The sequence below is a fragment of the Micromys minutus genome (genome assembly GCF_963924665.1).
Source record: "Micromys minutus genome assembly, chromosome: 28".
Taxonomy (NCBI): domain Eukaryota; kingdom Metazoa; phylum Chordata; class Mammalia; order Rodentia; family Muridae; genus Micromys; species Micromys minutus.
In genome coordinates this window covers 33568671-33640434 of record NC_137963.1, presented here as the reverse complement: position 1 = coordinate 33640434, position 71764 = coordinate 33568671, and the positions used below count along the sequence as shown (strand labels likewise).

The window sequence follows — 71764 nt, the reverse complement described above, 5'->3', positions numbered from 1 at the left end:
CTCCCATGTGTGGATGTGTGTTTGTGTGTGTGTGTGTGTGTGTGTGTGTGTATGTGTGTATGTGTATGTGTGTGTTTGGTAGGGAATGTTTTGAGGTGGAGGGTAGATACAAGAGGATAGGGAAATTTGTGGGATTGCAGTGCATGATGTGAAGCTCACAAAGAATCAATAAGAAAAAATTTTAAGTGATTAAAGTTTACTCTATATAAGATTGTATACTAGCAATGGTGTTTTCTACAAATACATGAGTTTTATTTTCATCTTTGGCTACATTACATTTCCCAGCTGCCTTGCAGCTACATGGAGCAATGTAACCAAGAACCTTGTGTGAAAGTTTCTTTTGGGTCTTTGGATCCTTTGGGGGTGACAGACCCAAAGGTATAAACAGAATACCTTAGAACAGGTAGCATGTGAGTAATAGAAGATTATTTCTCACCATTCTGGAAACTCAGAAGTCCAAGATCAAGCAGAGCACATGTGGACTCACTGCATCTCATTAAGATGACTCTCCCCAGCCATAATTTTACCAGTGTCTGCTGTGAAAACAGGACCCATCCTTATGCTACATAGAAAAAACAAACTTAATATCACAGATAAATACTACCCCAGAGAAAAGGCTTAAATTTTTCTAAGCAGTTGGATCTAATAAACAAGCTTTTAGTATGTAGCCATTCTAATACTTAACAAAATGAGCTTCAAACCAAAGTTAAACAACTTTGAGAAAGAACACATCATACTCATCAAAAGAAAAAAAAATCAGCTAAGATAATTTTGTTAATTCTTCATGTCTATTCCTCAAACACAAGATCACCCATGTTTGCAAAGGAAACACTATTAAAGCTTAAATCACACATCAGCTTTGGGCCTAGAATGAGGAGCAAGTCCCAGAAAGAAAAGAGGCTTGATTTAACCCAGGTTATTCTTAAAGGAAGCTGCATGCCCAGAAAGCATTACAGAGTCTGATAGCTCAGGTACCCTTAGAAAGGCAGAAAGCAGAGAATGCCAAGATCATCCCCAGGTCAGCTATGGTGGGCTGGAGGGATCAGATTAAACAGGGCATCCATCCAAGAGTATGTAGGTGTGAGTCTGCATCAAGACTAGGGTTCACTGTGGGGCACCCCAGAGCTGGGCTCCATTCCTGCCTCTGTGGAAGTAGTGGGTTGAGACAGAGGAACATAAATAATAACGCATGTCTTGGTTGGTCCTTGCCCCGTCCTTGTGTTTTTATTGTTGGTTGAGGTTGGGTCTGCTGTACCCAGAAAACCTTCAAGGCACTGTGCAGTTGCTACTCTTCTTTTTACAAAAATAAAAATAAAATTCATTTATTGAAGTGAAAAAAATTTAAAGAGACCTATAACCATAACCACTAAGGGACACCTTTTCTGGGATTTTAAGATAAACATCTTAGGTTAAAAGGACGGTACACCAGTTCATTTCTGTGACACACGTGGATTGCCTATTAAAGTCTATGGGACAATGATTCCATGCAAGCATGTCTTTTGCTATGACTGTGCAATTTTACATGAAAAAAAGCGGGTGGGGGGGAATAAGATGTGCCCAGGATGTAGTGATCCAATTCAGTGGATTGAACAGGGCACAGGAGGTTCTCTCTTCATGTTCAAGGTTGCAAGAGGACACATCTGTCTCAGAGGGAATTACAGGCTCACATCAACCACTGCCACATGAGAGCCGGAAAGCCTGTTACCCGAGCTTCCCTTGAAAATGTTCATCCTCCCATCGCCCCACCAGCGACTGAAATCCCCAATCATTTCACGGTGCCACCAGACAAGCATCACGCGAGCCACATTCCTCCAAAGCAGCACATCAGGATGCCACCACCTCCTCTGCAACATGTGCGACATGAGCACTACAAGCAGACACATGAGGATATTCGTGCTCCTCCAGCAGAATTGTCCATGGCTCCACCTCCACATCGGTCGGTCAGTCAGGAAACCTTTCCCATTTGCACAAGAAAACACAGCGATGTAAAAATTGTCTCTATTCAGGATGGCTCACGTTCAGGTGCTAGAGAACCACCACCTCCTGCCCCAGCACCTGCTCACCATCATCCTGAATATGAGGGTCGACTGGTGCTGTCTCTCCCTCATCACATTATGCCTCCACAGCAACATTATGCACCACCCCACCTCCTCCACCACCAATAAGACATCCAATGCTACACCCTCCCTGACTGCAGGTACTATATATATATATATATATATATATATATATATATATATATATATATATAGCCAAGCTCCACCTTCACCAATGACCTCTACTCCACCACCAAGAACCCCTCCCATATCATTGTCCAGATGCCACCTTATATGAATCCTCCTCCTTCAGGATCCCCTCCACTTCAGCATGGTGGCCCACCTGTAACTGCACCCATTACAATCCTAACTCTTTACCCAAGTTTACTGAAAATCAAGGAACTCTGAACCCTCCATTTACACAACCAGGGGGAATGAGTCCTGGCATATGGCCTGCACCAAGAGGGCTACCACCTCCTCCGTGTATGCAGGGCCTGCCTTCTCAAACCCCACTACCTGGACCACATCATCCAAATCAAACAAGATACAGACCGGATTACCAGTGATCACAGTGTTTTGAACTAAAGATATAACAAGGAAGACAAGATTAAATTAGTCGATCTTAATTGAGCTCTGACTGTGGATGGAAAACTGCCTCTTTTGAGGTAGCTATCACACAAAAAGTCTTGTCTTAAAATGGTTTAATCTGACCTTAGGACTGCTTTCAAGTACTCTTGCAGTGCAGATGAATGACTTGGTTGAGCACGACTAATCTTAACAACTGTTATGTTGGTGTGATAAATTTTCCCAAAAACAACCATTTGTAAAGAATTTGAAAAAAAAAAGTCACTGTTACACTATGAGAAATATCGCATTTATTAAACCCAGTGTTTAGTTTTTCTTGTGATGCATCTTACTAACCTGTGTAAAAGAATTAAATTTCAAAATGGTTGTAAAAATGCTATTTTTATGTGAATTTAAATGCAGTCATATCATTTTAACCCATATTTACCACTAATTTTCCAAAGTTAAAATAAAATCCTAAAAGTAAGTCTAAAAAAAAAAATTAATAAGTAACAATATATAATTTTTTTCGTGTTTAAAAAACCAAAGTATTCTGTGGATTATCACTGATAATTTCCCTAATAATTATCATTACAGAAAGTTGCTATGTTGTTGAACATTTTAGGAAAAGCCTAAGATTTTATTTATACAGATAAAAGGCTCTCGCTGTGTGACATTTCAGTCCATGGAAAACCCCTTTCCCCTTCCAAAGTCAAGAGGGTATCATTCTCTGTCCTGCGTTTTCCCGTGGTACTCTCCTTCCTCGCCTGATAAGATGACAAAGACATTCCTCTATGGAGGGGAGGAGTCGTGCTGGCCAGGAGAGGTCCAGCTTCACTTTCCAGCAATATAATCAAGTCCACTCAGAGCTGACTGCTCAACTCTGGAATGAGATGCTGCTTGAGAAATTTCTGTATCGCCTTCCAAGAATGCTCCTGTGCGGCCGCATGTGGGGTAACCTCTCCTCCCCAGTTGATGCTTGGGATCAGAAAGGGAATCCTTGAGGCTTGGCATAGTGGGGAGTAGGGAGGCTCAATCAGGTGACCTGCCCCAGGGTAAGACAGCAGGGTCCAGTTCTTCTTTCCACTTTTTATCAGCTGGGCTGTGGCTTGGTGAGCATACACTTTGCTGCTGAGATTTTTATCATCTTCTCCCACCACGAAAAGGAAATGGCCATGAGCCTTTTCAATGGGAAGACAATATTTGCTATCCTCAACTGTGGTTTCCTCAAAGATTCGGTAAAACTCTACAAGTCCCAAGGCATTGGTGGTTATGAGTTCTTTGTTGCTGGGTGTAGGCTGGTGGACCTTACCACGATATACATGTGGAGTGCTAGTAACAAAATTCGGCCCACTTATAAGTACAGTGGCTGTTACTCGTTTTAGGTTAATAGCCATGGAAAGCCCAATCTCTGCTCCAGCGCATACAGAAACAATGCCAACACCCGGGCCCAGGACCTGTAAACAGTGAGAATGAGACTTTACTCTTCCATTAGGAAATCCACGATCTCTGAGAAACAAGAAAAAAAAATAACGGGCAAGTTAAAAACAAAACCACCTAAAGAGCACACACAGGTGCTTATATGTCAATAGCTAGAGTTGTGGGATACAGGATATTTATCTAATCGGGCTTTACTGTAGATATGTTGGATTTGGCATTATGCTTGTTTCTGTGGTCAAAATGCCTTCAAGAAAAATTATGCCAGGTCAAGAAATACAGTACTGTGGTGAAGTTCTTTGCTATCATGCAGTAAGCCCTAAGTTCAATCCCCACAGAGCAAAGAAACAAAAACAGCAAAATTCAATGTAGTCAGGAAAACAGAGTGAATGCGTTACTGTGAATAACACGAGTCAGGGAATGGTTGAGAGGTAAACTTCACTGCAGAGGGATGGGTTTCCTACCGACAGAGGTGAATCTGAAGGCAAGCTAGGACAGTGCATGGAACTTGAATAGAAAAATAAGAAAATTTCAACATATTTTTTATTGTCAATCATCAAACACGCCCAACAAAGCAATAATATCAGGTTATCAGATAATTACCAGCCAGATGAGAAGACTGGAGATAAGGACCTTGGAGAGACACCTAGATAATAAGAGTATCACATTTACTATAACAACGTATATAGATAGATCAGTTGGATCAAAGAATCTCAGAGAAATGGATGTAAATTGAATTTTTACACATTAAAAAAATTGGAGTTGGGGGGAAGGGGGTGCCTCGGCCTGCCCTTCCCCCTGAGGGACCAGCCACAAGACAGTATAATATAGAATAAAGCTTATTCAGGGTAACTGTGGGACGGAGCTTAGACAAAAGGACAGAAGGAAACTTCTATGAGAGGAGATGGACTGGGAGCACATGGCCAAGAGAAACAGTGGGGAGACTAGAGACAAAAGGGACTTCCAAGAGACAAAGGGACTGCCACACCTACATCCCTGGGCCTGCTCCAGCTCCAGCTGTGCAAAGTTACAAGTCTTACTTCAATCTAGAAGTTGCCTTTCCTTCGTGGAGTTCAATCTATGCTTCCTGGCCCTAAGTATGAAGGATGCTGCTTCACTGATGCTGGACCAGTTGATTGTGCCAGAACCTCCCCTGTTGTCATGGAGACAGAAGCTTCCATCCCTGCCCACCTCGACTATCAACATCTCCAGCTCTCTACCTATATGGGACACCCCTGTATCAAAGGAAGACACTGAGGAGGTGACTTGCGATGTGTCTGGAGGACTGTAACCCTGTGTGGTTTCACCCTTTGCTATTCTATACCCAGGGGATATAAAAATTACTAAAAATGGGTGTCTGTAAGCATTTCATAGAAAAAAATGCGATTTGACTGATCGCATTAATTTCACCATGAGCCCTAATATTTTTCTCATTATATGTTAGTCACCTTATGTTTTTCTACCTGTCAATCTTCCTCTGCCTTGATATGAGGATTTCGCTGTACGGGCACTGAGACGGGTAGTTAATGCTCCCACAGCCTAAGAGATTGATTGCTACACTTGTCTTAGACGATGAGGTTTATGTCAGCCTCAACTGCCTCCTTGATACAGCAGGTACACACTACTCATCATGGAAATTTTTTAACTCAAAATACTTTTTGGCGTTAATTACTTAAGGAAAAAAAAATAGAGGATTGACTGAGAGAGCCCATGCTCTAGAAGAAGCTGTTCTTTATATGGGCTCCAAATTCAAAATATTAAGGCTCATCTGAGCACCTCCTGCCATTCTAACTGTAACTGGATTCATGTTATAGCTCTGCCTTTTATTGGTTCAACAATATTTTGAGAACAGGTTCAGACTGTCTTGAGGGATGTATAAAATATTTTTTCATCTCAGTTCATACAGATACTCTTCATCCATAGGTTAGTGCCATTGGCCATGTTACATTCTAAGTTTCTTCAGCTGAGGAAATACCCACTTCTCTTATTACCTCAATTAAAAACTTTGTTAGGGATAATTCTTTTTGGAGCTTCGTTATTAATTTAGAAATTGCTATTGAAATAATTGTCTTATTTCTATTTCTGCTTCCAGACACTTTCAGATATCAGGGGCTGCCATCCAGTTTGCCCAGAGGAAAAATCCATATGCTTTATTTTAACAAATTGGAAAGGGGAGATGCCTAGGGCCATGCAGGAGGAAGGACAGATGGCTTTAGAATTCATGGGATGCAGCCCACAGGTTACCACAGTTACATGGGTGGGCCTTGGTGTTGCATGCCCCCGGGGACCATGTGCCCTGAGGGCTCCATGCTGTGGTAGAGCTCTGCTCTGCTTGCTGCCCTCACATCCCTCTTCATCTAAGAACTGTCTGAGAACTCTAAGGGGCTTCCAGGCCCTCACTGGACCGTGTCTCTGACACTCACAATACTAATGCTTGATCTCCTTCAGGCATCGCTGCTGGAGCAGATGATGACCCTGTCACTGTCCTAGAGAAGAACTTGGGGACGTAGATTGTCATCAGTGGCCACCACCCTTAGAAAACATTTGGAAAGACAAAGTTGCTCGTGAAGCTGGGTTGAGATGCTTTTACTGCTGAAGCTGATGTGGGAAATCTTAGGGAACAATCTGAAGTTCAGAAAGGCTCACTTTCATCAGTTAAGCTAGGGACATGTTATGGTCAGGGAGCAAGGACACGGGCAGCACTGGCTGACGTGACTCTCCCTGAGGCTGGACTGGTGAGGACTGGTTTCTTACACCCATTTTGTCCTCAGCTTCCTGAAACGATTTAAGAGTTGCTGATGCACAGATATGCATTTTGAGGATTTAAGGTAGATATGACTGATTTTTATTTAAAACTTTAGATTTGTGATTCTTTTATGATTCTTACAAAATTGGTTTTAAGGATAACTAATAAAAGTAATTACTTCTTTCTTTGTACCTGCAAATTGCTACCTGCCAGTAAGAGAAACTGACTAAGAAAACTGCCTTGCTTGCTTACTACATTTCGTTAATCTATAACAAGTTGCTTGGTTATGAATATTTTTGAGAATAATTTGTTTTTCTTTACCTGTACCGAGTAATGTTATTTCTTGTGTGGGTATTGGAAAATCAGATTTTTTATATATATAATCATTTACTAGACGAAAACTAAAATGTCATCACATTATAATTGTATACTGCTTAAAAGATTTTGCTGGGCTATCTACTCAATAAAAGAAAGAATAAAAAAAAATTGGAGTTAATAAGGAGTCATACCTTAAGTGACACAGGTGTGCTAGTCACCCATGAAAGGCATTTAGCCATAATTTTAAGGCTAATATGACTGACTTGGTGTAGTAAAGCAATGTATCCATCCTCAGAGGGTACTTTTTGATGACTCTGAGGTGCTGTCTTTGGTTACCTATCTTTTTAGTGTCTGCTATCAGGCCAATCTATTCTACTTACTGATTTTTCTCTTCTGCAAAATAACAAAAAAAAAAAAAAAAAAAAAAAAATCAAGTGATCAAAATCTGTGTTCTTGACTGTTCTTTCTATCTTAAGATGATGATATGACAGTGTGTTCTTGATTAGGAACTCTTCATCTCCCCAAAAAGTGACTGCTATGGATTAAATGCTAACACAAGGGGTCTTCTGTTGTGTTTTGCTTCGGTTTGGTTTTTTGGTTTGTTTGTTTGGTTTTGGTTTTTCTCATGGTCTAGAGCTCTGGAGACAGACAGCTCAGACTCTGGTTCTGGGAAACATGTCCACAAGTTGTTTGTTTACAGATGTAGATACATGCAACTTCTGGGACTGTGGCGAGATCAGTCAGGTAAGTGTTTGCCATGCATTATATTCCCAGGACCTTTTTAAAGAGTCAGCTGTCTGGGAACCTCAGCCTCGAGACAATAGGCACAAGAACACCTTTGGGGCTCACTGTCCACACAGCTTATCCTGACAGGTAATCCACATGCCCCAGTGAGAGACCCTGTTTGAAAAAACAAGATGGATGGACCCTTAAGAACAACACCCAAAGTTGACCTCTGTCTCTAAAAGCATGTGCACACTTGTTTACACACACACACACACACACACACACATACATCCACACATGAGAGATAACACATACCCCCATATTCAGAAACCTGTACATAAATGACTTTTTTATTATATGCATATCCATGTATTACACATATATAAATATATATATTTATACACACACAGAGTATGTGTGTGTGTGTGTGTGTGTGTGTGCTCACACGCACGCATATTCATGTATGTTGTGCTTGGGAGAGTCCCAGTCACTACTTACAAATAGTTACAAATGGAACATCCAAACCAGAAAGAACAAAAGGCTACAAAGCAAAAATACAGCTTTGGTGGAATCATACTTCAAAGTTAACACAACTTGCAGAGAAGTGAAATTAATTTAACACTGGGACAAAAAATAAAATAAAATCATACTAATGAGCCTAAAATTACCTTAGGATGTCTCAGAAGAAACTCTACACCTTCTTCAAAATACTCTAGATCTATTTTCTCCAATTGGGAGGGCAGGTCATCATAACCCCAGTAAGCCAAAGCGAAGGCGGCAAAGCCACGGCTGGCCAGGAGGCTGGCCCGGAACTCAATCAGTCCACCAGAGCGTCCAAACAAGTCAATGACCCCTGGGAAAGGACCTTCTCCTGGAAAAGAGCAACACAAAACAAGTCATATACAAAAAGAAGGCAGGAAGCCAACTGGAGGGGCAGTTCTGATGCTAAGGTACTGTTTAGCAGTTGGTTCTTGATCTGTCAGTAAAGAAAGCCATGGGCCAATTGCTGGGTGGAAGGTACAGGAGGGACTTTTAGGTCCCTGGAGAAGAAAGGACATTCCTATGGGCATATGGTTAGAGATGTTTAGCAGGGACTAGATTATTAACCACCTAAAGTTAGGGCAGGTGGAAGGTTTAGAGGTAAGGGTAATGACAGGGCATGTTTTCCAGGTAGGAGACAGTAGCACCCAACAATTGTACCAAGAAGTCAAGTTGAAAATGAACAACTGTGTGTGTGTGTGTGTGTGTGTGTGTGTGTGTCTTTTATCTGTGGATTCAAGGGAAGATGGGTGGGGGTTGGTAGCATGGCCCATTTCCAGAGCACAGGCAGGCTATCAAAAGTTACATGTAACACCAATGAGACTAGGAAGCCGAGAAGAAGAACTGCATCTTGGGATTTAATGCATAAATTCTCAAATAGAACATTCAAATATTCAGCCTGGTGTTTAAAATGAAGACTGGTCAATATGTAGTGGAATATAAGTTTTATGGATTTAATTAGAATCTACATTTAATGACATATTTACTTCTTGAGGCCCAGAATAGTATTAATTTCCGCAGGCTTTGAGTAGTTTCCGTTTGAAGATAGCCTTTGAAGTTGACCTTTGAAAGTATCAGTCACAGAGAAGCACATGTAAACAGACATAGTATATTTTATGTCAAATGTTATGACCTTCTAGATTTCCCAAATGTCATGTGTATACGTACCTTTTATTGTTAAGACTCCTGGCACAATTTGTATAATATTTCTTAGGGGAAGTAGAACCTTTAAGAACCTTCATGTCCCTAAGAGTATACCCTCACAGAGTCTAGTTAGACAAAAGTTTTCACTATATAAGTGATGTTCATGGCTCCAAGGTATCTGTAATGATTATACTGTCTAAAATATCTTGTAAGAGATAACAGCTCAGTAGCTCAGTCTTAGAGCACTTGCCTCAAGTACCTATCATGCCTCTAGGGTAATGGCAGGCAGCAGGGGTGGAGATGGGGCACCAAACATCCTTCTCAGTTCCACTGTGGCAACCACTGGGAAAGCAACTGTGAGCATGTGAGAAGATGTAAATGAAGACTCTTTCTTTTACTTTCTTGCCCCTGCTGCTGAGGGTCCAGTGAAAGAAGTGGTCAGTCAGAGCATCAGTCCATATTCACTCTGTGCAGGCAGATATTTCTAAAATAAACCAGAGCCCACCCACCACAATTATAATCATTTCTATCTTAAAACTTGACTTTAGGAAAGGAAGGTTAACTATGTCTAGTTAGAGACTGGCTTCGCACGGAAAAAAAAGGCACTGAGTAGTTTTTAACAGGCTGAGAGAAGAAATGAGATGACGTAGTATGTGCAAAAACTCTGCTAATTAGGGCAGATTCCACCATAATTTGTATAGTCTCTGAGCTGGGGACAGAAAGGGAGACTCCCTTATTAGCGGATTTTCTCCTTCTCTAACCTTCTCCGGAGAAGTCAGGTAACCTTCATTTGTTTATATGATCAAGTCCCCTTCTCCTGACAAAACCCGTTCGGCCAGAACCTGAGATTCTTAAAACACTTGCTCATGCCAATGAGGCATTTCACGTAATCCCCAACCAATGGCTTTTACGGATCCTGGATGTCCCTGCCCTCAGTTCCAGAAAACTTTATAAGCCTTCAATCACCCTAAGTGAAGCTGATCTGCAGAAGGTCCCAGAGGACAGGGAAACCCACAACAATGTATCTCACTTTGGAAACCACCATGTTAGTACACGAATAAAGATGAGTTTACATCTTCTGATGGGTGGGAAGGACCTGCAATGTTTTGACACCTAATTTAACTTTTGTGACCAAATACATGTCATTCCTCCTTTGGACCCCAGATTATTTGGTACCAGAGTCTCTACATACCCAAAGTCCCAGGTGATAGCAAATAACACACCTGGTGCCAGCATATCATCCAGAGGCAAAAGGCCTGTGCCAACATATATGTTTTAACAGGGATGTGATACTAAACTACAACAAAAAACAATGCTGTTTCCTTGGCACAATGAAGTGTTCTATATTTTGACTCTTGAGTATAAAAATATTTAACTGATCTAAACAAGCTTAAAATGAGTGTTAAGATATTTCTTCTGACAATAGCTTTATTTAGAGACTTCAGTTAGCCATCCTTTTGTGAACTAAACTTAACCTACATCCAACTCTTCAGAAGCTTCACAATATAGGGACCCCCACAAACTCTAACCAGCCCTTGCCTCAGAAAAGCTTCAGAGTGTGTGGGTAAAACTTGAATTAGAATAGAATATTACCTATTTCTTACTCTGAGACAAAATTAACCCGACTTCTCAGGATAGTGAGAACTTTTTATTACCCATGTCCAAGCTGAATTTCTATCGGTACAAAACATCCCACCCAGAGGAAACAGAGATGACACTAGCCAGAGTGATTCTACTCACCTGGAGGCAGAAACAGGGCTCCCCGGATGCGGCCATCCTTTACCTGGATCCTCGTGACACCAGGTGCCACATACCACCTTTCCAGAGTCAGGCTATCCAATGGAGGACTGGCAACTATGCCCTGTACTGAAAAGTGTGGATGGCAAAGTTTTATGTGGACTTGGTATGGACTATTCATCACATCTCTTTTTACCAATCTATTCAGTATCTTTTCTGGTTTCAAGGACCAGAAAAGACCCATGGGATGGACCCCTATATAGTCTCCTCCAAGTGAGGAATCACGCTCCAGGTCTACCTCACCCACTTCACTGGCCCTGTAGAAGGCCTGAGAATTAAACAGGTTTCCCTTCTCGTCTTTCAGTGATGCCTGAAGGCACACAAGCTGAAAGGGGGCCAGGCCTGTGACCTGGATGTGCACGGGTTCATCGACAAGTGCTCTGAGAGGAACAGCTGTCAGCTTGGCCATTTTCGCAGAGGAAACCTTGGACAATTCTTCAGGAGTATCTTCACCAAAACCTCAAAATAGAAAGAAACAGAAATGAAATGAAGTTGTGATAGGGTTAATGAATGAGGGAAGGACCGGAGTCAGACCTCTTAGGATTCAATCTTAACTCTCCACTGATTTGTCGAAAATACTCTGTGATCATTTGGTAATGCAAGATACCTCAGAGGGGTATTTCAACAGATTTCTAGAAGCTGGAGAGCATGCTCGCAAATGTGAGATGTCTAAACAGCTCTCCAACTCAGGATGATGTCAGGTCATTAAGGAGGACATCTCAATCTGTGTCACACACAACTCTGGCAAAAGCAGAATTGAGATATGAGGTTGGAAACACGCTGATTGATTAAATATTTCCCTGTTCAGAATAAGGGTCACCACTAACAAATGTCTTTCACAGGCACTTGTGTGTTTCCCCTTGCAGAAAACAAATGTAGCTGTTGCTTTGGTTTAGGAGTTATACAGTCCTGAAACACAATTGGAGGCAGGTAAGACCTTCAAAGCATACAGAAGACTTGCTGAAATGTTTATTTATCCTCTTGCCCTTAAATGTGAACACAAGAGTGACCATTACTGCTAACAACCAGAACTATAGCATCAGATATTTATCCATTTATCTGTTGTGTTGGTTTCATTTTAACTTGCTTTGCTGAGAATGCCAGAGATCTAAATGGATCAAACTCCATCACAGGACAAACAGCTACTCATAGATAGCAAGAAAATGTTCCTTCTACTCTGATATTCACTTAAGATAAAAGAACAGAAGGCAAGTCACAGAGAGCCGTGAGAAACATAATGGAAAAGGAGGTAGACTTTTGATGGGTGCTGGCTGGTTTGATAGAACTCTGAGAAACTAAGAACATGTCTCCCCCTGTCTGTGTCTACAGGTCTACAGGACAACACCAAAAGACCACAACACAGGGCACAATCTGAGATGAAGCCAGGGAGGCTTTCAAGCTTTCACTTGGAGCATCCTCCAGAGGATGGAGATGGAGCCGTGGAGAGAGATCCCTATGCTGAGAAAACCAGGAGTATTATCACTGAGCCAAGCAAATTTTCTAGTGACCCTTGTTCCAGAATTCTCACCAGAAATCCTCAGTTTAAAAGGCTAGAAAATAGCTGTTAAAGCCAAAAATCCTCCCAAGGGGCTCTTGAATGCCGATAATCCAGGTTCCTGGTGAGAAAGAGGACATAATCCCACCACTAAAACATTTGTGATGCACTGAACTTAATAAGTCTGTCACAGTTTCTGACCCAAGTCACACTTGGCTTAGGCCACACTGATTAACCCCAAAGCCTAACAAAACATGGTCAAAGCTCTTTTCTTATTAAGTTTACTTGTGTGTGTGTGTGTGTGTGTGTGTGTGTGTGTGTGTGGTTTCTGTGACAGCTGATGGGAGCTGACTCTTTCCTTCAATCGCGTGGTCCCCAGAGTCAGAAGTCAGCTTCTCAGGCTAGGCAGCAAGTGCTCCTACCCCCTGAGCAACATCACTGTTCCCCCTTGGATATTGTTTTTATACAACACATTCAGGATCCATATTTTATAATGATGCATAAAAGTTATTTAAAATTCATGAAGAATCACTATAACAGAAAGAAGTAGCCCAGACAAGGGAATTACCAGACAACAGATAAAAAAGATACCAAACAGATATAAGAACAGCTCAAACTGAACTATGAAGAGAAAAAACAAGATGAGAGATTAGAGAACTTGAGACCTGGGAAAATATTTAAATATTAATGGTTTAATATACAGCATAAATTCTCTAATAGTTGTCACCTTAGAAAGACATGTTTGAGATAGGCACAGGGGACATACTTATAAAAACTAGGGCTGAATTTCCCCACAATTCACTGAGAAGCACCGTGCTTACAGTCACAAGAAGTTGAACAAAAAACGGGGACAAACCCAGCAGAAATCCGAGCCGTCATTACAAACTGCTGATACATGGCAAACTTTACGGTAGCCAGAGAAAAGTGAACATGTTACAGAGGAAAAGAGCAAACGTAAGGTAATGCTTGGCTTTACCAGACAGACAGACAGGGCAGGTGAAGTAACCCCTCACTCACAGTGTTCAAAAGAAGAGAGAAAAATAAGTAAATAAAACAAAATGTCTAAAATTCCTTGTCTAAGAAATATACCCACGGAAAATGAAGGCAAAAGAAAGAAATTTCCACTGGGAAAAGGAGCAAGAAAAGATAAAGAGCAAGAACACATTTATTATCTGGGTAAATATAAAAGCCCTTCTCAAAATTTCATCACTTACATAGATACATATGTGAGCTTAAAGATAGCTAAAAGTCTGTAGCCTGTTCAAAATAAATCTAACTGTATTGTGGGGCTTATCTACGATAGGACAAACAGGTGGAAATGTAGTAACCGTGGGATTCTTATATCTCTGTTTGCCAAGTAATGTAAGATTTTCTACAGGTAGGTGACGAAAGCTTCAAGCACTCCCAGGACTTTCCTGAGCTGAGAATAGGTATGAGAGCTACCAGGCGTCAGAACAGTTCATTAAAGGAGCTGCAACGCAAAGAAAGGGTGCAGCTAGTAAAAACTCACGGCAGTGACACAGCAATACCCGGAAATGCGGACTGCTCTGGATGAGGAGGCCCTGGAGGTCAGCACAGACGCGAAGGACTTCCCAGGGACTCTCAACCCAAAGCTCTGACAATTTTGTGGATAACCTAAGGGTTTTTTTTTTTTTTTTTTTTTTTTTTTTTTTTTTTTTAATGCAGACTATCCAATCAGGGCCGGGGAAAATGTTTTAGTATTTCTCTCCTCAACCAGGCATGAGTAGGCTGAACCAAGAGAGGCAACCTAAGACCTTGGAAGTTGGACTTTGGATAAATGCCTGAAATAAAGATAAAAAAGCATCAGGGCTGCGAATGTGGGAAGGCCCTAACAAACTCGGGTCTTTGACAACAACTCTCCTCTGACACCATGTCCTTTGCTGAAATGTGTACCCAGCACTAGGAATAAAGAGTCAGGAGGGACGCTAAAGGCAGCCTGGGCTCCACAGGGAGACCATGTGTCTGGAAAACAAAAGAGCCAAACAACAAGAGAGACTGTCGCTGTGACTGTGTGTGCTGTTTCACATGCAAGTCTCAAAGGCAAGGGGATAAAATAATCTGGGGTTCAGTCTTGCACATGTCTGTTCTCAATACTGGCCTGTCTGAGTCAGGGTTTCTATTCCTGCACAAACATCATGACCAAGAAGCAAGTTGGGGAGGAAAGGGTTTATTCAGCTTACACTTCCACATTGCTGTTCATCACCAAAGGAAGTCAGGACTGGAACTCAAGCAGGTCAGGAAGCAGGAGTTGATGCAGAGGCCATGGAGGGATGTCACTTACTGGCTTGCTTCCCCTGGCTTGCTCAGCCTGCTTTCTTATAGAACCCAGGACTACCAGCCCAGGGATGGCGCCACCCACAATGGGCGGGACCCTCCCCCCTTGATCACTAGTTGAGAAAATGCCTTACAGCTGCATCTCATGGAGGCATTTCCTCAACTGAGGCTCCTTTCTCTGTGATAACTCCAGCTTGTGTCAAGTTGACACAAAACCAGCCAGTACAGGGCCCAAAGCTAGGGACACTCCTAGGATATACCTCCTTGTGGTTTTCTGAGTGAGCCTGTTTGGGTTTTCCACGTCATAGCTGGAAGGGCAAGAAACCGGCAGCTGAACATTATAATCTCAGCCACTTTGTATTTGTCAAGAAGGCAAAAGCCCCTGTAGGAACTCAAATGGGAGGGAAGAGCAGAGACTTCTTTTGTTAAACAGCAATAGGTGAAAGGGAGGAGGGTATGGGATATATGCATGCACTTCTGTTTAGATCTGTACTGCCATCTGCAATCATTTGGGAATAAAATCTTCCATAGCAGGAGTGAGTGGAATACGGGGGCAAATGATAAATCAACATAATTCTATTTCAGATTGCATTATGGGGCTGAAGAGACAGTTCTGTGGTCAGGAACACTGGCTGTTCTTCCAGTGGGAAGAAGACTCCTAATGCTCACATAGTGACCCTAACTGTCCGTAACTCCAGTTTCAGATAACCAGATGCCTTTTCCGGCCTCTGAGGCACAGGGCATAGAGGTGGGACACGGACATACATGCAGGCAGAACACCCACGTATGTAAAATAAAAACAAAAACGAGAGAAAAATAGAAGGGTGGTTGAAGAGAGGTGTAATGACTATTCTTGGTTGTCAACTTGACAGCATCTAGGATGTATGAGGGATGGTTATATCGTGTTGGACATAATCATGCCTGGTTAAAGATATAATGTGTTTGTGATTGCACTGGAATAGTTACATTGTTTAGAAGTAACTGTGATCTGGTTATTATCATTTTGAAGTTAATCATGGCATAGAGAAATATGATTGTGTGTGAAGTTGACAAAGGGTAGACTCGTGGTGGCTATTCTTGCTTTAACTTGATGGAGGGCTAACCTGTGAAAGGGTTTTTTTTCTTTTGAAGTGAATGAATACAGTTCTAATTCAGACCTTTGAAGCAGAAAGGCACACACATTTGACCTGGCTCTTGAGGAAGAAACAGACACCTTTAATCTGAGCTGTACCTTCTGCTGGAAGTTTATGTAAAGACAGAAAACAAAAGCTCTTTACCTGCTTGCTCTTGCCTTGATAGCACATCCACTCCTTGACTGCTCTTAGAACCCACTTCTTCAGGATTCCAGCATATAGTAAAGGCCAGATGAGACACCAGGCCTGTGGAGTGAGCAACTACTGGATTATTAAACTTTCCATCACAGCCATTGTTGGGTTATCTGGACTGCAGCCTGTAATATCATTCTATAAATTCTGTTACTCTAGAGAACCCAAATACGGGTGAGCTTCTTCTGTGCCTCACCCAGCCCCTCCCCCAAGCTCACTTTGACAGAACGGCAGCAAACAATTTATTTTGAGGGGTTAAAAGATATACAGTGGGTCTAGAGAGATGGCTCAACAGTTAAGAACACTGACTGCTCTTCCAGAGGTCCTGAGTTCAATTCCCAGCATATGGTGGCTCACAACCATCTGTAATGAGATCTGATGCCCTCTTCTGGCCTGTCTGAAGACAGACTGCTACAGTGTACTCATACATAAATAAATCTTTTCTAAAAAGATATACAATGAATGGTTGGCTGGGGTGGTTCCTTACACACACACACACACACACACACACACACACACACACACAAATGTGGAGCAGACAAATATGAATAAATGTGAATTATCAGCCACTAGAGAGTTGTGCTGAGGATAAAAATCTGTATTTGTCTCATTAACAATCTCCAGAATTTGAAGACTCACAATCATGTAGGAATGAAGAATACAGTCAGAAATGGAATCTGTATCTCCAACTCTGCCAAACTGATCTGTAAGAGTTTCCCCAGTGAATCGCTGAGGATCAGGCATGGCCCTGTTCCAAGCCATAGAATTCCTCCTCACACTAGCATCAGCCTTTAGGCCCTTCTCAGAGCTCACCGGTCAGCCTCTTTATCCAAGCAGGAGAGACTGCCCTAGTTGTCCTGCTTGTTTTTCTTAAGTACCCACTCTTATTCTATCAGGAATAGAATATTCACTACCAGGAAGTATTCCCAAATTAAATAGTCATGAGGTTTCCACTTCATAAAGTATTTTCCCAGTGTAATCCCAACATATAATAATCCTAACCTTAAAAGAAAATCATCTTTCAAATGAAATATAAATAGTGCAGGCTAGTTAGTGTTCCCCACTAGAGGATTTTGTCTACCATATTCTAACTGTATTCTAGGTAAGTGCTAAAAAGAGGGAAAACTGTTCTTAGAGAGTAGGACGGCATCAAGGAGAGAAAAGTGATTTCTGGTAGCCTTTTGTGTACCTCAAAAAATCTCAGTACCTCAGGTCCCCGGTAACATCCCTTCTAAGCGAAATCTGACAGAAAAGGGCACTGCATTGCTCACACCTGTGGGAGCCCCAGAGCGCTCCAAGATCACACAAAAAGCAAACGGAGAATTTGTCCAAGAACTAGAGAAAAATCAGATTTTTTAATTTTCATTTTAGGAGTTTGTGATTTTTAACTTATTTCTAATCCACTCAAAGCAAACAGCTTTGATTACAAAATGACCTATTTTCCTTTCTCACTTGAAACTGCTTTTCAGGAAAACCTCAGTTGCTCTAAAACCAGAGCCTCAAATGCTCCTGACACTGCACTTGACATTGGGGTAAAGAGCAAACAGCGTAGCCCCTGATCCCTGTCCCCATCCCTGCTCTGGCTACATAGAAACTCACATTGTAGGGAACCTAGTGCCTGTCTTTCCTTCCTGTTTTTATACAATATATCACATACCTATATACATGTGTATACACATATAGTGTGTGTGCATGCACACTGCCACATGCAAGACATAGTTCATATAAGGGTCAGAGGACAATGACCTAAAGCTCTCAGGCTTGGGGACAGTGCCTTTACCTACTGTCATTTCCCTGACCTTTTGTTTGTTTAAAACTCCACTGCCAATATTTGGTTTTATCTGGCCACTAATTTAAATAAAAAAGTCAATACAGTTACTTCAGGACTCTGAACTTGCCAAACATTTCTTTCCAGACCTGAGGTCAACAATATAAAAGTAAATTAATAAAAGCAAATTATAGGGCGAAGCGAAGACTCAGTGGTTTCGGTGGCTGAGTTCTGCTGTCCAATCAGGAAGACTACAGTTTAGATTTCAGCACCCATATAAGCTGATCTACTTACAACTGTAGCTCTGAAGGAACTGATGCCCTCTCTTGGCATCAAAGGTACACACATCTGCACATCTGTCCACAGAGGTGGGAACACACTTTAAACATTTTTAAGACGATGTGAGCTAAGTTGTCTCAATACATGTGCAATACTGAAATCAGACTTTCTGTCTACAGTGAAATGAGAAATGGCAGAAAACCCAGGATCGCCCCGCCAGCACCAGATGTTTCCACTCTCCATGTGTGTTTAGCCTGTAGTGCACAAGCGACACTCATCCCAGGACAGCTGTGAATGGAACTCAGTGTGTCTGTAGATGATCAAAAGCCAAGAGGACCGCCTGTGAACTTGAAAATGCGATGCCACAGTAGTTTTAAGGTGCAGAAAACAGGGCTGAAGAGACGGCTCAATCAATAAAGCACTCCCCACTTTAGCCGAGTTCCACTACTATGTGTGTAAAAACTGGATGAAACATGATTTTCTGTACATATGTGCAAGCACACCAACATACATGAACACATATCTGTAGAATAAAAATAAGAATACATTTTTTGGCAATATACTGGAATGTTACATTAATATCTGGATACTGAGGTGATCTTTTCCTCATTTTTGATGTACCTTCCATTTTCTAAAGTTCGGTTAACACAGAAATCCTAACATTTCCATAGTAAAACAAAACCCAGCAAAAGAGACTCTTATGCTACTTGAGACTTGAAACATAAATTTATGTAAGACCATTTATCGTGAATTGCTAATGATTAGATTTTGCCAAACACATTGAGCTCATGGGTTCAATTTTGTAAAGCTGGATAGCTTATGCCTTTTACATCTCCTGACATTTTTTAAAATAGTGTCTGTGTATGTTTAGCTACCTCAGTAAACAAACCTGTTCCCTTCACTATCCTACAACAGCTGTCACCCTCTAGAGTTACTGACAGATATGCAGCTAACCTGTTTTACAGGATACTTGGCTGCCTCTTAATGTTATTTCATGACCAGGGCCACGTTACTTCTGAGTATTATAAAGATGTAGTTTATAACCACTCCAGACATTAGCATCATGTCCAAATGACTCGTTTCTGTAAGTTTTGAACAGCATTGCTCTGTTACAGAACAGTAGCTTCTTTCTTAATAATATGAAGAGTGAGTTTTGCAGTCACTTGTCCAGTTGTAGCCAAACATCTTTCTTTCCATTTTGACTTCCCACCTCTTTACTTCCAGAAACAAGATAATCAAATTCAAATGTTCCCGTGCTGAATCTCCTCCTCATAAGAACAGGAGCTATTATGTCTAATCTCTGTGGATCCAGACACTGAGATTTCAGCTCATGATGTAACGAATGAGATGTGTACCTATTAGACACTGTGACTTTCTCTTAAGACACTGTCCTGTCAGTACAGTGTGGGTGTGCACAGCTGTGTGCACACTGAGGTCAGAACAGGACATATTTTTTCTACTCATTTCCACCTGGTTGCCTTGAGAAAATCTCTCACTGAATGGGAACCTCACTCTTTTGACTGGCTGGCCACTGGGCTTCCACCTGTGTCCTCTCCAGCGTTGGCGGTACAGGCACACATGGCCATACTCAGCTTTTCACATGGGTACTGGGGGTTAAGCTAGGTCCTCAGGACACTCCACTGAGGAATTTTTTTTAACCAGATTATCTCTCAAGAAAGAAATGCACCATAAATGTGGGCAGAACCCATGCAAGAGGAGGTCTGGCTTTCTCTCTGCTTGCCTTCACTCTACTGACAATCCATCCATCTTGTTCCTGCCATGGCTGCATCTCTTCGTTCATATGAGAACAGCTTCTTCAGGCAGCCAGCATGGACTGAAGATCAGTAAGTTCTTCAAAGACTCCCCAGGCCCTCGGCAACAGCTTGGTACTACTGAGATAGTCCGCCTCACGAAGGGTACAGCGACCAGGTTCTCAGCCCCCCGGTGGGAAACAGCCTTGATGGACTATAATGTGACCTAACGTAATAAACCCCCTTTAAATATGTTTTCATGCTATCACCTCTGGTCCTCCCAACAACCCTGACTATATACCTTGGAATAAGAACAGTTTCATAAATTATCAAGACTTGATTTTATTGAGGAAAAAAATGGCTTTAGCAGATGTAAAAATGTTTTCTTTGTTGGTTCTCCATGAGGAAAAAAAAAAAAAAAGATGTGTTGTTCTTCAGGAGACAAGTTCTGACAGGTAGCATCTCACAAGGTTTGTCAGTCACCCTAGTGAGGACAATCGGAACAATCTCAGTGTCTTCAATGACCAGACTGCTCAGTAACTCCAACTGATTTTCAAATTGGGAGGTAAATCACTAGCAACCAGTTCATCAAACTTAGATCTATCTTGAACGGGAACATTATAGAAATCAAGAACATCTCTGACCCTGCACATTTGGTGAAGCCTGGAGTTAGGTACTGCATGGCCTAAGTCATCAGCTAAATCTGCTAAGAGTCTGAACTTCATATGTCCATCATCCAGGGAGATATCTTGCCAATTGTTAGGAAGAGATGAACCAAGAACTTCTTTAATATGAGATTCCAAGCGACTCTGGAGATCATTGGGTGGTGTGTATGCTCGGCTTCGTAAAGGCGGACACACCAAAACAGGTTCGTTTTTCACTTCTTCCACGGTCTCAGCCACCACCGGCTCCTCCTTCCTGGAAAGATCAAAAGCAAACATGTGACTCTTTGGCAGAAGCCAATAAACATCTGACAGAATCTTGCTTTGCAATCAAAATCAAGTGTTTTGCACACTTAGAACTTTCTGGGCACAGTGGAGAGGAGCGAACAAGAGTAAGATGGAAATCGACTCTCCAGACGTGTGCAGTTGATTCAATCGCTACAAAAGAAAGCAAAAATTTAGTACATATTTTCTATACTAGTATGACGTCTAAAAATAAGTAAAGAACAAAGATACAATAAATTGTTCTGTACGGAGTCCTGCCCTCTGTCTTAGTTTGGTTTCTATTACTGTGACAAAACCTCTCAATGAAAAGCAACCTGGAGAAGGAGAGGTTTAATTTCATCGTACAGTTCCCTATCACACTCCATCACTGAAAGGCATCACGGCAGGAACGGAGGCAGGTTACTGTACAGCTCCTTATGGCTTGCCCTGGCTGTTCTCTTATAATACCCAGAACCGCCTGCCGGGGGATTATACCACCCACAGTGAGGTAGGCCCTGTCACAAGTGTCGATCAAGAAAATACACCACAGTCTTGTCCACAAGCCAATCTGGAAGGGATATTTTCTCAGTTGAGGCTCCCTCTTTCAAATGAGTCTAGCTTGTATCAATTTGACACAAAACTAGCCAGCACATCGTCCAAGATCTAACCCTAGTACCTAAATTTACCTCCTACCAATTTCCTATATATATTGTAGGCCTGCTCAAACTAAACTATATTGTTTTCTAAACACACTGCTACTTTCCTAACACTTGTTGGCTCATGTTAGTAATACATCCTCCCTTACTTTGATCTTTACTTATGGAAATAACACTCTGTCAGTCCCAAGACAAAACACATGTCTCTTAAGAACTTTAACCTGACTTCTCTAATCAATATTAAGTTCCTTTGATCTTTGCAACAGTCTACACTGTTGTATCCCATCCTATATAAGTTTTAATTTTGATTATATTCTACCTCACTTACAAGATCAGAGCTTGACTGGACAATTTCTTGCTGTATGTGAGAGGCCAATCTGTTCACTATAATATACTTAGTAGCATGCTGGCTTTAATTTACTTGATGACACTTTGAAGTACTCCTTCCTGAGTCACAACAGCCAAGGACACTGCCAACATTGTCTCTTGAGAACCACCACACCAGATTGTAAGATCTTTAATATAATGGCCTATTTTGTTCATTTGAGCTTCTTTAAAAAACAAACTTAACAATTGCTTAGAGAGAATCTGGCTGACATACCATTTAAATGCCTTGGTTTATGAACTATTTAAGCAATGTGTTTCTCGTGGACTTGGCATCTGACTGAAACTGACCATCCCTACTGAAAACAGGACACCAGAAATGAAATGTCTAGCCAAAATATGCTTTGGAATACAACTTTTTTTGTTTACTTAATCCAACTAGTCCTTTGTCCTTCATAAATTTTGATTAACATCTCAGTATTTGTGATAGCCTGAATGTATTGGTCAACACTTCTTATCCTGGACACTCTATATCTGTGATCAGGTCTTTTTAGAGATAATGAGAGGATGTGAGATAAAGAGATTGGGACGTCCATAAAGGCTTTAGTGGTCTGACAGCGAGACGCTTGCTCTGCCTCACCACATGCTGTAGCACAGGATCATACATCACCCATTTTCAGTCACTTCACGGCCTGTCAATGGAAAGAGGACTAAGACTCTACCAAAGTATCTAAAGGTAAACAATATACTGAAAGAGCTTCCGTTTTTTGAAGAAAACTAATCACTATTTCAACAAAAATTCTCCAAAGAGTTGTTTATCCCGTTTTGCTCACTCACCTCCCATAGTCCTCCAGTCCCTTCCCTTACATTCCATCTCATTCAGAATAAAGTGAAGTTCAGGTGAAAGACTCAACACTCCAAAAGATAGAGTGGTTGAAAACTATAAAACAACAACTAGAGAGATGGCTCACTCATTAAAGGCAAGGTTCATAAACAAAACGTCAAGATAAAAAAACAAACTCTAACTACATGCTGTCTACAAGAAACTCATTTCTAGAATCAAGGGCTACATTGACCAAAACTGATAGCTTTTACAGGCCATTAGATAATAGTAAAATGATCAATTCAACTAGATATAAATAAACAGGTACCCAATACCAGAGCACCAAAATAGACAAAGTAAATATGGACAAGCCTGAAAGAATACATTATCAAAGTAACAGAACTCATGAGCACACGTTCTACAATGGTGCTTAGGCTATTCACACAGAACACCAATAAATGCTGAACTTTAATAACATTGTACACCAAATGGACACACACAAAGCTTTCAATTTAACATCCTCCTTTACATGAAAGAAACACTTCCACCTTTATTTCTCAAGCACACGGTGACCATTTTTTTAGGACAGACTATATTGTATCATGAAAGAAGCGTCATGAATTTAGAAGTTCAAAATCATATAAAATACCCTTACTGACTACAAAGGAAAAACTAGTCACCAGTAATATAAGAGAGAAAGAATAATAACAAATGTATTAATGCTAAGCAATATACCATTGGGTCAAAGAGGAAACAAAAAAGTAACTTCTAGATTATCTTGTTATCATAAAGGGCTGGAGACGGCTTTGTGGGTAAAATGGCTGCTAAATGTGTTGGTTTTAGTAGGAATGGCTCCCATAGATTTGAATGATTGGTCACCAGGGAGTGGCACTATTAGGAGGTATGGCCTTGTTGGAGGAAGTATGTCATTGGAGGAAGACTTTAAGGTTTCAAATGCTCAAGCCAAACTCAGTCTCTTATTTCCCCTTATTGAGAAATGTAGAACTCTCAGCTACCTTTCAAGCACTATGTCTGTCTGCATGCCACCATATGATAATAAAACTTAAGCCAGTCCCAATTAAATGTTTTCCTTTATAAGAGTTGCTGTGGTCATGGTGTCTCATCAATAAAAACCAAACCAACCAAACATCAGAACTGAGTTCAATACTTAGCATATAGGAGAGAAAACTACCAGAATGTGTACATGTTTGTAATTAGAAAACTGGGGAGACAAAGAAAGTAGGTCTCAGGGCTGGCTAGTCAGTCTAGTCAAGTCATGGGGCTCCAGGTTCAATGAGACCATGTCTCAAACTATAAAGTGGGGCATGACTGAAGAAAACACTCAACTTCAGACTCGAAACACATACACAATCACACACACACACACACACATACACACACACACACACACACACACAAAACACACACAAACACACACACACAGTATCTTGAATTGGGTGAAAATGTATAACATAACAGTGCTAGCTACTTTTATGTCAAACTTGACACAACTAGAGTCATTTGGGAAAAGGAAGTCTCACTTAAAAAACGACCCCCACAAAATGGCCCATGGGTAAGCCTGTGCCTGAGGTATTTTCTTGATTAATAATTAATGTGGGAATGCCCAGGTCATGGATGGTGCCACACTTAGTCTGATGGTCTGGATGCTAAAAGAAAGCAGGTAGAGCAAGTTATGTGGAAGCAAGCCAGAAAGCTGCACTGCTCCTAGCTGCATCTCTCCTTCCTACCCAACTCTCTTCCATACTCTCCCAGAGGTTGTCCCTGACTGCCTCCCAAAAAACCTCCCACGTGAGACCTGCTGCATGGTGTGATTTATCTGGGACCATGCAGCTTATTTCTCACACCTCTTCCTCAAGTTTCTTTTGGTCATGGTATTGTATCACAATAGAAACCCTAACAAAGACAATAACAAACATAAAAAGAAAGCCTGCACTAAGGTAAATTTATAGTAATAAATGACTGCACTGCTAAAGAGTTTAAACAAATTGATAGTGAACCACATGAACTGAAAAAAGAAAAATGTAAATCCCAAAGTTAGCAAAACAAAAACAAAGATACAAAGCTCATAGAAAGAAACCAACAAAACTAAGGGCCGATACAGAAAACCTTAAAACCTCATGCAATTGAAATCAGGAATATAAGGAGATACAAGAGATGTTTCGTAAATAAAGATTCACAAGAGGGACCTGTACAAGCTGCAGAACCAAAAAGAAACAGTTAAGATCCTAGGAACATGTAACCCTAAAGCAAGAAAGAATAGATAGCCTTAGCCAGTGAATAGCAAAAAAAGAGGCTGGAGAAAAACAAAACAGCATCCTAAAAAAAAAAAAAAAAACCTCCTAAGAAATACAGGAACCAAATAGCTTCATGTGATAATTATATCATACATTAAAAAAAAGAACTAAATCAGCCCGTCTTAAACTTTCCCTTAAACTTTCCCAAAAGTGGGAAGAAACACTTCCAAAATCATCTTATGAGAGCAGGACTAAAGTCAAAGACACCACAAGGAAGCTACAAGCCAATACTTCTGATGAACACAGATGCAATAATACTCAATAAAATGGAAATAAACTACATGCAGTAGCACATCAAAAAGACAACGATATTTTGACTGAGTCAAACACCTGCCTGGCCTGCAAAGTTTGTTTAACATACACAAATCAATAGTGATATGCCACATTAACAGAATGAAAGTAAAAATCACCTCAATAGAAGCAAAAGTTTCTAATATAATGCTTACTCATCTAAAATCAAAGCTCTCAACAGAATAGGTGGAGAATCGACTAGCCAGATAAACACAATTTAGAAAAGCCCACAGCTAAAATCATAACGAATGGGGGAAAACTTATTAACAAAACGGGTTTCTTTCCAAGATCAAGTACAAACAAGAATGCCGACTCTCACAACTCTTTAGTGGGAGGATGGGAAGAGAAGCCCTGGCCTCAGCCTCTGCAAAACAACACATCATACCAGAAGGCATACTCAAGAGCTTTGACAAAGAAAAAAATAAAAGGCAATCAAATTAAAAAGAATTTGTCTCCGCAGATGACATGAGCCTCTGAGAAGAAAACCTCAAAGATTGTGCAAAGCACACACATACAAGAAATTGCTAGAACTAATAAACTAACCCAGTAAAATTACAGGATATAAAATTATCATTAAAAAAGTCAGAAGTTGAGGGCTGGAGAATTTTGAGCTCAAAGGTTAAGAGAACTTGCTGCTCTTCTAGGGTGTAGTTCACAGGATCCACATAAGGATGCTAGCTCATACTCTTGTAACACCAGCCCCAGGGGGTCGGATGCCCTCTTCTGTCCTCAAAGAGTATTAGTATACATATATTTATACATACACATATGTACATAAATAAAATAAATCCTTAATAAAATCAATGATTTCTTTAAAGAAATAATAAATCATGCAAAAAAAAACCCAAAAAAACAAGAAATCAAGTTTGTTTATAATAGCAGAAAAAATATTAGGTAAAAAAACAAGTAGGTTAAAGATCTATACACTGAAAGCTGTAAAACACTAATGAAAGAAACAGAAAACATACATAAATGAAGAGATATTCCATGTTCAATTATTGAATTAATTCTGTTCTGTGACTGTACTGCTTAAATAATCTACATATTTAACTCAAAAAAATTGAATGGCATTTTTAAAGACATGAGGAGCAATCTTAAATTTTGAATAGCTGAAGCAATCTTGAGCAAGAACATGGAAGAGATTATGCTACAAGATTTAAAATTCTAACACAGAGCTGTGATGATTAACGAGAAACAAAACAACCCCCTCCCAAAAAAAGAAAAAACAAACAAACAAAGGATCTAAAAAAATGGTAATTTCCTGACTGCAGAAATCTCTATGTGTACAAACAATATAGCCATTTACACCTTAAAGAACAGTTAACTGAAAAATGAACATAATTTATCAACTGCTCCCTCCTTATGAGGACAAAGATTTAATCTACTTAACTGTATCTTTACTATTTGTCATATAGTAGACACTAAAATATGTGTTGAGTGAATAAAAGGCTAGAACTTCGGACATCTGACACTAACCAAAGAGAACAGATTTAATACATGAGGTGACGGCTCACACTTCTCATTTACTACATTCGTAGTTCTCTGAGGTCCCAGCGGTTAAGTTTTCATGCCCTAAATATTATCTAGGTCATATACATAGATCCCACATGATGCAATGAGGAAAACTTGTTGGTAAACAGTTAAGACACTGGGACTGTAGATTCACCACGTGCAGGCTTCTCTTAAGTCGTGTCACAATACTGACGCGTAAAAAACAGAACAGCTTTGTACATAGAGAAACCGAAGGCATTTAGAAATTCGTTGTGGCGTCATTGAAATCTCACCCCAACCCCCGCCACCCCCCCCACACACACACCGCTGAGCGGATGCCTTTACTTCCAATTTTGCTTAAAAATACCCCACCCCCGTGAAGAAGTTAGGCTTATTGAGCACCTACGCTCATGTTTTAGGTTGACCAATCCATAGGAGTCGTTTGCTTGTAGACACCACACTGGGTGCCCTTGACACGTGGCGAATGCTGCTTGCTACGGAAACAAGACTAGAGGGAACCGGCACCGTGTTGCTGTTAGGAGCCGTCCTGCCAATCGCGGAAATATAAGGTTTTAACTCGGATCCCTACTCCATGCTAACTCCTGTAGACTCAGGACCAGGGTCCCATCTTAACCCTCTGAACTCGTCCCCTCCGCTTCAGATTATCTACATGGAACTTAAGCCATTTAGAAACAAAGTTACCTGGATCCAGACCAAAATTCTCTACGTGTAGCCAAGGGAAGCTTCCACAACCAGCCTCTCCTTACAAACCGACACACACACAGCGCCGCCATCTTCGACGAGCACCTCAGACAGCTGGACGTGCCCGACTCAGCCAACCAGAATAGAGCTTACTTTAGCGGCTCCCTGACGTTGACAAAACCTGTGCACTCCGGGAAATGTAGTTCTTTTGCCATTTGCGGAAGAAGGCTGCGGCTTGCTCCCTGGGCATGTTGGGAGTTGTAGTTGGAGAGGTTCCGCGAAGGCTCCGGGTAACGCCTTCTGGTCCGGGGGTGGTCGGTAGTAGTACAGCTTGACTTTGAGGCGGAGGAATTGGCTACAAGGAGGAGATATTACAGGGAGGCCCTAAAGCTGGGCAGCGGTGCAAAGGACGGGGCTTGTGGTTGGAGGACAGACAGACAGAACGTCTGATATGCCCCTGGGAACTTGACCGCTCCGAGACAGAGGCAGGGACCTCACCGACCCTTCCAGTGAGCCCCTTCTCGCCTGGCCGTATTTCCAGCAGCCATCTAGGCCTCATGAGAACCCATACGCTGTGTGGCTGCTATTCCTGAAGGAGGCGATGGCGTCCCCAAGCCCACCGCCGGAGCCAAAGGTGAGTCGCCCCTTCTAAAGATCTCCGTTAGTTACTTCGCCACTCCCGAGACAGCAAGGCCGCGCCATCACCTCTTCCCCTGTTCCCAGCTCCTGGCCGTTTCTACAACTCTTAAGGGAGGAACCCCGGCCAACGCCTACATACACCTTGCTGCGGGGTGCTTTTAGTTCACTTACAAACTGCCCACAGACTCTTTTTCTCCCCACTTTTTCTTCTTCTTTCTTTCTTTCGATAAATTGGCTGGGGAGATATTAAGACTGCTCCAAGTTAGTTCTCATTTATGAGTTTCTTGGGTGAGGCACTATTTTTTTCTTTTTAATCTCGTCTAACTTCTGCAGCCGGCACAATGTCTGGACTCAAGGTGAGTGCTTAGAAAACCTAATGGAGTTGAGTCGAACTGGGTCACTAGCTGGTGTGGGTGGAACATTTGGGCGGACAGTGAGACCAGGAAAAGTTGAGGAGGTTTTGAGGATGTTAACTAAAATTAAAACAGTAATGACTCTAGTGTGTAATAACTAAAGCAGAAAAGACCTTTAGTTTGGAAGGCACGGGTCCAGATCAGCTCCTCTCCATCTGAGGTGCCATGAATTGGGCACCTTTTGGTTCTTTTACTCTGCGTGTTCCTCCGAGTGAGTGGGAGGGAGCCTTGGTAAGTGATAAATAACGTCTGCCCCGTTCAGTGGGAGAATTGTCCTCCAGACAACTGGAACTGACTACAGAAATGAAACTGTTGCTGACATCTGAGGATATGGCTGTGTTTCTCGCCCAGGAGGAGTGGGGTTGCCAGGATCCAGCTCCGAGAAGCCTGTATAAAGATGTCATGATGGACAGTTACGGAAGGCTGGTCTCGCTGGGTAAGAAAGCACGGTTTCTCTAAGACATCTAAGAAGAAGGCACTCACACTTAGACCCGGAATGCTTCAACACTACTGCTAACACCAGTACTGTTTCATCCCAATGCTCTGGTTCGGGTCTTTCTACGACTCTGGTATCCCTAGCTTCCTTGTCAGAAAGGCCAGTTTTGGCAGCTTCCTCCTCTAACCACAGCGTTCCTCCCACCCACTTTGACTCTGCCTTCTGGAGCCTGAGTCGCTCGTCACACAGTGTTCTGTACCGCTCCGGCCTACACTGAAACCTGGCACTGCCGGGGACACCATTCACTGGCAGACCTTCAAGTGGGGGTTGCTCGTTCCTCAGGGCCTTCCTTCCTCTCAGGACTGGGAGCCGAGGCTGGTTGTTCTCCTAGCTCTCCAGTGCTCTTCCCAAAGCATTTGCTTTTCCACCTTCCAAGAGCTGGGCCTTGTGTGGCATCAGCAGTCCTGTTGTACGCACTGTTCCTGTCTATCGGCATCTCTCTGCGTTTCTAAGTCTTCCCTGCTTAACCCAGTCGTTGAGTGAGCGTCAGTGATCTTGATCGTGTAGACTTCAGGAGCCCTGCTTTCCATACCTAATAACTACTCACGTCGTTGATTCTGATCGTTAGAACTTTGTTATAACAAGCTAGTCTGAAGACACAGTACCCAGCTCTCTGACCACTGCTGACAGTAACTAAAGGAAGAGGCAAAACAGGCTTGCTTCTTGCCTGGACGACCTTAACTGCAGCTTACATCTCAGCCTCTCCTTCACCTTTCCACCTAAACCAACTCATTTGTGATGTGTTTTCTGTCCCTTGATGTGCGCATGTCTCCCTCCCCCATGGTTTCAGTTCTTTCCTGACCTTTTGATACTATGCTATACTTAACCCTGCAAATTTCAAATTGTGTATCTTTTATAGGATCTGTTGCTTTTGTCCCCTTCTGCCCAATTCCCAAGCACCACAGGAAAACGTCTCTAATCAACAGGATCAGTCTCGTATGCATTTCTAGGGAGGAGGGTTTTTTTGTTTGGTTGGTTTTTTGATTTTGGTTTTTGTTTGGTTTGGTTTTGGTTTTGGTTTTGGCTCTTTGACACAGGTTTTCGCTGTGTAGCCCTGGTTGGCATGGAACTCACTATGTAGACAAGGCTAAGCTGGAGGCCACAGAGTTTCACCCACCTCTGTTTCCTAAGTTCTGGGATTAAAGGCATGGCCCACCATTCCCACCATAGCGCGGGCACACGTGTATGTGGTGTGTGTTTCCTAATTTACACATTGGGTTTATATCTGTGATACTGGGTTACATCACATCTTTTCCTCTTAATTTTAGTAACAGCTTTAGAACTTAGAATTTTCTCATCAATCTGGGCTTTGTCTATTTCCTATTTCACAGATCAAATCAAGGTCACTAACTTGAACTCCTAACTCTGGTGCCTCTCATCCACACCCTTAACACAGCTTCTCTCATTTCACCCGAAGCAGAGTCTCTGTTCTTTCTCCCTTGCTATTTATTAAAATTGGGAGAATGTTGCTGGCGATCAGATGAGCCTAGAGCCTTGTTTATGCTAAGCATCTTTCCTGCCAACGAAGTGCATCCCCAGCTCTTTACCCTTAGAAACCCTTGTTCTAATAATAGGCTTAAATGATGCCTTCCCAACTTGGGGGGAGAAAAGAAACTTAACTGGACCAATGGCTCCCCCTTGCTGTTTTCTGTGATTTATTACTTCTTTTGCCAGCCAGGGTTTTATTAGTTCATGTATATCTTACACAACTCTACCTTCTCTTGTCTGTGATTTTTGTTTTGCCTCCTCAGATACGTTTTGGACCTTATTCTACCTCTTTATGAGTTGTTTCGAGACAAGTTTTTGCTTCATAGCCCAGACTGGCTTCAAACTGACAATCTTCCTGCTCCAGTCATCAAACTACTGAGACTCATCTACTTCAAACTCTTTATTACTTCTTTCTGTTTGCTTGTGTTCCTGTCTGTCTGTCTGTCTGTCTATCTATCTATCTATCTATCTATCTATCTATCTATCTATCTATCTATCTATGCACCCTTTGCTCAGAGGATCTTACCTATACTCAGATCATAGCTGCCAGCACTAGATGGTAACTCTCACCTAAGAGAGATAGTGTGGCACCCACCGATGCCGGATGTGTGCATCCCATTTCTTGCACTTCCAGTTTCATGACTGTGGGGAAGATTTTTATTTTTCTTCTGGAAATGGAAATAGCAACAACATGTACTTCTTAGGTTGTTGTTTCTATAACTGGGTTAATATTTAGATAAAGTACTTACAATGCTGACCAGCAGATAATAAGAACAATGAAAGCTAATGAAAGTCTTAGTTGGTGTTTCCTTTTTTACATCCCCTCCTTCTTGTGATTAGTATGTTTCCTTGTCACTTCTATTGAGTTCCACATTTGCAATTTTCTTCTTTTGGAAACAGTGTAAGTCATGACTTATGTCTTAGGTAGCCTGCTGAGCTCTCAGGAATCTTCTCCAAACTCCTTACTAAGTTCTTGCCACCAAGATGATTTTGTACTAGTATATGTTTAAAACTTTTGATGGTTTCTAATGCTATGGGGATAAAAATCTTAATTTCCTATCACACTAGAGGCTGAAGAAATTCACTGACAAGCTGCTGACATTTGAGGATATGGCTATGTTTCTTACCCCAGAGGAGTGGGGTTACTGGGATCCTGCTCCGAGAAGCCTGTATAAAGATGTCTTGACTTAATATTAAGTATAGCTTTTCACTGTTCATCGTTTTTCCTTCCTTAGTCTCTTCCATTCCCTGATGAGTGCTCCCGTCCCTGATGAGTGCTCCCTTCACTTTCGATCACTGTGCTCTGTTGGTCCCCGATCACTGTGCTATAATTGGTCAATGTACTATTTTCCATTCCATCTGATATTTTTCGAAACATATCTCTTTCTAATATTGGCTTTTCATACTTTTTCATGTTGATTTATTTCTTTAAAATTTTAATAGCTACATTGATGATACAGGTAATACCTAATCACTCAGTTCTTTGGTTTTTATTTCAATGACTCACATTAGATTTTATTATAACTGAGTGTCAGTGAGCCTACAAAACCTTGAGCTCAACTTCTGTCTTCCCTTTGACCATGTTCTCCCTCAGTTAAAGTTCTCACTCAATTAACAGTTATTAAACACTGTGCTAGACCCCACAATTTCAGTTCTCCATTTTCCCATGTTGTTAACCAAAAAAAAAAAAATAGCCATCATATAATCTATTAGAGATTATGATTTCTGTTTTCACAAATCAACTTTTATTCAGACAGGCAAACCCACTCCTTGATGTATTGTCCATAACACTTCTGAGCTATAATGGCAGGGACCGTATAATTAGAGTGAAAATAATGTCTGACCCTTTATGGAAAAAGTAAACAACTACAATTCTAAAGTCGCTGAAGGAGTTGAATCGGTCTTGAGAAGTAAGGGATTCTGGTTTTCGGTTTTTGATTTTTCTTTCAGTCAGACTGAGTTTCTGTAACAAAGGCCTGCAACCCCGACACCGTAAGCACAGTTATTTCTCTCTGCTCCCTGATGTGTGATGCACCCTGTACATCCCATACTGCATCCTCGTATTATGCATAATGAGAAATTATATATTTTCAAACTTACATTTAGAATTCCTTCCCACAGTTCTGGGGGCCTTCCTAAAGGTCTCAGACTTTACCATTTTGCTGATGGCTAAGCCACACCTTCGCTCCCACTCATGATGTCTCTGATTATCACCGAGTCGTTAATCATGGCGGAGAGGGTACTCCTCATAGGTGGAGCATGAAAGCCTTCTACCCACAGCAGCCATCAACACTTGTGGAGCCGTCCCTGCTCACTCTGTGGGTGCCAGGGCCATGTCATTCTGTCCCTCACATGGCCAAGCAGGACTCAACATTTATTAATTATAAGTAGTCTTGCTGTTTTTAATTAGAAAATTAATAGTTATGTATTAGTTTATAATTGAATATCATTAACTGTTTGGTTAGCTTTGTTTAAATGTCCTTTTTTTCTATCAGAAAAAATTTGGATAAGCTTTTTAGATCTTATGCTTTGGGTTTTTTGGGGAGGGTTTGGTTTTTTGGGGTTTTGGTGGTAGTAGTGGTGATTGGTTTTGTTTGGTTGTTGTTGTTGGTTTTTTGTTTGTTTGGTTTTTGTATCTTTTAGGGCTTAGGGAGTCTCACTTTGTGGCCCTGTCCAGAAACTCCAGGACTTAAGTCATTTTCCTGTTTCAGCCTCTGCAGTTTCTGGTTCTATAGACCCATATCACTACCACTAATTGGGTCTTTTGGTTTTGTTTTGTTCTATATTTTGAGTCATAGAGTATTGTTATGTAGCCCGGGGTAGTATATGCTTTTCTGCCTTGATCTGTTTAAGTGTTGGGATTATAGGCATATACCACCATACCTGGTTCTAAACTTGTACATTTTTTAGTTATGTTATTCTTGAGCTTTATATTTTCTGGTACTACTCTAAAAAGAATATTTCATTTTTCTATAGTATTTACTAGCTGCTTTTGTGGTAAAAAAAAAAAAAAAATGTACACAACCAGAAGTTTATTTTATTTTCTTAATAAACAGCTAAAAAAAAAAGTACAGAGTAGCAATGGTTTCCAAGGAGACATGTTACTTACTGTGGTTATTACAGAAATAATTGACATTTAATAAAGAAAAAACCCAAAACACATAAATATACTTGGTAAGCATTGCAAGGACTTTTTAGGGTAACTCCTTTGAGCAAAATCTCAAAGATGCAATAGTGTCTTTGGTAAACAATGTTAAAGAATGACTGTTAAACAAGATATATAAAGGTATGAGGTAAAAAACTGTATAAGCGATTTTCTCATGTAATGTATCATAGCTACCAAATAGAAAGCTTGATTGAGGCAGAGAGGTTGTATCATGAAGAGTACTAAACATGATAATATCATTATCAAAAGGAACTATCATTTCATCTTAATGTGGTTGGTGAATCCTCAGGTAAAGACGTCAATCGAGTTTTAATGCACTATGATGGCAACCTTAAGATAAATGGGTATCTGATTGTGAAATTGAGATAAGCACTAGAGATATTAGAAAGAAATCCATAGTTTCTTCTGATTAATGGTGAGGGAAAGAAGGAGAACTCTAGGATTTGAGAATTGACGGTGGTGTCCATTAGGAATGGAGAGACAGACAATGATGGTGATGCTGTAGCCTGTAGCTGGAGGGGATTTTATAAAACAATGTTATAGGGATATAATCCTGAGTTAACAGCTACGCAAAGCAGTTTTCAAAGGTAGACGAAGTAATGAAGTAAAGAAGGGGGGAGTCAAATTTACAGGGAGAAGAGGTGGTAACCATCAAAAATAGAAGCAATTAAGATTGGACTGGAAAGATGGCTCAGCCGTTAAAGGCTAAGCTCACAACCAAAAATGTAAGAAATGGGATGATCAACAATGTTGGATGCTTGCTGAATAAAATAAAGACTACAACAGTCACCGTGTTATTGGAAAGTCTTTAGTAATTTGGTGAGAAGTTCTCTCTCTGTTCTAGAAACAAAATATGTTTTGTTGCAGCTTAAAGAATAAATTGAATAGGAAGAGGGGGAGGAATGAGAAAAACAGTGGAAAGCTACTGTGTGAGATTTATTTCAGATAGCTTCTGTCAGGACAAAATAAATTCAGGCTCAAAATAGAGTTGGTCATGCCAATGGATAGGAAGATGCCAATGGAAAATGCAGATTGAAAGAAGAGGAAAGAACTGAACACTTGCTCAGAGGAGAGTGGGGTCAGGAGGGTAGTAAATACTTTTGGACATGAATGGCATATACATTCCCTCTTACAGATAGTTTTTATGGTAGAGGCAGAAAGTTAAAGGGATGTGACATTCTTTTTTGTTGTGTTAAAGGAAGCAATTCAGTGAAATGAATCTGAGAGGCGACACTAGCCTAAGAAACAAATCAAGGTTCAAGTAGTTGTGTAGGGGATGAGAACGTTATTATTTTAACTTGGGGAAGGAGGTATAAACTAGCTTAATAGTGTCTGAAAAACTAGAAGACAACAAAAATTTTGGGAAAAGACAATTATGGAAAAGGAACTTGCTTAGGGTCAAATAGGAAGTAGAGTTATCAAACAACTAGAAACAGTAAATCAGCCTGGGGTTCTGTTTTATCATGTAGCATTATATCCCCTTCGCTTATCCAAGGTTTTTCTTAGATGGTTGAAAAAAAATGTGGTATGGTTTGTTTTGGGTGATATCATAAGGTACCACAGACAACTATTTTTTCATTAACTATAAACGAGTTATATTTAGTCTTGTGGATAAATACCTCAATCCTTTATTGTAGGTGCTGCTCTTAATATGTTATCATTTTTCTTGATATTTTCTCTCCAGTTTTATTTAACACCATTTTCTTTGGTAGTGTTTTATGTCTCATCCTTGAATCCTGGCTGATAACTTAGTATCTTGCATCCATTAGGTGATCAGTCGGTAAATTCTGGCTAATTAATTACCTGTAGAATCCTCTGTTCTTTGTTTTTCATCCTTCCTAGGCTTCTCCTATATGTCCTTTCCTCTCAACTATTGGTATAGTTATATTCCAATAACTTTCCAGTGCTTTCTCATCCTAAATTTCCTTAGCTTATTATTTTTTCCCATGGTACATTTCTTTGATAGTTTCAGTTCTATAAAAAAGAAAAACGACAAATAAATCTGATAACCAATGTTAAATAATACTAACCCAAGCACAGTGGCACACCTATCGTCCTAGCTATCCTAAAAATGCTGAAACTGAACCTTAGGAGCCCAAGAATTCAGGCCAGTCTAGGCAATATATCCTGCCTCTTGATTTATGTTTTTCTAATAATTTCTCTTTTCATTAAAGCGCTTGGTTGATACTTATATTTTTTTATTTACAAATATTTCAGATGTTTTAAACAGAAATAAAGATGAAGAGCCAACTGTGAAAGAAGAAATTGAGGAAGACATCGAACCTCAGAGTGTAATAGTTACAAGAATCAAAAGTGAACTTGATCAGGATCCTATGGGGAACGAAACCTTTGAACTTGTCGGTAGGTTAGATAAACAAAGAGGGATCTTCTTATGGGAAATACCATGTGATTCTTTGACTGAGGAACAGAAACTGTTCAGAGGACACACTAATGTCCGTAAGAGACCAAACTCTGAAGAGAAATGTCACCAATGTGAAGAATGTGGAAAACGTTTTGTCCGCAAGGCCCATTTCATTCAGCATCAAAGGGTCCACACTGGTGAGAAACCTTTTCAGTGCACTGAGTGTGGGAAAAGCTTTAGTCGAAGTTCATTCGTTATTGAACATCAGCGAATTCACACTGGAGAACGGCCCTATGAGTGCAATTTCTGTGGGAAAACCTTTAGTGTGAGCTCTACCCTTATTAGGCACCAGAGAATCCACACTGGGGAAAGGCCTTACCAGTGTAATCAGTGTAAGCAGAGCTTCAGCCAGAGAAGGAGCCTTGTTAAACATCAAAGAATTCACACTGGTGAGAAACCCCATAAATGTAGTGACTGTGGAAAGGCCTTCAGCTGGAAATCCCACCTTATTGAGCATCAGAGAACACACACTGGTGAGAAACCCTATCACTGTACCAAATGCAAGAAAAGTTTTAGTCGAAACTCACTGCTGGTTGAACACCAGAGAATTCATACTGGAGAAAGGCCTCATAAGTGTGGCGAGTGTGGGAAAGCTTTCAGATTAAGTACATACCTTATACAACACCAGAAAATACACACTGGTGAGAAGCCTTTCCTTTGTATTGAATGTGGAAAGAGTTTCAGCCGGAGCTCGTTCCTTATCGAACATCAGAGGATCCATACTGGTGAGCGCCCTTATCAGTGCCAAGAGTGCGGGAAAAGTTTCAGTCAGCTTTGCAACCTCACCCGTCATCAGAGAATTCACACAGGAGACAAACCCCACAAGTGTGAGGAATGTGGAAAAGCCTTCAGTAGAAGCTCAGGTCTCATTCAGCATCAGAGAATACACATCAGGGAAAAGACTTCGTTCAGTGAAACTAAGGAACTTTCTGATCCAAACTGCAGCCCTGTTAAACAGCAGGATGCCCACCCTAAGGAAAAGTCTTACAGATGCGAGGACTGCGGGAAAACGTTCAGCGTTAGTGCTCATCTTGTACAGCATCAGAGGATCCACACTGGTGAGAAGCCCTACCTGTGTACTGTCTGTGGGAAGAGCTTCAGTCGCAGCTCGTTCCTTATTGAGCATCAGAGGATCCACACTGGAGAGAGACCTTATCTGTGCAGACAGTGTGGCAAAAGTTTTAGTCAACTTTGTAATCTCATCCGACATCAGGGTGTTCACACTGGTAATAAACCCCATAAGTGTGAGGAATGTGGCAAGGCCTTCAGTAGGAACTCAGGTCTTATTCAACACCAGAGAATACACACAGGAGAGAAACCTTATAGGTGTGAAAAATGTGACAAAGGTTTTAGTCAACAGCGCAGCCTTGTCAACCATCAGAAGATCCATGCAGAGGTGAAAACCCAAGAAATTTATGAATGTGATGCGTGCGGCGAAGCCTTTACTTGCCAGATTTCTCTAATTCAGCATCAAAAGTTGCATATTATGTGGATGCAGTAAAATTAGAGATATTTTGATGCTCAAATTTGAGACTAGCTACCGAAGTGCAGTTTTAGAATGACCCAACATGGGTCAAATATAGTAGTACAACAAATACTCATTGGCTTCATGAAAAACAGTTTCTAAAGATCCTATGCTAGTGGACAGTGCCTGTGGGAAACTGACTTGCAATCAAGTTGCTTTCGTAGCCACCGAGATTTGTTGATTTATCTAACCTTTCAGTAGAGTTGACTGGGCAAAGCATATGAGAAATGTTCTGAAGGACACAGTGAAATTAGTGTATGGGAACTGGGAGCAACTGATCCTGGGAAGCTAGGAGTAATTCAAAAGACTTAAATGACCATCTCCTATGGTTCTCTTCAGTTCCGTGAAGTTTACCTATACATGTCAAACCTCGGCGATTAAACAAATTAATTTGTGAAAGCCCAGATTTTTTCAAAGTCACCAAACAGTGTTTATAACTGTTTAAGAAACTTGTGTGGAAAATTAGTTTATAAATGCTGGGGACTCCAGTGCTTCCCAGGTTGGTAAAAGGCACAGATTATTAAGTTGTAAAAGTATTTGTTAATGTTAACAACCAATAAAGGTGTTACCAAGGAGTTTTTGGGAGTGCCTTCCACTGAGCCCCAAAATGGGTCCCAAAAGATAATTACTGATTTATTTTGTGCTGTCTCATCTGTGAAATCTGTTTGTAATGCTATACCAACATTACTTTATTATTCCCACATAATCAGGAACATGTAAAGATGTATGTATTTTGATTACCAAGAATTGGAAATAATTTAAAAAAAAATAACCTAAAATGTATGCTAGCTGAGATATTTTGGTATTGCTTTAGGTTTTATGGTAAATTTGCATGCAAGATTTAAATTCTTATTTCTTGATTCTAGGGCCTCCTTTAGTTAACACATATACTTATTAATTTATCTATTTTAATCATTAAAACCTATTTGGCTTCTTTGGTTTGTGCGTTATTTGTTGCTTTAAGGTAATATCAGTCCTAATCGACTACTGTGTTTTGAACATCAGAATCAAAGATTTGAAAGAAATTCCTCCTGTTCTCCTTGTGACTCATTAACATTTTTTTCTGGAGTACTTCAATATAAGATTAAGTTTGGGTTCTTAAATATCTGAGCATTGGGTTCTAAATCATTAGAACCCCAACACAAACCTTATTAATTTGAGCAAATGCCCCTTTTCCATAAGCCATCCATTCTTAAACTCACTTCCAAGTTCCCTTCTCACCTCAAAATACTATTCATGTCCATATAAATGTTGATGCTGTATATGTATGGTGATACACCGTGTGTGTGTGTGTGTGTATGTGTGTGTGTGTGTGTGTGTGTGTGTGTGTGTGTGTGTTATATTGTCATATACCATTGAGATTTTAAAACAGTTCATTTTAAACACTGTCCGGTGTTCCATGCCTTAGTTGATCAAGCCCCCTGACACCAAGACTGGAGTTCCTGGTAGGAGAGAGAACAATCTGACTTCCACATTTCCACTTGGCAGCCACATAATCTCAAACACACAAAATAATTTTTAAAACTGCCCTGCCTATTAAGTACACCTGCCCTAGATCATCACAGTGTATTTTATACCAGTGGTTCCTAGGTCAGGGTCTCAAATAATGATGAGGCTTCTTAGAGCTCCTCTCAATTAAAAAAGAAGGAGGAGGAGGAGGAAGGAAGGGAGGAGGAGGAGAAGCTGTCTTAAGGCAAAGTGTGCTTTCACTGGAAGCTTAGATAAACTAATTTATTCTATGGACAGATCTTGTGGAGAAAATGCAATGCTAGCACCATTTATTACGCAACTTTCCACAGGGTCTTGGCAGTGCCTTAAACACGTTAATACCTTTATTTCATCAATGATGACCGACAGCCTCGGCTCAATTTTTCAACCAAGTAAATTCCTGCAAACTTATATGAAAGCTCAATGTTTTTAGAACAGTTATTTTAGAACTGTGAGTAATGGGTTGTGAGCTTGTTCAGATGTACTGTCTTGTTAATTCTCTCAACGACATGAAAAATACATAGTTTATACATGAAAATGTAGAATGTGTCCATAGTCCCATGGCTAAGTGGGAAAAGCTCTTGAATGTAGTTGGGGTTTCTACTGCTGTGATGAAACACCACACCATAAACAACAGGGAGAACGGGTTATTTCATCCTACAGCTTACAGTCCATGACAGGAAGTCAGGGCAGGAACACAAGCAGGAACCTGAAGGCACAAACTGAAGGAGAGATCATGGAGGAATGCAGAGCATTGGCTTGCTCCCCTCTGTAGCTTACTCAGCCTGCTCTCTTTTAACACCCAGAACCAGCTGCCCAGGGTGGCACCAACCGCAGTGAGTCCCCCGCCCCCTGGGCCATCTGATGGAGTCATTTTCTCAAATGAGGTTTTCCTCAAATGACCCTAGCTCATGCCAAGTTGACACAAAACTAGCATACACATAAATTTTAAAATTATCTCTCTCGAAAGCCTAACTCTTCCTAACTGGGTTTGAGACCTTAGATGACCTCTTAGGGCACTGGAACTCAGTTTGTTCCTCTTGCTATGAGACCCTAAATATCCAAGTCATGTAAACTTATAGTCCATTGTAGACTTGGACTTTAGCCTTGCCTTCCCCATGATGTCTGTAGCCCTTTGAAAGCTTGTGTTCTCATTGTCACATAAAGTGTGAATTATTTAAAATAGTATCATTTTGTAGTGTGTAATGTAGGCCCATGTTTGAAATTCAGATTTCATAAGTCTCTTTAGATTGTTAATGGTTCTCCTTGTCTTTGAAGTTCTTTCAGTTACCTCCCCAAAATTACAATTTGCTATAGCTTTTCCCCTTCTCTTCCCCTGTTTCCCTTCTTCAGCGTGGGGAAATTTCAAATCTCTAAGTTTATTTCTTCCACTACTCATGCAGTTGCTTTTTGGCTCTTAGTATTTATATCTTCAGACACGTTTCTAGTAACCAATCAGAGAGTTTTCCGGCATAAAGGAGGTTTGTTGTCTCAGTGTCCCTTTCCCTTGATTCTTTCCAGTCTCATTTAAACGCCACTGCCTCCTGTATTAACAACGGATACCTCCACTTACCAACCCAGGGGCTTCCATGTCTTTCTTTACTGTTTAAGCTTGTTTGGCATGAGGGTATCTTATTTCCCCTAAAGACAAAAATTTCTCATACTTTCTAAGTTAATAATGAGATTTTATTTTAGTATCTATTTATCTGATGATCAGAGAGGCAGTAGGAAGTGAAGTTAAAGTCATGTAACTGTTCTCTTCATGTTACCCAGGATTCAGGAAATGAGTGTAAATGTGAGTTCAGTAGGTACAGCCAGCCCTTCAGAACAAAAGGTGTGTCAGTAGTTAGGGAACGTACTTATATAAGTCCTCTCCCCCAGGAAAATGTAAACTAATCTTGACCAAAGATAAAAGTCTGGTTACAGTAACTTTGTGTTTTACCATTAATAGCATTTAAAAGGTTTGCTTCTAACGTAGGTTAATATAGTTTTTAGGCAGAAGAGGTCTGTCACTCAAGGTGGTACCCACAAGCTTATAGGACAGGACATGGAAGGACTAAAGTCCTTGTCACCGTGTTAAAACCTGTACTGTCAATGATCCAAGCCCTACGTTCTAGTCTGTCAAAACAACGGCAGAAAAGTCTGATGGTTTCAATGCAAAAGAAATTGAATGAAAAGCGGTACATTCCACCAAAAAAAAATGTCTTGAAGACATCGCCTGGTTCCGGGGCTGTAATTCCAAATTGCAATGGGTTACCAACATGAATCCCACCTCCGAGAGTCTCACTTCCTCTTACCACCTAATCCTTCTGTGTCATAATTTGTCACCGATTTTATAACACCTCAGCTCCTTGTTTGAATTTTCTTTCTAGCTCTCTATTCTCTGGATTTTCATCTGGATACCACCATAGTGTCATTTTTTTTCTTGTTTGATTTTTGTCTTTGAGACATGGTTTCTCTGTGTGGCCGTTGCAGTCCTAGAGCACACTCTATAGACCAGGCTGAACTCAAATTCGCATTGATCTACCCGCCTCTGCTCTGCCTCCTGAGCACTGGGATAAAGGCATGTGCCACCATCACCCAGCATGTCATTTTTTAATGTGCCTTTTTGATAATCTCCCAGCAGCATGTCTTTGCATACGTGGAATCTACTGTTTTCACAGACTGAAAAAAGTCTGAAATCTAAAGTCTATACTCCTCACTTGCTCCACTGAGACTAACTGAATGAGAACTTTACTCAAGGCCAGTGCTGAAGAAATGATAATCTTTGTCTCCGATCTTCATGATACTGAGCATAAGCTTTTGTTTATTGCCTGAAATGAATGCAGTAAGAAACGCTGTTCTACACCAATGGAAGAGTCATTGAACATTGCCATCGGCTTTACCATGACCTTCCTTCTTAGCTCTGTGTCCATTATACAGCTGAAAATAGAAGCCCTTTGTTAAATGACCTGAATTGATCGTTAAGGTTAGTTTTGAAATACTCAAAGGAGTATGGCTGCTTCTAGGAAAGTACTGACAAGTCCAGGGAAACTATATTCAAATGTAGGTGGAGCGCAATAAGTAAAATTGACTTTCCTATTTGCATTCCAGGGCTGCCTTAGAAGAAGCAACCTTGGATGAGGTCTCTTATTCCTCAAAATCATATATTTATGCCCCTGTTTCTTAATTTACTTAATTTCCCAATTCCCATCAGGAAACTTATTCTTTCTGTATGGTCCAAAGTTTTAGTGTTTAAGTTCTCGTGTGATTACGATTCTCTTAATTCTTTTTTCAAAAACTAACTTTGAATATTGACAGCCAAAAACTAAAATTATGTAGCCACTGTTTATTGCCCAGCTAGGGACAAGCCTGACTTTGAGAGGACAATGTAGTTCTATGTAACAAAATCTGGATTCTTGAAGAGGAGTGTGCCAAGCCAGAGGCACATCAACTCACTCCTTACACCCCATACTTTGGAAGAGATGATTCTCTGTTGAAGCTTAGTACTTCCAAATATTCTCAAGCTAGAAGTCTAGACTGGCTGTTCTCAAACATGGCTGCATGTCGGAGTCACCAGAACTGTTATTTAAACTGGTAGAGTTTCTAGTGTAATTCAGCTAAAGGGAGCCGTCAGCCATTTGACTGTAGTAGATATCCGAAGCCGAGGATGCTGTCGGCGCCTGCCGTATCTGGTATAGGCAAAGACAATGAAATGCAAGATCCATCAACAAGAGCAGAAAAGTGAAACAGAACCAACTGAAGGTTCATATACTTTTTATTTCTTTTTCTGTTGCTGTGCCTCTTCTCTAACCAACCCCTGGTGTGTTTATTAAAGTGCCCTTCTCCATCCTCTGCTTCTGAGTCGCTTTCTCAGTAATGGCTGTGCGCATGGAAGACTGGCTTTCCTTGGAGAGCCTGTTCTTTTCTTGAGCGAATGTTCTGGACCACGGGGGAATGGGAGGTGTTCAGAGACTACTGGGTGACATGCTCATACTCCTGTTTCAACAGCTGATTCGGGTTTCCTCCTGTGTTTATGATTCGCATACGTTGTGCTTTCAGAAGTTCAATCAAATGTTATCTAATTTCCAGGGCTGACTGAAGCCCTTCAGGGCTCCAACCAAAACATTGAGAACTGGAGCCTGGCTGGTGTGTGACAGCATCTAGTAGGTGTAGGAGGCTGTGAAGAGCGACTGGGTGGCAGCAGCGCCTGAAGAGCCCGTGTGAACATACTGTCCTTGGGCTGCCTGGCAGTTGGCCTGAAAACCAAACATGAGAGAAAATGCTGAATGAAGGATCTGCAGCTCCTGCTCCACACTCTCTGCTGCTCATTTGAAACCACCTACACTTCCATTGGGTTATTTTCACTGTTCGCGATGCTGCTGCTGAATATTGCTGTTGGGGCCTCTCCCCTCTGTGCCTCCTCCTCTACTCTCCCAGTGTTCCGGTTGCTTGTCAAGTTTGAGGTGGGGGCACTCGTTGCCCATTGCTCCCGCTTTCCTGTCTTTCCAAGACCAACAATTCACATTCATTCACACCACCCTCTGCTAGTGCTTCAGAGGGAAACTCACCTGCGTCTGCTCTGTTCCCTGAGACCCTGCACCCCAGAGCTTACTTCACACCTAGGATTTACTCGTAGACCAAACTCACCTTGGTCCCTGTTGCTCCTGAGACCTTCCTGGGTCTTTTCCCAATGCTTTTGTTTTTAAGTAGAATAGCTTTTATCTATTCCTCAGCAATTTCATATGTGTAAAAGTACATCTTGATTGTCTACGGAACCCCAACATCTCGGTCCCACTTCCTCCAAGAGCCCCCCAGTACTTCACCTCTGTGCTTTGTGTCCTGTTCCTTTTAGTTTTCATCAAGAACCCACTGAGTCCTTTAGAGCCGGCTGTTAAAATTCCTAACAAAATCCCTAAATGAGCACCTTCATCTTCTTTGTTGAAAATTTTTGTTGAGGGGCACTGGTACGCTCCTCCACGCTAATCTCAGGCCTTTGACTTTGATTTCTCTCTAATATGTTATAGTGATTCCTTGAAACTCTTCTATTTGTTCCTGTGATCCTTGGGTCATCCTACAATATAATTGCTGGTTTTCACCATGTCCTTTCTTGTGACAATTTCCAAATGAGAAGAATGATCTTTTTATCTCCTTTCCGCTGATGTACCTTGACTGCGAATCTCTTTCTCTCGTATTAGCAACTGACTAAAGCAGAAAACCCCAAACCCTTTTTCATATCTTGTTGACATCATCTGTCAGGCCTTACATGCGAATGCTATGAAGAATGTAAGAGAGAGCAACTTCTTACCAGGGCCCGCTTCATGAAAGCTTCCTGGGTTGCCTTCTTGTTTGCAGCCTTGCCGCCCCAGGCAGCCAGTGCACTGGCCTGGAGGGCTCGTCCATAGGAAAAGCTTAGTTTCCAGGGCCTAGGTAGAGGGCAACGGTTGATAGCATTGAGGTTAAGCGTAGCATCCTCCTCACTCATGCCTCCAGACAAAAAGCAGATACCTGTAATGAGAGAGGTCATTGTACTATACAGTCCCTGCTTCGAAAAAGCAAGCAATAGGCCTAAAAGCAATATGGCCTAATCTTTCTTCGCTGGACTTTTGTGAGACCGGGTCACAGAAGTCGGTTTGCCCTTGCTGAGAAGAGAAGGCCTTTAATAGGGAGGGCAGTGAAATGTTGAGGAAATGCACATATGTGAGCCTTCAAGTAGACTGAAAAAGATACTTAGCATCACGTGAGAGGAGATAAAAGCATTGGATGCCTGTGAGGTAAAAGGTGATAATCTTGGTTCAAGGATCCAAACAAGCTCCACACCAATACAGATGTTTGTGGCTAACTTCCGAAGGATAAACGCTAAGACCTTAAGTCTGAGGAGAAAGAAAGTATTACCGGGAACAGCTGCAGGAACAGTTCTGTGGAGAGCTGTGACGGTGGCCATAGCCACCTGCTCTGGTGTGTACTTCTTGGTACAGGCATGTCCGGCAGTCACCATGTTTGGCTTTAGCAGGGTGCCTTCAAGGTAAACATGATGATCATTGAGAGCCTTATAGACAGCAGCCAGGACCTGAAGAACAAAAGGACAAATGATGAAACTTGGAGTAAATCTTAGAGTCGCCTGACCCTGTCACTTCTGTATTACAAGGTGCAGGATGAAGTAATCTCCATATGTCTAAGACCCCCAAGCCTCCTCTGGGCCATGTATTTGTAAATTATATCATTGAGCCCTACCACATGGGCCCATCTCTACGACTAGTTGTTCCTCTGTGTAAACAATTGTTATGGCTTTACTATCTAGACAACCCTCATCTCCTCCCATTTCCCTGTTCAGCGTCATCATCTGTCAAACCTTCTTACGATTTATCAAGAAAATTACAGTCTTTCAAAACTGTTACGGCTGGTTTAGAAAATCCCATGAGAACAACATGGTTCATACTTTCTCATGTGAACCTTTCAAGGTTTCGCAGTGTACTGACAGAACTGAGGTCTGAAAGGGACGCCCTTCCTTGCCCCAGGTCCCACAGTAGGCAAAAGGACTGCCAATTCCAACTCTTATTCCCACAAGACACTAAACACTGGAAAGTGAAGGGCTGATGGGCACCTCTTCCCCTTCCTGTGCTACTTAATGGTACTGAACTAAAGGTTATTTCTGAAATCCATCTCTTATGTGATTAAGAAAGTTTTTCTTAAGCATTTGGAACAGGAGTCAAGAGCTTTGTTTCAAGCCCACCTTCTCAGAAACATACTGGCAGTGCTCCAGGTCATGGTCTCCATCAGGAAGCACCTCGGGCTCAACAATAGGCACCAGCCCATTCTGAAAATGGAAAGAGGAGGAGACACACACATGAAGTGACACTCACTGTGTCCTCTGTCAGGAAGCAGCCCACAGACGTGGCTGAAAGAAAAGGAAGGTGTTAGAGAGAAATGCTGTGTGATTTAGTTGGCAATGGTCACAAGAAATGTATGGAGTATCCAGTGAGCGCTCGTGGCTTAGACACACACACACACACACACACACACACACACAAGAGCGAAGTTAAATCAACGCTTTTCTGGAATGGATGTTAAAATGCAACCCCAGAGGAAAAACAACAGTATCAACCAACCAGATCTCCCAGAGCTCCTAGGGACTAAACCACCAACCAAAGAGAACACATGGAGGGACCCATGGCTCCAGCAGCATATGTAGCAGAGGATGGCCTTATCTGACATCAATGGGAAAAAAGGTCTTTGGTCCTGTGAAGGCTCATTACCCCAGTGTAGGGGAATGCCAGGGTGGTGAAGTGGGCGTGGGTTGGTGGGTGGGGGAGCATCCTCATAGAAGCAGAGGAAGAAGGGATGGGAGAGGGGGTTTGTGGAGGGGAAACCAGGAAATATAAATAAATAAAATATCCAATAAAAATGCGAACACTTAATTTCTATATCTTATTCTAACTACAGATCATTCTGGCTATCTAAGAAACTAGGGGCTATCTTTTCAAACCACCAAGTTTAACAGTAAAAAAAAAAAAAAAAAAAAAAAAACCTCTACTGTAAATCAATGGAGAGTTTACAGTTCTTGCTGGAAATTTCCAGGTACCCACAGCTCCAGTAACCTTAACAAAATATCCACAGTTACAAATCAACTTTAGCTCTAACACAGAAATATTTCAGTGCATGTTGGCTGGGAATGTCCGCATCCAGTCATCATCCTATGGGAAACGAGCTATGGCCGATACTAGTTCCAATTCACCACCCTCTAGCTGGGGATCTAGAAGGATCTTCTCTGGGACATGAAGGATAAACAAACAGATTTCCTGCTTCTAGAGCAATGCTTCTCAAGCTGTGGGTCCTAACCCCTTCAGGGCTCATGTATAAGACATCCTGTACATCAGATGTTTGCATTAGGGTTCATAACAGTAGCAAAGTGACAGTTATGGAGAGGCAAAATAACGGGGGTCAGCACAACATGAGGAATTGTATTAAAGCGTTGCAACATTAGGAAAGTTGAGAACTGCTGCTCTAGGGCCTTTTTTCTTTTGAAGCTGAGCTGGACTTCATTAAAAGTTTGTATTTACCCTCTCAGAGTGGGGGACACCTAGACCTTAAACGACAAATAACTCAAGAGCTAAGAAGATAACCTTGTGGCAATTTTTGGTATTTAAAAATCATTGTTTAATCTTTGCACACCAAGAAAACTTTGACTATTCCCATGTAACATTTTGTTTTTCATGTACTTTATGCTTATGGTAGCTAGTAAGATTTCAACGCATACTATCAAACCTTTAAAAAAAAATCAAGTACTGACAAAAATATATTCATATAGTTTTATACCAAAATGCTTTTAAAAATCTATACATATGTCTCTCTTTTTTAAAAAGAAATTTCTAAGAAAAAATAACTGAAAAAAACTGTATTCTGCTCTGATATGTGTGTGTGAATATACATATATGTATATATATTTCAGGATCCTTTATTTTATTTATTTATATCCCAAATGTTGCCCCTCCTGATATTTTTATGATTTGGCTTATAGAACAGTGATAGAGGGCACAAGCTGATAGCACTAACACTGAAATCATAGGTTAATAGGATTCCTACTGGCGTGTGTGTGTGTGTGTGTGTGTGTGTGTGTGTGTGTGTGTGTGCGTGCATGTGTGTGTGTCTTTGGTGTGTCTAATTTTATGTCCAAGATTATGCCTGATTGTAGTGAGATTGGAAAGCAAGCGTCTGAAGGAAGGAATGGTCTGTGTTCAGGGAGAAGGAAGAGCACCTGCTGACAGATGCTGGCATAGCGAGCCAGAGCGTTGGCATTTTCTTGGATAGCAAGGCTGGAGGGACACTGGTCAGAGATCCTCAGCACAGCACGCCACTTCCCAAAGTCGACTCCATCTTTCTTGTACTGAGCACAGCGTTCAGAGAGGCCATCGAGCCCTGCGAGTCACAACAGAAAGAGGGGAGGGGCTTCTTTGTACCCTGTGCCTAGTCCGTGGGGTTTCTCATTAAGCAAAGAACTTTTCCAATGGTTCATGTCTGAGAACTAAGAATGCCCAAACAAATAAGCACTAATCCCAGGATGGAGCCAGAAGGCCCAGATATAATGACCCTGGGTTTGACCTATTTGAGGTACTCTAAGTAAAAGCTAGTGGACACAGTCAAAACCAGTCCTCATAAATGTGCAATCGGTGGTGTTTAAATGTCATGACCATAAACTGGAACAAGTGGAAAGTGACAGGTGAGATTCAGATTCTGCTGAGCTAACCTGACAGGCGGGACTAACTTCTTGGACATCGGATATCTTTCAAAAAGATTTGTTTAGCATGTTATGGAAAAAGGATCTAAACTGGCCCCCAAACCTGAGGTTTTTCCACTCTACCACCCCTGGAATTGTCTGTAAAAATAGTGTTTCCAGGTACAGTGTGTCTTTTGTGGGCAACATACTGAGGTAAGCACTAGATATAATTACAGTGTTTAAAATAGTCTGTAACTAGTCTGCAGAGAAGGTATTGTCACCCATTTTATTGTGTTAGAACTAAGAATTGTCCCAGGGTCACACAGTTGTTAAATGGAAGAGGTGGGATTGATAGGTTGGGCATGTAGCTCAGTGACAGGGTGCTGCCCCGTGTGTGTGAAGCCTTGGGTTCAGTATCCAGTACCCACAAAGCTGAGTATTCTAGTTTATTCCCATAATCCAATACTCTGAAGACTGAGTCAGGGGTGGGTTTCTGTGAGTTCCAGACAGAGTGAGACTGTCTCAGGAACCCTAAAAAAGGTGCAGTAAGGACGCTTGCTGCCAGTGCTGAACTGAGTTTGAGCCCCAGAACTCACATGCTAGAAGGAAAGAACTAAGTTGTCTTCTGACCTACACACACACACACACACAGTATGGTAAAGGCACGAGTGCACACTCACGTGCTTGCACACATACATACCATAAAAAGAAAAAAATATATATTAGGGGTAAAGTTTAGTTGTAGAGCGATTGCTCAGTATACTGAAGGCCCTGGGTTCAATCTGCAGTGGGCACAAGAAAAAGAAGAAGAAATGGAGTAAGGGAAAGAAGAGGGAACGGAGGGAGAGAGAAAGGAAAAGAGGGAGGGAAGGAGGGAAGGAGGAAGGGAAAAAAGGAGGGAGGGAGGGAGGCTGGCAGTCTGGGCTGGGCATGTTGCTCAGTGTTAGTTTTTGTCTAGTGATATTGGAAAGCCCCTGGGTTCCATCTCCAGCCCCAGGGAGTGTTTGGAGGAGCAGGGAGAAGGATATAAACATGCAGCCATATTGACTGGTGTTAGAACTGATTTTCACTCACCTCTCCTACCTTCCTACACTTGCCTTCAACTCTACCCAACAGGGCATTCTTTGTCTCCTAGGGAGACATTGTTCTTACCTTGAATGGTGGTCTCTTTGTTTGTTCCGGCTAGCGGGGCACCTCCTTGGTCCAACTGTGGATAAAACAATGAACTGGTTTAAAAGGGTCGGGCGGGAGTGAGATGGAATTCTCTTCTTTCAAAGGAAGTCAATTAAGGAAAGCCTCTGAGTCTCCGTGGGGAGGCACATTCTTTCAGCTCCAGGCAGAAGCTAAGGAATAGCGTCAGCCCTTTACTGAGCATCTGCTGCCTCCAGGAGCGGGGTTCAGACCGGAGATAAGAGATTAAGTAGGTAGTCGGTTTTTCAGCGGCACCCCACGGGCTCCACTTTTCATTCCAACTCTCTAAAGTTAGGAGAGGAGTTAAATCTGCCTCTGTATTTTGTGTGATGGATTAAGTCATGCTTGCAGATGTGTATTCAGTTCATGCTCGGGTTCACTGGAGAACTGCATGCTGTATCGAAGACTCAGGAAGACTGGACAAGTGCTTTAAAACTACTGTTGACTGAGAAACTACAGGGTAGAAACCAGGTTTCTTCCTTATGTCATGCATGAAGCAGACACTCAAGCAATCCTGACCAATACAAATGTGAATGCTTGAAGCCAAGCATTGGGCTGATCGCAGGGACCCCAATGGAGGAGTTAGGGGAAGGACCGAAGGAGCTGAAGGGAATCAGTTGGGAGGAGAAGCCCTTCATCCTATGAAGGCTTGATGCCCCAGTGTAAAGGAATGCTAAGATGGTGAGGAGGGAGTGGCTGTGTGGGGGAGCACCCTCATAGAAGCAGGTAAAGGGGGGATTGGATGGGGGTTTGCAAAGGAGATAACATTTGAAATGTAAATAAATAAAATATCCAATTGAATACAAAAAGGGAAAATGAGGAAATGGGTATGCAGAAACATTCCTAGCAAAACAAACAAACTAAGAAGACAAAAACCCCTGGTTGAAAAGAGCCCTGGAATAGAAATCTGGAGAGGACCCAGGTCTCCATCTGGGGAAGAGGATGTTAAGGGTTGAAAAATAGAGGTGTGCGGTTGAGTTCGGACCTTGTGCTATCCAGGGTTCTGGGAGTGCGATAGGAAAAGCCCAAGTGAAATCGAAACCGGAGTATTCACCTTGATGCCCACCACAATTCCCTTCTCCTTGAGAATGTTTCTGAACAGTTTTCCCTGGCTGTCCTTCTGATAGAGGGTCTCATGGAAAAGAATCACTCCACCGATGCTCTGGCTGATGGAATTGTCCACAGAAAAAAGGAGCTCTCGGAACTGCCTTCGATTCTCCTCAGTGTTTTCCACCTTTATCCTTTGTAGGCGATTTCCCATGGTGCCTAGGAAGACCGGCCAAAGGCAGCATGAGCAGAGACAAGCCAGTGCTATCCTGATATCTTTCCCCACACTCAATGTTTCTCATGGGGTGAGAAGCAAGCACCCCTTCACCTTCCTTTTAAAACCAGATCTTCAAAGTTCCTGTGTGGCTTTTGGTCTTCAAAGGAGACAGTCGTTGCTCTAAGTGATGACTGGGAAATATACCAGCTGCTATGTAGGAATAAGGTGGACATGAAGACTCTTTGAATGCGAAAGGCCCTCAAGCCCCCTTCTCTCCTCTTTCCTTCCCTCCCCTTAACTTCCCTCCCCTCCCCTCCTTTCCTAAATTTCACTGGATACCCATGTGGAGGAAGGAGGGAATGGACAGGCTCTTTATCTCTTAACAATTTTAATGTGGACTTTGCAAGACTTCTAGCTCTGCCCTGTGCATCCTGTGACTTCCTCGGTCACAAGCCCTGCCCTAGTGTAGGTGCCTCCCTAGACTAGGTTTAGCCTAAACTGACTTCTCCTTAGCAGCAGGTCTAAACTGGGATAAGGCAGAGCTCACTACCTGGTTCTGTTCCGCATGACAAATCTGGCTCATTTTCTGTTTCCCTTCAGGGAAATTCTCAATACCCTGGTCACGATATACAGTTATAAAGAACTGACAGCTATGGATTTCTCCTTGGTTATTGTAATTCTGACTTCTACGTGCTGAATTCCTAATCTGGAGGGCCCAGGTTTCTTCCTTTGGTATTCTAGAATCTTCTTACTCATGCTCTAGTTTTCTAAAGATCTGTCCACACTCACTAAGTACATAAGCCTTCACTTGTTCCGAGAGGAAGGAGACAGATAATCAAGTTGCCTTCTCCAGGGTACAAACACGGCGTGCTCTTGTGTGGCATAACTTCCTTACACTCACCCACAGACTCATCTGCAGCCAGAATGCCCTTCCCATTGGCAACAATACGCTGGGCAATTTCGGAGAGCTCCTTCTTCTGCTCTGAGGTGAGGGCTGGAAATCGGTGAGCCATGATAGCAGATCTAAAAGAAAAGAATGCAGGATGACTGCACACCCAGTTGTGGGTTTCTCTGATGGATCAGTGGCCAGGACAGTTAAAATGGGCAGACAGGCTAGATGAGTCCCGTTGACACTTCCAGCCCATTTCCAACAATCCCTGTTGTGTCTCCTTCACCTGAGTAAGGGTGGTTATTCATGATGGATAAGATGCCAGATGCTCAGGATAAAGGTAAGATGTCAAATACTCATAGTAGCCCTAAATAGAAGACTTCCGGGGAGATCTTTGGGATCACTGATGCTGAGGCTGAACCATTAAAATCTGTCCAATGGAAAGAACTTCAGTAATGGGCTCTCTGTCCTGTGAAGTTTGGGTGCTTGGAGAGTATTCCCAGTGGTTCACAACTACACCCCCACTTTCTTGTTAGTCTCTAGTACAGCAGATTAGTCTCTAGGGAACAATTTCAAGAGGGGAAATGTATGCTTGTCCTTAAATTAACCTTCCTCTGACTTTGAATTAGAGCAGATGAGGCACAGGGTTAATTCTCCTTACATTTAACCATCTGTAAGACTACTTGGGTTGCACCACTGAGAAATTTTCCCAAGAGCCTCTGGACTAGGAGGAGTTCTGGCCTCTGCTGGAATCAAATGGTGTTCTCTGCTGCAAGTATTCTCTCTGCGAGGCACAGAGTGACAGTGCCACACACCCACGCAGCCCTCTCTTTAGCAGGCTGAACCCCAAGTGAGCCTGACCTAACTTGTCATCCAGCTTTCTCCTTTAGCCACCTCTCCCCATTCTCTGCATCCCTTTGGGGAAAGTTCTCAGGAGCCTGTCCCTTGAGATATAAGGAACCAATGCCTACTAAACTAATCCAGGAGAAGGTGTAACTGGTGACGTCACTACCACTACTCTCTACTTCCCAAATTCCATTCTTATTCAATACCGTCATTGGGCATCAGGGAAAGCCAATGGGCAATGTTTTAGGGAAAATAAAATGTTTTAGACTCTTTCTAGTTCCAGCCACAGGTAGATGGCACCCCCCACGTTTACATAGTAAATCTACCTTGTCTAGCTTCAAGGATTTTTACCTTCAGTCTAAAGGTCTTCAGACAGGCAAAGGCTAACCAGAGTAGCAACCTTCAAATGAAGGTACAAAGTGCCCCTCTCAGCTTAACTATTGGCAGAAATAAGTTGACAGTTGCCAAAAAAAGATCCCATAAGAAAACAAAATAAAAATTGGTATAGTAACAATCGCACATTATTGCTGATTGTCAAGTATGTTGCCAATTACTTGGCACTTACCAGTAGCTCATTCCTTGCAATAACCCGAGAAAGGGGTTCGATTCCGCCCCTCTGTGTGGTGGTTAATGAGAGTGAGCTCTGTAGGCACGTACTGAATACTCAGACCCTAGCCGTTAGAATTATTCCCAGTTAGTTCTCTCTCTCAGCCTCACGGATGTGCCTCGGGATGTAAGCTCTCGTCTCTAACCCAGTGCCACGTTTGCCTGCCTGCTGCCATGCTCCCTCTCATAATGGTCACGGACTGTAACCCTCTGGAACTGTGAGCCCCAAATTAAGTGCTTTCTTTTATAAATTGCCCTGGTCATGGTGTTTTGTCACAGTGATAGGAAAGTTACTAAAAATATTACTATCATTTTACTAGGAGGGACTACATGACCATCTGAACTATTTGTTGTAGGGCTAATACCTGATAATGTACAACGTTACAGAAAGGGTGGTGGTCCTCATTATCCCTGTCTTATCCAAAGGAAAGAGTGGCTCTGGTGGAAGGAATTGGCCTGAGGCAATCTGATCTAATGACAGCCTGGATATGACCAATTCACAAACATTTGAGATTCATACAGACATTTGCTGCCAGTTTATCAGACAGAGCCTTGGTTCAAGGACAAGCAATCCGTCTTTAGTTAGAATCTCGGGCACATCATAAAAGGTCTCCCTCCGAGTTTTAATATTAATTCCTTGGCCCTAATATCTGCTTTGGTTATCTGGCAGGCCACCTTTGATTACTGTGGCTGCTCAAAATGTAAGCTTGTCAGGCTGTATTGACAAGTGTGACGATGTTTCATAGGTGATAGGGAAGCAGAAGCTATTAGCATTTCTGTTTTGTGACATTTGAAAGAACAGTCATGTTCACCCCAGTTTCTGTCACTGCCAAGCCATTTTCTCCATCCTGGGTATGCTGACTCAGCAAGAATTACAGAGTAAAGTCAAACCAAACTCATCTGTTTGCAGGAAGTTAAACTTCTACAAAGGGACTAAAGGTCTATACCACATCAGCGCAAATGTTGCCCCTCTGTTAATCATAAAACAGTCACGGGTCAATGTTCGTCACTGGGAGACAGCCTGGAATACTTAACGATCATGAACTTTACTCCTTCAAACTTCTGATAGCTGAGGTCCCAAGTTGCTTCATTTTTAAAAGTGTGATGGAAATTTTTTATTAATTATCAGAGGAAAAACTTCCAGAGAAATGTGTAATAAATACTTATTGTCCTATCAATAAAACAACTAACTACAGAGGAAATTACAGACACATATTATGTGTTAGTCTTTCTCAATTAAGAGAGGCCACTCTTCTGTTACTTCTGCAGGAGTCAGTAGAGTGGGGAGGCCTCACAGCTTGTCCCATGTATTCTTTACCAGGTTTGATTGCATACATGTGTGTGTATGTATATGTGTGTATATGTATATACATACAGCTATATATGTAAATCATGGGAAAGGCTCTGTATATTAGCATATATGCGAAGACAGTAAATATAGTGATGCAGAGCAGTTTCTGAAAAGCAAACATACTGTGAGAGTATGTTGTCTTTTTTATAAACCCCTCTTTAACCAGCTACCTAGGGCTCCATAGGCAGTTTGGTTCAGCCGTGGCTTTCAAGGCTGCTCAGGTCCAGTTCTAGTTCAAGGACATAGGATAGGGAATGGGGGTATAACTGCTGAAAACCTTATAGGTATTTATATCAAACCGGCCACCTTAAAGATGAGGAAACTGAGGCTCAGGAAGCCCTGAGTTATGTTCTGTGGCTGCAAGTCACATTTTAGTGGCTTCTGATTTAGAGCCCTGGGTCTGATCGTTCTACAAAAGGGTGCATAGACTCTCGGAGTGTGGTTCTTCCTGCTTTCCTTGAAGAGGTTGTGCAGTCAATCATCTGTAAGACGTGGATATTTAACTCCTGGAGAAATGTCAGAGCAGAGCAAATGCTTCTCTATGCTTGAGACAGGTGGATTTTCGAGACAAACACAGGGGTGAGGTTGTGATTCATTGAACGTCTGTGATTACAGCCGTGTCCACAGCACTTATGTGTATGCGAGCAGGAAGACACACACAGCTTTGCTGCCCACTCTGCTGCTGCGGAGACACACTTGATGAGCTAGACAACTTAGGGCTGCCCTCTTCTGCTGTTCTTTTGCCAAAACTGTGTCCTAAGCCAGAGACTGTCAGGTTTTCTGTAGCTATGCCTCGTTGTCTGTCTCACCTCCTCTAACCTGGAGCTATGTGCTCCCCAGATGTATCACAGCAACAGAGAGCTCAAACCCTGGTTGAGCCAAACTGGCCTATGGAACCCTAGGTAACTGGCTGAAGAGGGATGTATAAAAAAGACAACACATTCTGACAAGATGCCTGCTTTTCAGATAGTAAAGAAAACATACCAAAATGAATCAGGAGGATTTAATTCCTAACATCCAAAGCTGCAGTGGCTGTCACAGTTTCTACTTCAAGTAGAGAATACTAGGGAAAATATTAAGTATGTTGGAAGGCCTGGGAATTCACAGTTGAAGAGGATCATTCTGAAGTGGCTAACCTTGCTCCATCTCCTCATTTGAACAATAGGAGAAGGCAAAAGGGCAAAGGCTCCAGAGATTCATTTGTGTAAGGAAGAAGCTCCAGCACTAATAGTAGGTGTGAGAAGAGAAGACAGAAAATGAGGAAGTGGTAGATACGTAAACAAAACATCGCAACAAGTAGTTGTTAGGGAAAAAATAGAGAAGAAATGACCAGGAATCTAACCTAACTAGAACATCACGAATAAAAGTGTTCATGGTATTATTCCAAGACTCAAGAGATGCCTCACGCAGGCAAACAGTAACTGGCCGTCCGTCTGGAGCAATGTTTGCTACCTCCAGGAAAGGTATGAATGGGTATTCATGCTTGGAAAAAGAAAATAGGGCAGCAGATCCATGGAGGTTTTAGACACCCCTAGACAAACATACCTTACCTCCTCCGGGTACAATGCTATCATTAACCTGGCTTGCTGGTCCAACCCAGGATTCACAGGGAATCTTTTACTTACACAGCCGAGGGGAAGAGTCCTCCAAGATCTCAGACGCTGTGTGAGGTGGCAGCGGCCAAACAAGATGGATCTGCTTAGAGAGCACAGTTTTTATAGCCCTCTTATCAAAGTCTGGTGGATTTTTTTTTTAAACATCTGCCCTCCCCCTCCCACGGTGACCCAGCGGGGAGGTGTTTATTCAATAACTCTGATTGGCGCGTGAACAGCCAATCTTTGTAATCAGACTCACACACTCCTCACACTCAGAAAGTTATAGCCACAAGGGAATATTTAGATTACACAGCTTCCAATCCAACCTGATGCTGCACAGATGAGGGAACCAGGAAACTCCTCCAGACCATACAGTGAGGGAACCAGAAGACTCCCCAGATCACACAGAGGAACCAGGAGACTCCCCAGATCATACAGAGGAACCAGGAGACTCCCCAGATCACACACACAGAGGAACCAGGAGACTCCCCAGATCATACAGAGGAACCAGGAGACTCCCCAGATCATACAGAGGAACCAGGAGACTCCCCAGATCATACAGAGGAACCAGGAGACTCCTCAGATCATACAGAGGAACCAGGAGACTCCCCAGATCACACAGAGGAACCAGGAGACTCCCCAGATCACACAGAGGAACCAGGAGACTCCCCAGACCACACAGAGGAACCAGGAGACTCCCCAGATCACACAGAGGAACCAGAAGACTCCCCAGATCACACAGTGAGGGAACCAGGAGACTCCCCAGATCATACAGAGGAACCAGAAGACTCCCCAGATCACACAGAGGAACCAGGAGACTCCCCAGATCACACAGAGAGGACACGCAACTGCAAACTGGATCTGTCAAGAGGCTCTGAGCTGACTGAGCTCTTGTGCTTTTCAACCGCACACATTCCTCAAGGACATTCATGTATTTCTTATTTATTTTTATGTCTCTGAGCCTTAGCTTCTTCCTTTAGACAGTGATATTCACCCTCACAAGAGCACTGGGTTCACAGAGACTACATCTGCAAGACACTGCAGAATTATTAACTCCAAATCAATGAAGTCACATCACATCTCTGTTGCTTGTTCCTATGCTCTGTTAGTAGCTGCTTGCTGCACGTCTTCTAAACTTATGAAGTTTATAGTTAAAGAGAGATGGCCTTTCAGTAAGAGTAAAGTTCTGACTCTTCCATTCCTGTTTGTTGTTTTAATCTGATGGAAATAATTCTCTACTCACTCATTTATTTATTGGGGAGACATCACAGTGTGACTGTGGATGACAGAGGAAAATTTGCCGGGGTCGGGGGCAATAGGTCCTTTCCTTCTATCCCACAGGACCCAGAAACAAGACTCAGGTCTCCTTACCAGGCATCCTTACCCACGGAGCTACCCTCCCACCTTTGCAAATTCTACTTTAAAGGCAATGATGATTTCCCCACACATGTCTCGATCTCCAAAAATTCCAGTTGTGCCCCTACGTATTTCATGCCAGGCCCCATTCAATTGTTCACTGTTCTCATCCTACCTCAGTAGCTCCACCCTTAAAAAATGCTTTTTATTCATTATAAGTTTTATATGTGAATACAATGGGTGTTGATCAGTCCCATCCACCACTACCCCCTGCAGCTCTCCTAGTGTCCCCATCCCATCTCCCTCCTAGTTTAAAGCTCTCTCTTTGTTCATTTGCTGTTGGCAGTCGTAACCCCAAGTCCAACTAGCACGTCTATGTGTTCATGGGTGCATAGCTGTCCATGGAGCATGATAGAAACACCAGCAGCCCTGTCCTCGAAGGACAGTAATTCTCTCTCAGCAGCCATCAGAGCCACGGGGCCTCTTTCCCATCCATGCTAGATCCTGGACTTTTTGGTCTTGTACAGAGCGCAACATCATGGCATGTTCCGAAGTTAGCGCTTCACAGTTTGCCTTGTTGTCTACCAGTTCTTACATTCTTTCCTAAAAGTTGTTGGTCAGAGAAGCCCAGAGGCACCCAAAATGATACAGGGTACTGTCATTGCTCTTGGTTGACTCCCATAACTAGACAAGATCATATTGTTGAAGACACCACTCACTTTGGACAAAGGACATAGTGACATTAACCTTGAGCTGACCAGAAGACTCAATACATGATGCCACTAGGTACTTTCCATGATCCCAATACTTCACTGATCTGCTCGCAAGAGGTGTCCATTGGTACAAAGAATGTTCAAAGGGTAGCCAACCACTTTCTGTTTGGATTTGAATCTGCAGGAGGTATTTCATGCTGAGGCTGTAAACCAGGTTGAAAGCCCAGGACTAGGGAGATAGATCCTAGGCTCTACGGGCAATCTCTATTGGTTCTGGTAAATGATCTTGCCATCAGATGCATTTAAAATATTTATATTTCTACCTGTAGATGTATGCTTCTCTCAACTTTGGTCAGAGGACCTTCTTTCTGAAGTGGGCAGTAGTTATTGCAGAGATTCATTAAATCGTGGAGTATAGACAACGGTAGACAGGTCATCCCTCTCAACCCTTCTACACTGTCTTCAAAGTCAATGAAAATTGAATTGAACTTAATGTTGTTGTCTTAATCTGTCAGAAACTCTCAACTATGGCACAAAGTGTGAGTTCATTGTATAGATCTCCCCACTGAGTATTAGGTGTAAATTTAATGTTAAAGAAAGTATACATTCAGCATATCCTGGAGGGATGGCTCAGTGGTTAAGAGCGATTGGCTGCTCTTCCAGAGGTCCTGAGTTCAATTCCCAGCAACTACATGGTGGCTCATGTATTGGATCTAAAGCCTTATTCTGGTGTGCTCACATATATAAAATAAATTAATCTTTTAAAGATTTATTTAAAAATAAAGTACTTCTTGAGGCAAATGATGGAGTCATAAATCTAGACACTGGAATTATCATGACATAGAAAATATGAACGACATTGCTCTGATGTAACTCATAACATGGAAAGCCAAAGCGAAGTGCTTCGTGTTGCAGAGCACAGCGCTAGAATCCATTGGCCAACGTGAGAAACTGTGTTTGCAGATGGCTCAAGGGCTAAAGGGCTTTCTGCACAAGCTTGAGAACTTGACTTCCGATCCACAGTACTTATATAGAAAGCAAGGACCAGAGTGCGCCTGCATTCTTAGTGCAGGGAGCAGATCACGAAGGCCCTCCGCACATTCTAGGTTCAGTGAGGGAAAAATGGCCTCAGAAAATAAGATGGAGAGTGATGAAGTGTTCACCTAGGACCTCTGCACCCACACACAAGTACATGCCCAACACATAAGCACACAGAGAAGAGAAAGAGAAGGTAGAATGAGACAAAATTTTTAAACGGAATTAAAGCTTGGGCGGCTTCTAAAAATAGTAAATGTTAGACATCAAATATTTAATTCAAGGACAATGAAGCATTTGAAAAAGAAGTTGAGGTTCATTTGGCCAGAGATGTTTTAATCAAGGCTTCTCCTCGGTGCTTCAGAGCCAGATCAAAGGATCCCATCAGCTCCCAATGGCACATGGTCTGGTCCCATGTCTCCACCAGCCACTACTCTTCAAAGCACTTGGTTTTAAGCTCATGACAACAAAGTGACCTTAGCTAGAGATCCGTGAGTTTTCATCAATTACGATTCTTCTTAAATGGGGATGGGGTGGGGCTGGAGACGTAGCTCAGTGTAGCTGAACTCTACAGCACATGCTTAACATGCGGGAATATCCGAAAAGAGAAAATCAAGATTGAGTGGCAACAGAGGAACTGTGAGTTTTGTTGTAAGTGTGACAACGGTGATGACACCCATCACTTCTTTTTAAAGGCTTTCTGATACGCCACGCTCTTTGCGCACATTTGACTGCTGAATGTTCTGAAGACAGGTTCATTATCTCTGTTTTATACACAAAGAAACTAAGAGAGATCAAGAAACTTGTCCAGACTCACAAGACAGGCACTGTCAGTTGCTCTCGGCCACAGTCTGAAGCAGGCTCAGAGACAGCATGAATTGGCTCATTCCCCATTCCCTTCTGAGCGGTTTATGACCTTGGACATTAAACCTGCATAATTCAAAGAGGAATGACTTACGTCGGCAGGTAGGCATCCTGCTTGGACTGGGCATCGTTTCACGTGAACAGCTGCCTGGCCAGGCATGTCAGAGGAGCAAAAGTACCCCTGGCCCTACACGATGCTGCTTCTGGGGTATCAGCATACCCACCACTGGGGCTTGTAGTGAGACTGAAACTCAAAGTTCAAGAGAGCAAAGCTAACACTTGTCAAACCTTAGGGGAAAACTCCCAAACAACTGCTGACTCAAACAGATGTTCTGCAGGATTACTGTGTTGCTGTTTGGTTATTTTCTTTCTGTTTGCATTTTGTATTGTCCCTGCAGATTTTTGTTGTTTGGTTCTTTTTTTGGCCGGGAGAACTGCTGTCCTTTGTAAAAAGTCTCCTAACTGTAAAAACTTCAAAGTTAAGCTATGATCTGTATTGGAAGATTAGTGGACAGTGAGGCTGAAGGACACTGGGGAATGTCCTGTTGTTGTAAATGATATTTAATAACTCTATTAATTCTTAATGTGATCCCTCCAGACCCCCAATAACTGAGACAAAGTCCTAAGGATTTATTTAATCAATGTTAGCACAATTACTGGGGGAATTACCCCTAATCTATTTTTCTGGTTCATTCCTGACAGAGCTCCCCATTTACCTGCTGTTTGAGTCTCACGGGGTTATTTCTGCTCCATCAGTCTATCCTTAGGATTCACTTCTCCTCACCCCCTGCTCATGGCTCATCTCCTCTCATGACAGCCTCCTCCTCTCTCTGTCTTTCTTTTTCTTCTTTCTTTGCGCCTCTTCTCGTGGTCCCTACCTGCGACAACCCCATCCCCCAAGCCAGGCAACTGAAATCCTGCCTACCTCTATTCTCTCCAGGAATTGGCTTTAACTGTTTTTACTTAACCAGTTAGAGAAAGCAAAGTTTCCACAGCATCATTTGGTGTATGTGAGGATATGCTTGTCAGACTGCAACTTTGGAGGGGGTGGGGAAGCAGTACTTATCATCTGGATATATAGCAACACCATATCATCCCCCAGAAATGCCCCAGTCCTATGGACGCGCATATTTCACCATAAATGAAGAGAGAACAGGATTATGAGGGCTAAGGTTGTGATGTGGCGGAATTTGCTCGCCTGGCTCGTGTAAAGCCCGAGATTCAGTCTCCACAACCACAGAAATAAAACAAATCAACTGAACAACGAAGCACCAGGAACTGATTATCAAGGATGAAACCAATAACATGAAGGGGTCTAGCAGAGGACAGGATTTTCATGAAACATCTGATTTATATGCCAAACTCTGAGAGGTGCCCAATTACAAATTATTTCAAGAGGCAATGTAATGTCGTCAATGCCGGCAGTAACTCTCTCTGCATTGTCTGCCTGCTGCCCCGCTCTAAATGCTTGTGATCGGAATTATAAACAAGTAAACTGTATTCATTCACAGCTTGAGATGTGAGTCACAAAGAAACGAGCACCTGTAAGCATGGGCCACTACAATATTAATGATATTGAGGGTAAAGAACTCTAAAACGAGACCACATCCACATGGGGCAGCTGGGATAATCAAAATCGGGCTTTAAAAGAATGTCTTTTCAGAAATGCAATGGAGATCGTTCCTTATTGTTTTGCTATCTATTTTTGAGGCTAGGGTGGTTCGGAACTGTCATTGTTTTAGCCATGGACTTGTGGGCACAGTTCGCACAGTCTTTATTGGGATTTTGTGGTTGGCTTTTGGTTAGTTGTGTGGTTGTGTTGTAGAGGATGTACCATATTTGAGAGGACAGGACGAGCAACATTGGTCTGATCTTAAGGAGCTTACAACCTCAGGGGTAGGAGAAGATTGAGGCCGCAAGTCAAACCATGGGAATGCATACAGAAATGCTAATAAACCGTGATAGTGGGTGTGGTGGCCGTGTGTGTGTGGGTGTGGTGGTGGTGATCATGGTGGGAGGGCTTCTCATGGCAGTGTCGATGAATGACCCCATGAAGTAACATGAAAAAAGAGATCTAAGAAAGGTGTGCGTGCAATGGTTTTTTACGTGGTCAACACACGTTTCATGCTGGTAGTTTCAGCCAGCCCGTTAGACCTCGACGGTTAGAAAGGCAATGCTTCACCACTGTCCAGCGCCTAGTGCTTTGACTGGAGTACACTCGGCACCAGTCATAACTGTTGAACAAATGTGTTAATAGGAGCGTGGACTTATTCATACAGATCTCGAAGCGTCTAGAGTAACTGGCTTATTTATTTTTACTCCTTGTGATCTTTGAAATAACTGACAGTAAAATATGGTCTTTTTTTTTTAATTTTGAAATTTTCCATTATTTCTTTGCAGTCTCACAGGACTGTCCCGTTTACACAAGAACCACAGTCCCCCTACTTCTAAAACGATGTGCTGATAAAATGCCTGTGACATAACACTTGCCATCTTCATCATTTTAAGTGTCTGGTTTCAGTTTAGTGTCACCAAGAACATACGCATTGTATTTTTTGTGTTTACATCAGATTTCTACAATTTACACAAGACTGAAACTCTGCCGATTAAACAACTTCATCCTTTCCCCGGAGCCTGGCAACCACTCCTCTCTTTCCTACGTCACAAGGTGAACTACTCTAGCCTTTGGATAAATGGGATCCTACAGTTGTCTCGTAGCTGGTGTGTCTGGGGTAACACATAAAACATCCTTAAGTTTTAGTCATTTTGCAGAACCTGGACTTCATACAGCCTCATCTAGGTCCTTGGCTTCCGTCACACAATGCCTTCCCCTCTAGGCTGGGTAATATTCCACGGCATTATTGTGTCACGTTCTGTTCATTAGTCTACCAGTGAGTGAACCCTTGGCTTGATTTGACCTTTGGTTACTGTGGATAATAACACATCAACCTAAGTGTGTAAAGATCTTCATAATAATCACGCTTGCCTGGGATGGAGAGATGATTCAGCAGGCAAGAGTGTTTACTGTTATTCCAGAAGGTTCCAGTCTGGAGCTCAGAATGTAAGCTGTGCGGCTCACAACTGTCTGTGATTTCAGCTCCGCAGGACCTGATACCTCCTTCTGGTCTCTTAGGTCACCAACCCACAAAGGGCAGATACACAAACACACAAGACAGATAAAATAAGAACGATGATCTTTTAAATGTTATGCTTGGCTACCATGAGAAAAGCCCAGCCTTGATCTCCTGAACCCCAAAAAACAAAAACAAAAGGCTCTGCATTCTAAAATAAGCGAGGCTCAGAAGGACACATTTGCACAGTTTCTCTGAAATGTGGAATCCACGGAAGGAAAAACACATAAAACACATAAAAATAGAGTGCGTTCTATGAATAAGGGGAGGGGACTTGGAGGAGGAGTAAAAAGAGTGTGTTATGGAGGTGAATATGATCAAAATATGCAGCAAGCATCCAGGAAAGAAATGTCATAGCAAAACCTATTATTTTGTACAATTAATATTTGCCAAGAATGTTTAAAATTTTTACTTTCAGTTCCTTTATGTTCCTTTTTAAAAATGGTTCAGCTTTATTTAGATAAAACAAGATGTCATTCAGTTCGCCATATTAAGAATGGGTTTATTTATTTTTACTTTATGTGTAAGAATGCTTGCCTGCGTATATATGTATGTGAACCGTGTGTGTGTGTGTGTGTGTGTGTGTGTGTGTGTGTGTGTGTGTTTGTGTATGTGTGTGTATACCAAATGGGCAGTGCCCATAGAAGTCAGAAGAAGGTGTCAGATCCCCTGGAACTGGAGTTATAAAAAGTTATTGGCCACCATATGGGCGCCAGAAACAAAATATGGGTCCCCTACAAGAACAGCTGATGATTTTCATCATTAAGCCAACTCTCCAACCACCGGTTCACTGCTCTTTTATATCTCAGAGACCAGCACTAGAATGCAAGGGTTTCACCATCCATTTCTTCATGGAGATGCTGACAGTCTCCATTGCTAAGCAACCAGAGATGTTCATTCCGAGAAGACCAGAGAGCCTGTGTGGCATGAGCTATCTGGGGCCAGTGAACTGAAGAGCATCTAATAGGTATCAGAAACCCCACTTCCCTAGACACCCAAGACACACCTGAGTCCTGAAATGGAGAATTTTCCCTAAAGGGGTCATATCTCTGTGGTTCAACTGGAAAAATATTGGCTGCCATTGGAATGTATCTTCTACTTCATTAGAGGGATTTCCTTATTGAGACCTGTGCTGGTGAGTTTTTAAGACCCTGAAATCAGCAGAAATTATTTCTTTCAAATTTGAGGTTTTTTTTATCTAAAAAAATACATACCATCACCCTAGATGTGGCAGAAATAGACCAACTAGATAAGGACTTTAAAGTTACTAAGAGACCAGAACTACCGAAGAGGAGTTAGAGACTGGTCTTCAGGGCTACCAAGCTCTGTGCCCCATACCCCCTTGGGCTGTGCTATTTACCACGTTGTCTGTTGTCTCTTTGCCCGTTGCTCAATCATCTCAAAGTCTAATTCTTCCCCCACTATCTAATCTGGCAGTTTGCTACTCATGCCATTTATGAATCCCAGCCTAATACCTCTTTCACGGACTTTATCGCCCAGCAAAGCTGTTGGAAAGGCTCTGTGTGCCAGTAGCAGGTCACCCAGATGAGAAAGTACGGAGCCTGGATTCTGGGGCCAGTTCTGTCTCTGACTAGCCACAAAATAGAGAAGAACCAGTCTCCCAGATGCCATCTCCCCAGTGTGTAAAATGGACCTAAAAGTGACACCCTGTCCACTTTGCTGGGCTATTGCCTAGTTCAAATGGGCCATCTAAATGTGACCTCTAAAAATAACAAAACTGTAGAACCAAAATGGAAGAGGAAGATGAACCATCTTCATCCACGCGGCTCTGAGTAGACATAGGTTCCATGGAGTTTCCATCGCACTAGGTCTCAACTGAAGGAGGTTTCTTCCTCCCAGATGACTGTAACTTCTCTCATGTTTACAGAAACAAACCTAGCAAGCACAGGCACATTACCTAGTTCGAGCAGTACATTATCTGGGGGAACATTAACTCCTGTCTTCAAAACTAAGAAAAGAGAAAGAATTAAAGTTCTACAGATTGCCAAGTAAGGATTTAGAGCTGTGTAGGAAAAAGAGGGTCCTGACTCCATGCCCCTAGCACTTAGGAGACAGAGGCAGGCAGATCTCTGTAGGTTTGAGGCCAGCCTCAGATCCAGGACAGGGCTACACATAGAGACAGTCAGTAATAATAATAATAATAATAATAATAATAATAATAATAATAATAATAATAATAATAATAATAATAATAATAATAGGATTTTAGTTCTTCAGTGTCTTCTCTGGGATTTTAAGAACAAATTCTTACCAAACCAGGAAGATAAATTGGAAAAACCAAAACCCCAAAGATACGTTAACCTACAGAAAGACAAAGAGAGGGCTGACCAGGAAGCTCAGTGGTTAAGAGCATATACTGAACCTGAAGAGGACCCAAGTTCCATTTCCAGCATCCACAATAGATGGCTCACAATCCTCTGTAACTCCCGCTCCAGGAGATCACTGCTCTCTTCTGACATCCAACACACATGTTTCATACACTCACACACATACCCACAGAAATGGAAATAAAAATCAAAAAATTGTTTTAAAGAAAATAAAACAAGTAAGCACCAGGCTGGGAATACTTTAGTGCCAACAGCCTGGGCTCTGGGACCGCCATGGATAGGAGTGATCTGGTTTTGCCCCCAAATGTCTGATGCCTCTGTTTCTAAGAGAATGTATCAAACCAGGGAACAGCAACAGAAGAAAAGGGTCACTGGTCAGGTATGGTGACACAGGCACAGGTTGAGGATATAGCTCAGTGATAGACAGATTGCCTAGCATTGGTAAGACCCTGGCTTGATCCAAACCATTGTAAAAATAAATAAACAAAAAAGTTAAATATCAAATAAAATAAAATAGCAAAGCCCTTCATAACTACAATGCTACCTTGCCAGAGTAGGTATCATAGTACTCCTGTGGTACACATGAGCACTCATGTACACACACACACACACACACACACACACACACACACACACACACACTTAAGAATCAGAAAACATCCCTTCCTGACTCTGTCTCTAATAACTAGATGGCATTACTCACTGGAGATATTAGCATTTGTTGAGCACATAACTCTTTACAAGGGCTTCTCTAGACACAGCACAAAATGCAGCATTCAATCTCATTCACCAGTGGGGTAGGTATCATGTCCAGTAGTAAGCAAAACCTGAAAAACAGTCCATTTTAGATCATAAAATATTCTCTCCTAAAAATATGCCTAAGAATTTTCACAGTGCTGGTGTGGGTGAAAGACACAGGGTGGACCCCCTGCCCCACACCCTCCTGCTGTAGGATTACTTCACCATGTCTTAGTGCTCTTAGGAATGAAGCGTGTCACTTGGACTTGACTCAGGATGCATTTCCCTGAAGGCCAAAGGCTCAGACTGGCCAATGATAAGTGTCCCCCAGGCGGTTGCTCATCATAACGTCACCTTCATACCCACAGAGTGAAGAACAGGGCCACCCATCTCTGGTGACTTTTCTAGTTATCTACCAATTCAGTACTCGGCCTTTTAAAAGATTCAGACATACATTTTCTTGGTAAGTCAATGTAAAAACATACATAGATAGATAAATATAGATACAGATACAGATAGACACATATATGTATGTCTGTATATATATATGCAATATTGAATAGACTTACAGGGTACATTAATATAGTTATTCATATCTACTAAACAATAATAAAGAAAAAGAGGCTGTGGATCTAACAGGGAGCAGGGGAACATGGGAAGGATTAGAGGGAGGAAAACAGAGAATAACAATAAAATTAAAACCACAAATTTTATTATTTGAAGAATTTGAATATTGACATCAGGCAGAACTGGTTCAAATTCCAGATCACAGTTTTTTGGTTGTGTAACTTTGGAGAAAAATCACTAATTTTTCTATGCTGTATTAGCAAAAGAATGATAAAAATTTAATCTACAGTGTTGGAGAATTTGGTTCAATAGTGGCTCAAAGGGAGCCAGTGTGTGGGAATGGCAGGTATAGCCACTATACTCAGGATGGCTCTTTTGTCCCCTCGACAGTCTCCACATCCCCTCTCTACAGAAGAGTTACTCTTAAAAGCTTTCTCTGGTACCCAGTATCATTATGTCTGGGGTCCTTCCTTGCAGAATTCTCTCATCTGACGACAACCTTCCCAAGATCTTTTCCATGTGACTTGGACAAGAATTAAACTGGATCTGAATCCATCTCAAAGTTGCATAGCCACACCCCTAAAGATGTCCCTCGAAGGGCAGTGACAGCCCACCTTCCTCCACACACACACACACCAATATGAACTAACAGAAGAAGCCAGAAGGGTGAGAAGCAGGTTTGAGGTGAATGAAGAACCGGCCATATTTATTGTGGAAAGTGTCAAGGGGAACAGGGGGAGGGGAGGTGGTGACCATGAATTTAGCCATTCACTTATGCTTCTGAGTCACACGATGACTGAGTAGTGGAAGAACTACCTCTCCCCACCTCCCTCCGTCCCCTACCCTCCCCCCACCCCACCCCTCATCCCCACCATCCTGCCACCTGCCAAGCTGGCTGACAGGCTGACTTCCACCACAGCACTGCACCAACACGTCACCAGGAGAGCACAGCCAGACTTCGTGAACACAATCTGGGTGCACAGTTTTCCAGGCCTGCTGTGTGCCCTGCTGCCCTGTCTCACGGGGTGTGACATGAGGCTGGAACAAGTTGTCTCTGTGGCAAGGAGCCAAAGAGCATTTCTTCTCACACTGCACCCAGCGTGAGGAGCACGTGGAATGGAATGACCATGACCGGAAGGTCCCTTGCTCCAGTAGCTCCTGGTGTGGGGAAGAGGGGAGGAGTTGTCCTCTTTCCCTTCAACCTGTTTCCCACCCCAGACCTGGGGCGGGGACAACCTGCTCCTTTCTCTAGGTGGCTTGTCCTGGAATCAATTGCCAAGAGAGAATCTAGCTCTTTGGATTCCAAGGAGGAAGGTTAAAGCTGTCACTCCAGAGGGAGTGAAGACTAAAAAGATCAGAAACTCAGACACTTATTACAAGATCATCTTGTCCTGCACTGTCCCAGTCGGAGGAAACAAACGGCTTTCTCAGAGCTCCTGCTAACTCTGTAGGAAGGTAAGTCTGCCAGTCATGTTCCCAGTGCCAGCCCTTCCTCTAAACCATCTCTCAGATGCCAAGACGCACATTCTCAGGCCCCCACCACCTAGGAGGAGACCCCTTATCAGTTTAGATCCAGAGGAAACTGATTCAGATTTCCATCCCAGACTCTCCACAAAGTGCAGTGCATTCCTCAGGTTTGGGGAAGTTACCAGTGTGCATGCATGTGTGTGTGTGAAAGAGTGTGTGTGTGTGTGTGTGTGTGTGTGTGAGTGTGTGTGTGTGAGTGTGTGTGTGTGTGTGTGTGAGTGTGTGTGAGTGTGTGTATGAGACTGTGTGTGTGTGTGTGAGTGTGTGTGTGTGGTGTGTGAGTGTGTGTGTGTGTGAGTGTGTGTGAGTGTGTGTGAGTGTGTGTGTCTGTGTGAGTGTGTGTGAGTGTGTGTGAGTGTGTGTGTGTGAGTGTGTGTCTGGGGGGGGAGGAGAAGGTAGAGGGAGATGGATGTTGAGATATGATGAAGAGAAGATGAAGAACAGTCTTTCCATGGCTCGGTTTCCCTCTTCTCCCCTGTGGCTGTGGGAAAGGAACAGGTTTAGAAAACAAGAGAGAAGGATCAACCAGGAACTAGCATCCTTTTACCCTCAGACAGTATAACTTCATCCTCTCAAGCTAGACATGCCAAAAGTCATAGAGCCGTAGGGTAATTGAAGAAACTGCAAAATTTACCAAGCTTGGTAGAAAAAAAAAGTGGGGCTTTTATTCAAAAAGAATGGGAAATTGCCATTGTGGAAGAAACCAATGCTGGGAGGAGCCCCTGCCGTGAGAAGCTGAGCCCAGTCCCCAGAACTCACGTAAAGTACTGGCTATATTATGGGTTTTTAGGCACATGTTTGTTTTCATAAATTTGGGTGGGAGAGGATGGGGAGAGGATTCATCTGGAAAAACTACCTTATAAAAATTGTTGCAAAGATATTTGGCTGCCCCAAAGTTGCTAACATTGACCCAACAAGTTATCAAAGCCTGGTTACAGTGTGCTTGGGACAATCCCAAGCAGGGACCCAAGGGCCCTATGCTGACGCAAAGTCAGGGTCCTTCCCGTGTGAACAACTAAACATTGGCCAACTAGGGAGAGTCAGGGGCGGGCTCCCTGTCATGGCGTGGGTCACAAGATGGACCAGACGTTGTGTTGCCACTGCCTCCACTGGATGGTGGGTGTTCCAGTCCCTTCACGAGAAGCCTTGCCTGTTCACAGGATAATATGGCGAGTTCAGGCTTCATATCCCCCGTTACTAGGAGTCTGAAGTTGGTTCACCCCCATAGATACTTGGGAGTCTCCATTGCACTAGGTTTGTACCTCACCTGGAAATGTCCCCAAAAGAAGTCATCTCTCCCAGTACCATCTCCTTCTACCTCCCCCAACCTGAACCCTCCTGTTCCCATCCCCCCATTCTTCAAGTCCACCCTCAATATGTATCTTTTTTAGTAAACACAGGGCCTTGTATATGCTTACATGCAAGTCAGGTTACTTACACTGATGACTAAACAACACAAAGGGGGCATGTGTAACCGGGCCTCCTGTTCAGGAAAACCCCAATGTGAGGGGAATAAAAAGAGCTGTATGTGGCTAGATTTAAAAAATTTATTAATGATGTAGTTCATAATAGTACATACTTCATCTGTTCAAGGGTATTTCTATCTGCTACCAAGGAAACACTTGAAGACTAGCATTATTGGTACCCTCAGGAAGGGAGACACAGCTATAACCATAACCCTCAGATCCAAGAAGTAATACAGCTCCTGTGCGTTTACTAGACCTGTCAGGACCCTTTCCCACGACCACCGTACCCCTGCAATAGGCATCCAACAAAATCAGCATAGCCAGCTCCCTATTATATCACCTGTCAGGAACAGTCTGAATCAATGCCAAAAAGTCATTCAAAAGGATTAAGGCTAGAGGCACAAACAAGAGCCAAGAGCAGCAACTCACTTCTTCGGCGTAGATTAATAATATGTTATGAAAGTGAAGAGGCTGGAAAACCAATTATTTCACCCTGATTTATTGATTTATTTAAAATGATTTACGTAAAGCACTACTGTGCTGCCTATTTGCCAACCACGATGTCACTTGCTACCTGGACAGAATGCCCCGGGGGAACAGAGGAAAACAACGGGTCATTGACCCTAAGCTGCTGACCGCAGTGCGCGGTTCTGTAAAACCTTGCTCGCTCCTCCACCCCAGCTGGTAGCTTCAGAGTACAAAACCAGAACACAGACTGAACCTGGGACCAGGGCCGGTCAGGAGCTATCCTGACTCTGTTCTACTTGAGACCCCTCTGTTCCACGTACACTGGTGTAGGAGAGCATATTCAGAAAAAGTCCCACGATGAAAGCGTCACCGAGCGTGGACTTTGAGAGTGAAAGGCCACATCGCACCGTTTGCCGTCTCTGCTTCCCGTGTGTGGTTCAAAGCTAGAGCTTTCCCCTCACTGCTCCTGCTGCCACCTGCTGCCCTGCTGCTCCGACCACCAAGGACTCTTATCCCTCTGGAACCCTAAGCAAAAATAAACCCTTTCTAAAGCTGGGCAGAGTATTTTAGTACAGCAACAGAAAAGTAACCAATACCTAGCTTGAATGGCAAGGCTGGTTGGTCTATGCCACCATCTTTCCACAAATCCGTACTTAGACTCTTCCTGAACTCCCATCTATGACTGAGCTGTGGAAAGCCTGTACTTCCAGACACTGCCAAGACCCGGTGCAAACACAGCAAGGCATGACAGACAGGGGGCCTAGCCACACTCTGGTTCCCATGCATGCTCTGTGACTGTTGAACTTTCATTGCTGTTGTTTTCTGAGACAAGAATGCCGCCGGAGTGCTGGTTAAAGGTGTGTGCCCCTCCATCCAGCTGGACTTTCTGAACACAAATTCCAATATGTTTCCAAGATGCCAACAGCAGAGCATAAACCAAACACTGAGCCCTCCTGAGTGTGGACCCCTGGGTCATTACACCGGTAGAACTCACATAAAGCAAGGGTAAGCAACTGTTTCCTGACTGGACCTAAGGCTCACTCCCAGGGAGAGAATAAATGTTCTTTTCTCTAGAAAATGTCGGCACAGACATCTGCCTTCATAGACTTATGAGTACGAAGTGCATTAAGACTTTATAAGTTATTTAGTTATAAAATAGATGAGGTAAAAACAGAAGACACAAGAGCCGATAAAGAAGATAAAGAAGAGAAGAGAAAACAAGGCCCTTCAA

At 42.3% G+C, this 71764-nt stretch overlaps 4 protein-coding genes and 1 pseudogene across 6 annotated transcripts in view; 2 read left to right on the top strand and 3 right to left on the bottom strand.

The window, feature by feature from the left end:
• Positions 1-2602, top strand: part of LOC308438727 (E3 ubiquitin-protein ligase Hakai-like) — a 2619-nt pseudogene extending 17 nt beyond the window's left edge. Inside the window, exons 2-3 of the transcript in view lie at positions 1372-1940; positions 2420-2602. The product of the transcript in view is annotated as an E3 ubiquitin-protein ligase Hakai-like (transcript). The remainder of the gene's footprint in view (positions 1-1371; positions 1941-2419) is intronic.
• Positions 2603-3463: 861 nt separating this feature from the next.
• LOC308438807 (bile acid-CoA:amino acid N-acyltransferase) lies at positions 3464-11716 on the bottom strand (the record flags this gene model as incomplete). The annotated part of the gene is made up of 3 exons (XM_080940310.1): positions 3464-4057; positions 8496-8698; positions 11251-11716. The coding sequence occupies 3 exons, from the start codon at positions 11714-11716 to the stop codon at positions 3464-3466; spliced, it is 1263 nt and encodes a 420-aa protein (XP_080796436.1).
• Positions 11717-20537: 8821 nt separating this feature from the next.
• MRPL50 (mitochondrial ribosomal protein L50) lies at positions 20538-27852 on the bottom strand. The gene is made up of 2 exons (XM_080940054.1): positions 27749-27852; positions 20538-21138 (listed from the first exon to the last, which is right to left on the bottom strand). Exons 1-2 carry the CDS (start codon positions 27838-27840, stop codon positions 20754-20756), a joined length of 477 nt encoding a protein of 158 aa, XP_080796180.1. The 5' UTR covers positions 27841-27852; the 3' UTR covers positions 20538-20753.
• Positions 27853-28114: 262 nt separating this feature from the next.
• Positions 28115-38761, top strand: ZNF189 (zinc finger protein 189). 2 transcript variants are annotated; one of them, XM_080939972.1, is made up of 3 exons: positions 28115-28382; positions 29155-29236; positions 36168-38761. In XM_080939972.1, the coding sequence occupies exons 1-3, from the start codon at positions 28350-28352 to the stop codon at positions 37871-37873; spliced, it is 1821 nt and encodes a 606-aa protein (XP_080796098.1). In that variant the 5' UTR covers positions 28115-28349; the 3' UTR covers positions 37874-38761. The 2 variants fall into 2 exon arrangements, with proteins under 2 accessions (XP_080796098.1, XP_080796097.1); XM_080939971.1 differs by having other exon boundaries at positions 29152-29236.
• Positions 38762-43527: 4766 nt separating this feature from the next.
• On the bottom strand, positions 43528-52046 carry ALDOB (aldolase, fructose-bisphosphate B; the record flags this gene model as incomplete). The annotated part of the gene is made up of 8 exons (XM_080940248.1): positions 43528-43623; positions 44673-44872; positions 45260-45434; positions 46098-46181; positions 48120-48280; positions 49731-49785; positions 50824-51035; positions 51935-52046. 8 exons carry the CDS (start codon positions 52044-52046, stop codon positions 43528-43530), a joined length of 1095 nt encoding a protein of 364 aa, XP_080796374.1.
• Between the last annotated feature and the right edge of the window lie 19718 nt (positions 52047-71764).

What these genes read in the sequence shown, in the direction of transcription:
- MRPL50 (XM_080940054.1), bottom strand. Translation starts at nt 27,840, where the DNA reads ATGGCGGCGCTGTGTGTGTGTCGGTTTGTAAGGAGAGGCTGGTTGTGG. An exon ending in GAATTTTGGTCTGGATCCAG is followed by an intron (nt 21,139 to 27,748) that starts GTAACTTTGTTT and finishes TGATCTTTCCAG; the next exon opens with GAAGGAGGAGCCGGTGGTGG.
- ZNF189 (XM_080939971.1), top strand. Translation starts at nt 28,350, where the DNA reads ATGGCGTCCCCAAGCCCACCGCCGGAGCCAAAG. An exon ending in GCCCACCGCCGGAGCCAAAG is followed by an intron (nt 28,383 to 29,151) that starts GTGAGTCGCCCC and finishes TTTCTCGCCCAG; the next exon opens with GAGGAGTGGGGTTGCCAGGA. An exon ending in CGGAAGGCTGGTCTCGCTGG is followed by an intron (nt 29,237 to 36,167) that starts GTAAGAAAGCAC and finishes CAAATATTTCAG; the next exon opens with ATGTTTTAAACAGAAATAAA.